Source organism: Nelumbo nucifera, chromosome 4 (genome assembly GCF_055504915.1).
Source record: "Nelumbo nucifera cultivar China Antique chromosome 4, China Antique-T2T, whole genome shotgun sequence".
Classification (NCBI taxonomy): Eukaryota; Viridiplantae; Streptophyta; class Magnoliopsida; order Proteales; family Nelumbonaceae; genus Nelumbo; species Nelumbo nucifera.
In genome coordinates this window covers 94,953,496-95,014,443 of record NC_142652.1, presented here as the reverse complement: position 1 = coordinate 95,014,443, position 60,948 = coordinate 94,953,496, and the positions used below count along the sequence as shown (strand labels likewise).

At 38.6% G+C, this 60,948-nt stretch overlaps 2 protein-coding genes and 2 non-coding genes across 5 annotated transcripts; 3 read left to right on the top strand and 1 right to left on the bottom strand.

The window, feature by feature from the left end:
- Window positions 1-4,276: 4,276 nt before the first annotated feature.
- LOC104610002 (ubiquitin C-terminal hydrolase 15-like) lies at window positions 4,277-45,891 on the top strand. 2 transcript variants are annotated; one of them, XM_010276464.3, is made up of 15 exons: window positions 4,277-6,932; window positions 7,206-7,327; window positions 8,437-8,790; window positions 11,802-12,255; window positions 12,353-12,806; window positions 12,901-13,058; window positions 13,154-13,242; window positions 31,918-32,003; window positions 32,113-32,275; window positions 32,460-32,583; window positions 32,705-32,862; window positions 32,987-33,071; window positions 43,323-43,535; window positions 44,798-44,859; window positions 44,934-45,891. In XM_010276464.3, exons 3-15 carry the CDS (start codon window positions 8,504-8,506, stop codon window positions 45,595-45,597), a joined length of 2,997 nt encoding a protein of 998 aa, XP_010274766.1. In that variant the 5' UTR covers window positions 4,277-6,932; window positions 7,206-7,327; window positions 8,437-8,503; the 3' UTR covers window positions 45,598-45,891. The 2 variants fall into 2 exon arrangements, with proteins under 2 accessions (XP_010274766.1, XP_010274759.1); XM_010276457.3 differs by lacking the exon at window positions 7,206-7,327 and having other exon boundaries at window positions 4,278-6,932.
- On the top strand, window positions 4,707-4,793 carry LOC148800873 (small nucleolar RNA snoR14). Its single transcript, XR_016071137.1, has one exon. It is a non-coding gene; the product is annotated as a small nucleolar RNA snoR14 (small nucleolar RNA).
- On the bottom strand, window positions 9,909-9,981 carry TRNAE-CUC (transfer RNA glutamic acid (anticodon CUC)). The gene has a single exon. It is a non-coding gene; the product is annotated as a tRNA-Glu (tRNA).
- A 3,605-nt stretch (window positions 45,892-49,496) lies between the features above and the next one.
- LOC104610018 (uncharacterized) lies at window positions 49,497-50,638 on the top strand. Its single transcript, XM_010276472.3, has 2 exons — window positions 49,497-49,777; window positions 49,932-50,638. The coding sequence occupies exons 1-2, from the start codon at window positions 49,527-49,529 to the stop codon at window positions 50,362-50,364; spliced, it is 684 nt and encodes a 227-aa protein (XP_010274774.1). The 5' UTR covers window positions 49,497-49,526; the 3' UTR covers window positions 50,365-50,638.
- The last annotated feature ends 10,310 nt before the right edge of the window (window positions 50,639-60,948 follow it).

Here is a 60,948-nt window from a genome sequence, read left to right as displayed (position 1 = left end):
CTATAGCGTGGGAACATTGTTACTTGCCATGTTCGAACCACAGAGCAATTGGCTGATATCCTGACAAAGGCTCTGGGAAAAGAGAAATTCGCATATTTCCTTGACAAGTTGAGCATCCGGAATCTACATGCGCCAATTTAAAGGGGAGTATTGGGAAACCAGATCTGCACGTAACCTTCCTATCGAAACGCAACCTCCGGTGGGTGCTTTGTATTCCTAGATGTATTTGAACAATCAACTCCTAGTGAAAGTGATGCTCTTATTTTTATATATAGGAATGTACCTTTCAAAATAAGGGAAGAGGAAGAAGAAGAATTTCCGCAAAGTTTTGATCAATGAAGTATTGATCGTCTCTGTGGCGAGGGATTATGGTTCCGTCCAAAAGCTATAAGACAAAACTGGCTGACATTAAAGCACGACTCCAGCAACTAATTGCAACCCAAATACAAGTAAACCCAAATCCCCCTCCTTTTAGTAGCCCACATGATGACAGAGGGAAATAGTCGAAAGACGTCGCAATTAAACGGTGGAGCTCTCGATCAGTAGACACATCAAAGGCTCATGACTTTGATGACAAAATGAAGGAGATAGAGGAATTTCTTTTTGAAGGAGGAATTGATGGTGGGTTCAAGGCTGTAGGAATTGTGCGGATGGGTGGTATTGGTAAAACTGCACTTGCCCAATTGATCTTCAACACACAAGAAGTGAAGAAGCACTTCTGTCCGAGGATCTGGATATGTGTATCTCAAAGAGTACACAAATAGAATGGCATGGAAATCGAAATCAGGAAGGAGATAGTGACGAGGATTCTGATGCATCTAGGGATTGACTGTCCGGACAATAATCTTGCGGAATTACTCTTCATTCTTCATCTATAGTTGATGGGGAAGAGATGTCTAATTGTTTTTTATGACGTCTGGGACATAGACGAGTGGTATGATCAATTGTAATTAGATGTGGGCTTGCCTGAAGGAGATCAATGGAGTAATAGCATCGGAAATGGATTGCCAAAGGACAGCGACGGCCGAGTTGTGGTCACAGGTAAACTTGAAGATGCAGTTAAGAAGATGGTTGGGGAGAACAACTTGCTTCGCATTTTGCCTTGGAACGGGAAGTTGTGGTCACAGCGACGGCCCATCTTCGAGGACACTTCTAAAATTCATGGAACCAATTATGATCATCAAAGTGTGGATGCTATGAAGACCAAAAACATATGAACAGTGTGCATTAATGGCAAAGCAGTTGATGAACAGTGTGTTTTGAGGAAGAAAATGAACAGTGTTCGAGTGCTGAGACTATTTTAATAAAAATAGATGTACAGTGATTCGTAAAAGAATAAAATGGGTATTTTGAAAATAAAATATCATCTCTTTAATATTTTCGGTCTTGATGGAAGGAAGGAAGGTATTTATTGATTTTTTCAAAAATAAAAGAAAGGTTTTTGCTAAATTGATATTATAGAGGAGGTTTTTATGATTGTCAGAAACTTCAGAAAAGATTTTTGTATTTTACAATAAAGCAAAAATAGATATGTCAACAACAAAACGTGTCTTCCACCACGTTGAAAAGATTGGATTCTGATCGTAAAAAACTCCCACAGAAAATTTCTAAAATTTTCGTTGCAATTCTTTAGTCTTCACGTATAAGGTTCGCTACAATATAGGTTATATAAAAATTTATGAAATTTCAGGAATTTAGAGGTTTGCTATAGGTTTCCTTTTGTACAAAAAAGAATTTCAAAGCGGAAATATGAATTACAAAGTGATTTTTCTTTCGTGCAAGAAAGAATTTCTGAAGCTTTTCATTGTGGTGGAAGACACGTTTTAGGGTAAATGAGTCATTGATCAATCTAGATGGTTCCAAAATGGGGAAAGAGGAATAAATGTACTAAAGTTTGTGCATAAACGTTTGGACATCAAGCTAAGGCAAGTATGTCGTTATATGGCAAAAAAATAAAGATAGTCATTAGGTATCAAGAAAAAGAAGGGTCTTTACTTTTTATCTTGCCATGACACGGTAAAGAGCCATTTGACTCAAATTTGTTACAAAGAGGACTCCAAACCCTAAACCCTATAAATTACCTCGTCAAAAATTATGATACAAGGACCAGTCAATATCTATCACCATCACGTATTTTATGTCCCTTCAAGGGCCCACAACTGTTGGGGATGATTAGAGGTGGCCCTTCAAATCAACAACCCTGATTCTGCCCTACACGTCCTTTCCGAGGATGAAGGCAACCGGCATGAGTAGAATATAGACATTGGACTCCCTGAAAAGGTTATGTCGAATCCACACTAACAATCATGGGCTACCACATGAGCTGCCACATTAGATTCTTCATTCATGATATCCATTTACCTTGCATTTGGTGGAGGGACCAATATAAACTTATGGTATGGGTGAGTCAATGACTAGATCTATTTATGAACTGGGTTCAGGTCGGGTTTTAACTCTAGAATACATTTAGGTCTGAGTCCGAGTGCAACCCTGATATAAAATCTAAAGTTCCGGCCTGAGTTCAAAGCCTAGGTAGGAAATTGGGGAAAAAAGATTTTTTTTATTTTTATTTTTTTACTTGTTAACAAAACTGACTTATTATTTATATTAAAAGGCATGACCCAAACCCTAACCTGGTCCAAAAAAATCGAACTTGGCATTTTGGGCCGAAGCCCAAGTACATGGGCCTAAATTCATGTTCAAGTCCAATTAAGAATTGACTAGGCTTGGGTTGGGTTTTTTGAGAAAGACCAAGCCCAGCCTAAAAAAAAAATAGTTTTGGTGTTTTAGGCCCGAGTTCGAACCCATGGGCCTAAATTTGTCCAAACCCAACTAAGAACTAGCCAGGTCAGGTAAACCGTTGGGCTACCCAGCCCATGAACAGGTTTATCAATGACCCAATAGCGGAGATGAACCAGATGGTTACTTGGCATTTCTCTTAAAGTGGAGGCATGGGTTCAAGCCCATGGAATAGCATGCTCTTCATGCTATGGCAAGTGGCTTCACATGCACCTTGCTTTTTCCCTAGCCTTGACTCCCCTATAACTAGGTTTGCAACTTGGGCCAGGTTAGCATGAATCCAGCCCAAAAAATCTAGGGTTGAGTTGAAGTTTGGGTTAGGGTTGAGAAGTATGAAACCAAACTAACTTTCGGTTGATAAGGGTTAAGCCTTGACCAATCCAATCCAACCCAAACCCGACTTAAATTCATGTTTGCATGTGTATGTGCCTATATATATATATATATTAACTTATACCCCTATTTAATTCCTTGTGTAAAATACTTGTCAATAAGTTACATTGTCATTGCTAAGTTGAGTTCATTTTGGCTTGTATATCTGTGTGAGTGTTTCCTTGTACCAATTGATATCTACTTCTTTAAAGCTTGACTAAGTTGACTGTGAGAGAAAGAGGAGTCCCGCTAAAGTGGGAGTCCATTTTAAAAGATCAAAGGTTAAACAGGCCTGCAATTTTGACGGAACTTTTATTTGTTGAGAGGTATATGGGTTGGAGATGTATTGATGGAATGTGACTGTGAGGAGCAGATCCTAATTTGGATGTTAGTGGGTTGAGATAAGTGGTAAACCCGCACTGACATGACCCTATCAGGTTAGAGTTGGATCGGGCTTAGGTTGGGTTCAAGTTGAGGTGGGCCGGTGCTGAGCTTGACCCTTTGACATTAATGCAGAATTAAAATTTTTGTGTATATAGGGTTATTGAGAGCAAAGTGTTTTATATATTGGACGGGTCAGGTTGGATTTGATATTCTACTATGTTGTAATTAGAGCAGATTGGGTTCGGGTTGAACTAAACCTGTATCCAACTTGACTCGTTGACATCCCTAATTGTAACCATGGGTGAGTGGGTGACCATGGGTTGGGGCTGGCTTTTTTTTGTATTTGTGATAAGGGCCCAGGCCCGAGCCTAGCACAACAAGGGTTCTGGTTCTATGAATTTTATAATATTTTATATTATAAAAATTGTTTTATATATTTTGTAATATACAAGTGTTATTTTATAATACGTGTATATAAAATAGGGTAAATTACAAAGACCCCCGTACTATGGGGTCTATGACAAAGACCCTCCTGTATTTTGTCTTGCGACAAAGACCCCCCTGTACTATGACCATGAAACAAAGACCCCATTCCGTTCTGTCAAAATCTATCGTTGTAATATTTTTTAATCCCCATACTATCACGAACGAAGTCCTTCCTCTCTCTCCCCCGATCTCTTTTCTTCCACTTCCCGTTTTTCTCTGGTACAGAGGCTAAGTTCCGTTTCAGAACAAACCGAGGCGATCTGCATAGTAAATGCTGGCACCATCGTGACCGGAGATGGGTTCTCTTCTTAACATACATAGCAGAAGCTGGCACCATCGTGACCGGAGAGAGCAGAGAACCTTCATAGTAAATGCTGGCGCCATTCGGCAATTGCTTCAGTCAATTGCCGAAGTTTAATGAAGGTCAGAGTGAGGGAGAACGTTTTGCTAGAAGTTTCCAAATAAAAGAAAAAACCATTCGACAGGAAAACACGGTGGCTACTCTAACATTCATAATAAACTTTGGCAATTGCTTCAATCAAATAAACGTTCTCCCTCACTCTAACCTTCATAGCAGAAGGTTACCTTCTGATTGTTCTCCACTCTATTTAGTTTCCTTATTTCAAAACACTGGTTAATGGTGTGTTGATGGATATTGGGAGAAGACGAGGTGACGATGAAATTCATGGTCTGTCAATCCACTGAAATTATTAGTGTGATGTTAATCATAAATCCTGACAGGTTCTGATCGTTTTCTCCACAACAACCAACACCTTGAATTCATTTCCAACACGCCATTGGAGGTTTTGTTTCTTTTTCTTTTAATTTATTTATTTGGGGTTTGATTTTCTTAGATTTGCAGCTTTCCATTTTTTTTTTCGTATTTTGGATTTATTGTTTTCTGTATCCTTTTAGGAGTATTGCGAGATTTTCTGGTGTCATTCTTGGTTCTACGAAACTGCTCATTCAGCAGCCCTACTCATCCAGCTGCATTCACAGTTTGTCATGTTCAGCTTCAAGAGTGTCTAGTTATAGGCGCATGCATATTTATATGAACAAACTCTGGTTATATCGGCCTCGCATCAATTAACCTGAGAGAGCTAGGGAGGCTTAGAGGCACAACCCACAACCATAGAAGTTGGCTCCACCGTCGCCCAGGAAAACGCGGTGGCTACTCTTCTTAACATCTCCATCTCCAACCGCGATGTACTCATATCCACTCGCGGCCTTCTTGGTGTGCTTTCCCACGTTCTCCGCCTCTCCACTTCAACCCCTGCCACTGTTCAAACTGCCACTAAGACCCTTTACAGTCTTCTCGTCGTTGATGAGTATCAACTCATTTAGAACTCCAATTCACCTGCGAGGTCGATGAAGGATGCCCTTAAAGCCCTCTTTGGTATCTCGTTTTACCCACTCAACCATGCCACCATGGTTGAATTGGGTGCAATTCCTGCCCTTTTCTCGCTTGTGGTGAAGGACGGCCGGATTGGGGTTATCGAGGATGCTACAGCGATTCAGTTGAGAGGACCAGATGCAATGACGAATTTTGCTACTCCGCCAAAAGCTAAGCAGGAGATACAAGTACCAACCAGTTCTGAATACGATTCCTTCTATTGCTACCTCTGCTACTATGACGTCAGAAAATAGAGGAAATAGAGAAAAAAAAGGGAGGAGAGAAAGGGGAAGGGGAAGAGAGAAATAGAGAGAGAGGACTTCGAAAGTCCGCCGCCGCCGCTGCTTGTGTATCATGAGGTCGGGGAAGATGAACAGTGTTTTTCTTCTAAGGATAATACCGGGATTAAAAAATATTGCAAAGGCAGATTTTGACGAAAGGCTAATAAAAGGTGGTCTTTATCACAAAACAAAATAGAAAGGGGTGAATATATGAATAATATACATATAAACACGTGCGGGTAAATCAGGCCCAGATTGTGCTTGAAATGTTCGGCCCAGGACCGACCCAGAAATTTGTGGGCTTGGGCCTAGGCCGAGCATAAACACAAACCTAAGCTCAAACCTCAGTGTTTTATTAGTTGATCAGATCGGATTTGGATGTTGTTAAATCGGATTCAAACCCAACCCGATTACAACTGTACAGCTTATGTTAAGACAGGAACCTCTGTTATAACTTATAACCAGAAAGAGATACCAATCGAGCCAAACCTCCCACAGTTGGCAACTTTCACCTTTCACGGGACTCTTTGACAGTTTGACTTTGACCAGACCAGGCTTCTTGTATCTGCCTTTGATGAAGAAACTCTTTGAGCCAGCCAGGGTCCAAAATGGACCCAGCCCTAGGTGGGTCAATCGGCATTTTATTTAGGCAAAACCATCCCCTTTTGCCACGTGGAAGGATCCTATGATTTATCTGAACCGTCCATCATATAGTTGATACATTAAAATCTATTTAACAAAAGAATTTCCCAAAAAAAAAAAGAAACAGAAGAAATGAAGAAAAGGCCAAAATCGCAGCCATTGAGCCATTCACTATTACATTATTTGTACGGTGAAGAATCAACTGGTGAAATGCTTTATGAGAATTGTCTACTGATAATTGCATGCACGGTCTCTATCATGCGACGGATTGGACCTTACCAGTAGCCATTGATTGCAATCAAATGGTCACGTGTAGGGCATATGATGCTTGTGCCGCCAATACTTGATGTTCAAAAGAGCACTGTATATCTCCTCACTTTCTGTCTATTTCTTTATTATTTGTAAGTAGGTTGAGCGCTGACGAGGGACTGAAGGAAGAGAACTGCAGAGGAGAGCTGCTGTTGGGGCTTGGGGGAATTGGGGAGTCTTTGAACAAGAATCAGAGTCGCTGTAGAGAGAGAGAGAGAGAGAGAAGCTGAAGCCTTGGGCTTTTTGTAGATTTTTCTTTGCACAAGGTAGGAATAAAGAACAGTTAACTAACTTTATTATGACTCGCCAATTTTCTTTAGTCTCTGAATCTCACACTGAAAATGCTGGATTTGTCTGGGTTTTGTTTGTACAACTGAAATCTGTGAAAAAAATTGGAGTTTGCTAGGCTTCTGCAAAAAGTTCATATTCTTGAGTTCGAGTCCTCGAGAAATCTAGCAACATTTTTCTCTTTTTCGTCATATTTATAATTGAATCCTGGTCTTTGATAATGCTTATTATACTGCTGGTTTTGTTGAAAGCTATGTGCTTTTCTCTGCGAAGTGTCCAAAAGGGGAGACATTCTGAAATGGGTCTCTGTTGGGATATGGCTTGCTCAAGCGTTGTAGCTTTCATCATGCTTCATTCAAATCATATCCTCTGAGTGAGTGATGTATTTCTCATCTGCTTCCTTGAAATGTTGATCATTTCTTCATGAGGTTGTCAACAGATAAACTTTTATGAGATGGGTATCTCTCAAAATCATATTATTGAAGATTTGGGTGTTTAGCTGCTCTTACCGCTTGGCCATTAAATATATTGCAAAAATCTGTTTTTTTTTTTCACTTCTATATCAAAATTTATTGTTTTCATGTTTTATTCTCATTTTCAATAAGAAAAGAGGAGATCGATTGCCTTTTACTTACCCCAAAATATGTTTTCTTCGTACATTTTTAGGGAAGCAGATGAAGTCAATTGAGTTGGTTTTGTGCTAAGATTCACTTTTCTGCATGGGCTTTGTTAATCATTTAGCCCTTTCAGCAGTTGTTGTTAAGCATTGAAAGCTAGTGTAGATGTCTTGCATTTCTTCATGATTTAAAAGATGAGAGCATACAACCTTTCATATGTAACTTAGTAATTGGGGGATGTGCTTGGGTCTTGGGTTTTCTAAATTGCATATACATAAGATGGCTTTTATTAGCCATAAGAATTGCATCCTTTCTCATTATTTTTTTTTGTGTATTTTGATGATAATTGGCTACTCTTTGGTAAAATAGATATGCAATTTAATGGCTCCTCCTCTTATTATCGTTCAAGTAGTGGTATTTCCTCTTATTGTTCTTGTTTCTCTTTGTACCCCCCTCTGCTTTAAATCCCTTTTCACTTGCATCCTGCTGGAGATAAAGAAAAGATGGAAAAAGAAAGAAAGAAAGGAAGAATGAGAATGAATTTGTTGTTGGTTTTTTCACCTCATCTCATTTCTCATGGGATTGAGTCTTGGTGCACCTGGAATTTGTCAGATCTGTCAGGAAAGGCATAAGGAACCAACTTTTTTGGACATTACTCTTTTTTCTTAATTCAGTTTTTTCATTAACTTATGGTATGGAGAGAGAATTTTAGAGGATTTTGGTTGTTGATGGTTGTTTAAAATTAATTGTCTCTAGAATTAAAACTTCTGCCAAAGTTTTCACTATTGTGGACCAACAAACAAATATGCATGATAAAAAATTATTTTATTTGTTAAATACTGAAGGCAGAGTCTTGAATTTGCAGCTCATTGAGATTATCTTGTGAGAAGCTGTTTTAAGAAGAAGCTGGACATGAGTATGTTGGGGGGGACATGCTTGAGCCAAGGGAAGCTGATATACCTGCCTTGTTTTTGGTATTGGTTGTGCTTCCTTTGGTTACTTACATTTTACTTGGAAAGTGGAATGAGTCTGCAAAGAAGAAGGAGAGGATAAGCCTGCTTGCTCAGTTGGCAGCTGAAGAGGATCTCCGTGTAGAAGCAATGGCTACTGCAAGTGTTATCCCTACTTTGCCATCTTCAAAGATTGGGTTTCATGAGTGTGCGAGATGCTTTAGTCCAGCCATCACTCGCTGTTCCAGATGCAAATCTGTTAGATACTGGTATGCCTAGGTTTTTTCTTTTGAGCTACAGGATCAAATTCCTTTCTTTAATTTTACTTGTATCCTTTATATTATATATATATACACACATATATATCCCTCTCATTTAAGCTTCTTTTTATCTAGTAAACATATTATGCTAGTAAAGAAAACAAATGCTGATATATGGGGAATTTCCATCTCTGACATTTTGCTTGGAAATCTTTAATTTCTTTCACCTGCATCTGTTAGTGTACAAGGTAGGTAATGCTCATTCTCTAACCAACTCCTGTATAGGAGTACAGGGCTCATTTAGTTAATAGTTCATTCGCATACTTGTGTAATTGCTTCTCCAACTTTATGTCATGTGAATGTGCTGAATACCTTTAACCACTAACTTCTAATCAAATTGATCCTTAGATTTGAAGGCTTAAAGAACTCTAGTTCAGTAATGTGTGCTTTACTTGAGTCTATACCACTTGTTGGTAGTTCCAAACGGATCTTGTAGACATTTATGGTCTTCACCAGCGAGTCTATGCCACCTATTCAGAGCTCCACCTATGGACTTTATGTTTTTTACCCATATAAGTTCTCATTGAGAATCCTTGGGGATCCAATCTTGTAATTGGGCAATCAAATCTTCAAACCTTCCATATATTTCCTTTATGTAAACCCTTTCTCCTTAAGTGTTTTTTTTTTCCACAAAAACTATAAGGTGGAGTATTTCATTAAAAAAACCAAAAAGTACAGGATTACTCTGTACAAATGATAAATAGCTATCATAATATGACTTTGCATCTGAAACCACATTGCATAACTTTACAAAAATAGCATCCCTATTAAAGAAATTATAGTTTTTTTTTTCTTTAAATAATTTTTGACTTGCCAACCATGAAAAGACCGTGTCCATCGCCTTCCTAATAATCTTATCTACTGAGCTCTGTTTCCCTTCAAATATCTAAGCATTCCTCTCACCCCCACACTACCCATAATATAGCTTCTGGAGTAATACTCCATGCCACTTTGCCAGCTTTACTTGGACCTTTTAGATCCCATGCAGCTAGAAAACTCTTAATATCACTCAGGATCCATTTCCACCCCAAATATATCAGCAATTTTTTTTGATCAATAAAATTTAATTCCTTTGCCGGAACTCGAACCCGGGTCTCTTGGGTGAGAGCCGAGTATCCTAACCAACTAGACTACAACGGAGTTGTATATCAGCATTTTTGTCCATATTCTATAAGAGAGGGGATCTGAATGCCTCCTTCAATTGGATTTGCAGGACAGCTAATGGGATGGCCGATACTCTAGCAAAGCAAGGGGTTTTGGGCAGCAGTTATTCTGGGCTCTATTGTAATTTAGTTTTTGGACATTTGTATTTCCAGGGGGATGGATCCCCAAGCTGTTGTAATTTTTACTCCCATTAATAAATTAATCATTTTTACTGATAAAAAAAGGATGTTCTCTTGGAAAGCAAATTGTCTAGTTTGACTAAAACTATATCGGCTAGTTTACCAACCTATTATTTATCCTTGCTCCTTGTTCTCTCTAAAGTGGCTAAGAAAATTGAAAGTTGGAAAAGGACTTTCTGTGGAGGGGTTGGCAGGAAGAAAATAAGATCCTCTTGGCTAGGTGGGATCAGATGTCACTTTTTTTTGAAAAAAAAATCAGATGATTTCCTATTGCTGAAGGTGGGTCTGGTATTAGAAGAATCAAGGATTTTAATGTGGCTTTGCTAGGGAAGTGGGCTTGGAGGTTTGGTGTTGAAAGAAAGGCTTAGTGGAGGAAATTATTTCCAAAAAAATATGGGGTTTCTTGGGGAGACTGGACCTAAAATGATTCTCTTTCTTCCTATGGCACTTTCCACTTTGGTATGGAAAAGCATCTCCAAAGTGTATAGTGTCTTTTCAGGTGGCATCTCTTACAGACTTGGGGGTGGAAATAGATTGAGGTTCTGGCAGGATAGTTGGTGCACTGATGGGCCCTTTGACCAGATACCTGCAATTGTTTCAGTTAGCTTACAAATAAAGAGATCATGGTGGTTGTCTGGCTGAGGTTTACCACAGACAGGGTGATAGTGTGGTCTGGAGCCCCACCTTTAGAAGGCATTTGCAAGATTGGGAGTTGGGAGTGTGGTAGAACTGCTACAAATCTTGAGCTCCCAATGAGTTAGAGAGGGGCAACAGGATTAATGGTGCTGGAAATGGGATAGAAGTGGCATTTTCTCAGTTGGATCATTTGCCAATCATCTCAGTTATGCTAGCTGAAGTACTTTCATCCATAAGCTCATTTGGAGATCAGCTGTGCCTTAAAAAGTTTTTTTTTGTTGTGGTCTTGTGCTTTTGGGTAGTGCCCTACTAAAGATAACTTGAGTAGAAGAGGCATTCAGATTCAAGACCAATCTTGTGTGTTGTGTGGTCATGACCTTCTGCAGGTGGATCACCTTCTTATTCATTGTCCTGTGGCATATAGAATCTGAATGTATTTTCTTAGAGCTGCAAAGCTTTGTAGGGTTACACCTTGAACAGTATGTGATCTGCTTTCATGGAGGCAACCTCAGGGTTTGAGCAAGCAAGTGAAATTGATTTGGGGAATGGTGCATCTGCAGTAATGTGGTCTATTTGGACTGAGAGGAACTATAGAATTTTCAAAAACAAATATAGATCTGAGGAGGACCTCTCTAGATTTGTGAGCTGCAAGCTTGGATCTTGGGTGGCTGCTACTAATGATTTCTCTCATCTGTCTTCTATTCAGATTTTGTACTCTGTTTATTTGTCGAATGGTTGATGTGTTTATTGCTCCAGTAAGGAAGGCATAATCTTGTGCCTCTCCCGTGTAGCATGTTTCATGATTATTAATAAAATTATTTTACCTTTTCAAAACAAGGCAAAGCACAGAAGTACAAGTATAGTATACATAGACTTGTCTTCATCTATTGTGAACATATAACTTTTAAATTGATCTTATTACATCATATGGCCTTTCTCAATTTGCTTTTCATGATTGCTGAACCAATCACCTATGTGCAGTTCTGGTAAATGTCAAATACTTCACTGGAGGCAAGGTCATAGGCAAGATTGCTACCAATTGGGGGCCCCTGGCTCAAATTCATCTCCTAAGCCTGTCTCAATTGAAGACTCTGTTGACCAGAGGACTTTACTAAATGAAAACTTGAATAAGCTATTCTATGGATATGAAATTAAGCAGCAGGAAATCACCTCTCCAGATAAACCAAATCATGCTCCTATTAACACAGCTATTGCTTCTACCACTACCACTACTACTGCGGTTAATGCATCTGAGGTTTCTTTGCTCGAGGGAAAGCTGCTAGACAAGCAGGTTTCTAGTAGATCCAAAAGAGAATGCTCAAGAAGCGAGGATGTTGCATCACATGGATCTTCTCAAGAAGCCTACAATAGTAGGGTTACTGATCCAACACTGCCTAATATTATATCCTTGAAGGAGATTTCTTTGAGGCATAAGGTTCTTGTAATTTAAGTTGTGTTTCCTTTAAGATTGTATTCCTTTTTCTGCAATTTTTATGCATCTCCTTACTTTTGCATTTCTTTCATGGTTTCAGTTAGGAAATGATGATCTAGTTGTATCTTCAGAAGAACCTTCCTGGAAACACCATGCCAACAGTCCTGTGGTCATTCATGGAAGGAGTGTTCCTAGAAGCACTAATCATGAAAGTCACAAGTTAAGAGGAGAAAATGGATGCATATTTCAGACAGGCATTGACTCTCCTATCTCAAACTCCTTAGAGAAGAATAGGACAAACTTGGGTGAAACTGAGAAGGGCTTCACCTTGAACAATGATAATTTCCTTAGGGAAGGATTGACTTCTAATGATGAAGCATCATACTTGAACTCTTCCCCTGAAATAATCTCAGTCAAGTCAAGCAGAAAACTTAAGGGTATCTTACACCCTTTAGAACCAAAAAGTTCTAGCTCACCAAAATCTGCGCTCAAACTAGAAAGGGAAAATGCATGCTCAGGTGTAGGGAGAAAGGGGAACACAGCAAATGAATCAAGTGGGTTGTGCCATTTTCTTTTCAAGATCTATGTGGATGTATTCTTCTAAACTAGCATGATTTTATCACTGCTAATTCTCTTGCTTTTATGCAGAAATCCATCAAGTGAATGCTTTGATGGATATCCGTGCACAGAGCAGCAATGGTGTATCAGATACTGGAATTATGAAGATGATGGGCCTAAAGAAGTCACCTAAAGTTTCTAGACAGGGTGTTACAGGGGCTACTAGAGATACTCATAAGAGAAATAAGGTGTAATCTTTGACAAGAGAATTGTCTATTCAGTTATTTTCTATTTCTAGGTATACATAGTAACCCGTTTATTCTCTGACAATTTAATGGCTCAGGTTCTTTTCCCTTATGAGGAATTTGTAAAGTTCTTTCAATGTGAAATCTGGGACTTGTATCCTAGAGGCCTTTTAAACTGTGGGAACAGGTAACGTCATAATCTTTTTTTTTAATCTATGAACAATCAAATATTTTACTAGATTTTTATAAGAATGTTATAAAACAGAAATGTACCAAGCACCCTTTTTTGTAGGCTAGCTTCTTACCTACCCTTTGCTTTGTATTGACTATTTCACAACTAGTTCCCCAAATAAGTCATCATGATCACAATGATGATGATGATTCATCATCACCTAAGCCTTATCTCAACTATATTGGGCCAGCTACATGAATCCTGTTTTGTCATTCGGCTCTGTTAGGTGCCATATCCATTGTTAAATTATTAGCGCTTAACTTTTTTTTTTTTTGAGAAGAGGTAATGTAGAATTTTATTAAATAGAACTGCAAATTACAACAGCAGCCCCCAAAAACAAGGAGCCATACACACTAGAACACACTACATCATAACTCAAACAGATTCCTAGATCTCAATTGAGAGTTAAGGACTGAGTTCTGAAGACCCTTGGCCGCTGCAACCCAGGAAATGATTTTGGAAGATCCTCCTATTTCTTTCAGACCAGACTGTGCAGAAAATGGTGGCAGGAATGACTCTCCAGGTACACCTTCCTTTATTCATGATTCAACAACCCAGCAAAAGAGCTACCAGAGAATAAACCATCAGCACTGTATTTCCAGCTCCAAGAATCCTCAGCCGGCAAGTCTATGGATTGCCTGTACAGCAACTCCAAAAGCTCAGAGACTTGATCAATTTCCCAATCTTGGAATGGCTTTCTAAATGATGGGCACCAAGCAATAGTGCCGTCACTCACTTCAAAATAGTTAGCCACTGATAGGGGTGCAACTTTTGCGGGTTAAGGTTGGGATTTTGTCAAAATTCTAATGGACCCAACCCGAAGCCCAAGCCCAAAACAATGTAAACTGTTGACTCGGGCCAACCCGACTTGCACCCCTAGCCACTGAGTCATTCTGGTTTTCAGCAATTTGAAATAAATGGGGGAATACTTCAGCAAGAGGTCTATTGTCACACCAAATGTCCTTCCAGAACCTCAGCCTGTTCCCATTTCCCACCTTTGGAGACAGACCTCTGTTAAACCAAGGGAGAGCTTCCATAACTTTCTTCCATGTGGAGCAGCCTAAGGAGTTCATCTGAGTAGTGGTTACCCAAACCCCACTGTCAGTCTCATATTTTGCCGCAATTAATTTCCCCCACCACCTATTTTTCTCTTTCTCAAATCTCTAAATCCATTTTCCTAAAAGAGCCAAATTAAACAACTTTAGCTTCCTGATCCCCAAGCCCCCGTTCTCCTTAGGAACATGTACCTGATTCCAATTCACCATTTTTCCTCCTCAAACATCACCACATTGAAGTCTCCTCCAATAACCCAAGGCAAATCGGAGTTACCTCTGGCTTCTGACAGATCTTCCCACAGCCTCTCCCTCTCCCCACTTTCCATGGAACCATATGCATTAATTAAAAGCCCTTGGAATCCACCCTCCAACTCCAACACCATTGACACTGCAAACTCACCAACATGAGAAGAAATTAGGTTGCATTACAACCGGTCCCATAAAACTAGAATACCTCCAGCACTGCCCCTGGCAAGCTTACTCACCCACCTCACCTGACCTTGACCCCATAAGCTTCCCCCCAACATCAACTGCTTCCAGCTTTGATTCTTTGATGAAGACCACATCTGATTTCCAACTTGCTCAATAAATTACAAACCACCGTTCCCCTTTGCCCGGAGCACAAACCCCAAACATTCCAAGATAATAGAGTCAAATCCATTTAAAACAAAGAACCCACCTCCCTACATCCCCTTAACTACTGCCTTAGATCTCTCTTGGCTGGAAAGAAGTCTTTCACCACTCCATTAATAAGAATGGAATAGTTTTTTGACTTAATACAACCTTTTATCTACTTCCTCCACCTTTTTCCAAACTCTAGCCTCTCTAGGATTTCTATCAGGAAGTTCCAGTTCACTAAGTCATAGACCTTTTCCAAACCCAACTTATAGACCAAACATTTTCCTCTTTTCCTTTTCTTAACAACACATTCATTTGCTACAAGAATTTGATCCACAATTTGTATCCCTTCCACAAAGGCCCCTTGGAATAGTGAAATTATTAAAGGTAAAACTTGCTTGATCCTTTCTAAAAGAACCTTTGAGATGATTTTGTAGAGTCTCCCTATTAAACTGATTGGTCTAAAATCCTTGGGAGATTTTGCCGCCTCCTTAGGTATTAGAGAGATAAAGGTAGCATTTGCTCTGAAGGGGATAAAAATTCTTCAAACACTTCCAAGAGATCAACTTTTAGGAAGTCCCAAGTCCCAACACTCTTGATAGAAGGCCATATAGTAAACCCATCTGGTCCTGGGGCTTTATATCCATCCATGGAAAATATTGCCTCCTTAATTTCTTCTAAGGAGAAATTTCTTTCCAACCCTTGGGGATGTTCCTATGAGGTTTCAATCCAATCTAGTTCTGGTAATCTTGCCCTAGAACCTCCGGAGACCGAGAGAAGATTCTTAAAATGGTTGACAAAAGCCTTTACAATCTCTTAAGGCTCCCTTAATTCCTGACCTTCCATTTCCACACTAAGAATGTTTCTTTCTTCTTCCATTAGCCATTGGGTGAAAAATTTAGTGTTACCATCCCCTTCTACAATCCACTTAGATCTAGATTTCTGTCTCCAACAAATCTCTTCCTTCCTTAAGATTTCCTCTAGTTCAACCTTGTTTCACCTTTCCTCCCTCTCCTCCTGTGACATGGTTTTGAGAGCCTCTTCTCTATCCAACTCTTCAATCCTAGAGGTGATTATTCTTTGATTTGTTCAGTTCTTGCAAAGTGCCCCTTGTTCCAAGCCTTTATTTTTGCCTTTAAATTCTTTAGTTTCCAACTGAGTCTCTATTTCCTTTCTTCCCAAAGGTCACGGTTCTCCCCACCAAATCTTTAACCTCCGTTTAAAGGAGGGATCCTCCAACCATATATTTTCAAATCGGAAATGTGAAGGACCTCCATAGAGGATTTCCCTCTCAATACAGATAGGACAATGATCAGAGGTCACTCTAGGAAAGGATCTAGAAGTTAAGGTCCCAAACAAATCCTCTCATTCTAGGGAGAACATGAATCTATCCAATTTAGAGCAGATTGGGGGGGGATTGAAACTTTGTCCAAGTAAAGTCTGCTTGTAGTAGAGGAAGTTCTTTTGGTTCCAAAGCATCTATAAGATTGTTAAAGTTTCTCATGCTAGCCATAATGCTTTGGTTTAGGTTATTTGATTCGCTCGAAAATCTGATAACATTAAAATCACTCCCTAAACACCAAGGGCCCTCCCAAACTCCTCTAATGGTAGACAACTCCTAGAACAAATCTCTCTATATGAGTTGGGGCTATAGACGTTTGAGGGTTAAAGTGTATATAAACTGGGTTGGATTAGTCGATGAATGAAAATTCACTAGTAGTTATTTGTACCTTTGTGTGGGCAAGGCATACCTAATCACATGGTGATGAGATGCCGCTCACCTCGGAAGCCCCTTCAAGGGTGGCTTAACCTCCTGAAACAGAAAGGGTTGAAGAACAGGGATGGGAGGAAGAAGATAACAGAGAGAGAGAGATAGAAAAAAATATTCATTCATACCACTTATTACATGATCAAGGCCTTATATAGCTGGCCTACCGGCGCAATCATGAAGAAAATATCTTCTGGTGGCAGTGTAACTAACTCTGGAAAGGCTCTGCCAGCGTGGCATGCTAGCCTCTCTGTCTTCTAGTGAAATGCTGATTGGTGGAGGTTTGCTCCATAGTTTTCAAGGCGACGCCTAGGCGACTAGGTGCCCTTTGAGGCTTGCCTTGCCTAATCGCCTAACAGTTTTCTACTTCCTACTATAAAATACTTTTTTATTCATTATTTTTTGAGATTATAATTATAAAATAGACATTATTAAACTAAAATAATCATTTTGTGTGTTTATATAATAATTTCTTTTTATTATTTTCTTATTTATTAGGGTTTAATCAACACAAACATTGCTAAATGCTGTATTGAACCCTCAAAGACTTAAAAACCTGAACCAATAAGGAAGAACTAAAAATTTTATCTAATCAGCACATTTTCCTCCTCCATATATTCTTCTTCTACTTCTTCTTCTTCTTCTTCTTCTTCTTCTTCTTCTACTACTACTACCAATACTTTTTATTTTCTTCTTTTCCTATAACAAAAATAAGGGTTCAGCCCCTATACTTTTTGAATTTTATTTTCCTTCTTCCTTTTCTTCTCATGAATATGTTGATTTTCTATACTTTAATATGAAAATTATACTTTTCTTATGAAAATCATGAATAATTATTAAAGAAATATGATTATGGTACCTAGGGAACTACCCTAGGATCTATGCTTTTAACATAAAAAATACATTGCCTAGGCGACTAGGCGACAAGGCGCCCCCCAGTCGCCTAGCCTCGCCTTGGTGCCTTGACAACTATGGTCTACTCCACACCTGCATTTGGGTTCGAAGGGGGTGTTTGGGCTCCAACAATTCCTCCCCCCTTAACATTGACCTTGCCTTCAAGGTCTAGGTTTGGAAACCTTTCATTCAGCCTAAGATAAGGTTCCTAAGTGGCATCTTCTGGAGGAAGCCCAACCCACTCTACTTTGGCTTCGGGCACAACCTGACCACCTTGTTGAACCCAACGGAAATCCACAATTCTTACAAGCTCAGTGTCAAGGTCCCCTTCTTCAGTGAACCGGGGTAAGTTGGGTGAGAGGGGTTTGATTCCCCACTGCCTTCTTAAGAAGTGAGATGTGAAATACTAGATGCAACTTTGAGGTAGGGGGGAGCTCCAACTGGTAAGCAACCGGGCCCACTCTTTCCAGAACCCTATAAGGCCCATAATGTTAGACAGTTTTGTATGCCCTTAGCTTCAATCTGATTTGATGTACTTTTGTTATTTAGTGGAAATAAATAAAGTGCATGTTTGATTCATGTTGTTTGGTACAATTCTGTGTAAGACCCTAAAACTGGACACTTATAGAGACTCGTGTTAGTTTTAAATGTTCACAGCCATTGGATAAGTCTTGGGAGATTTATCCAATGTTCACAGCCATTGGATAAGCCTGTCTCAGCCACCAGGGTAAGACCCAAGGCACATGCAGTATGGGATTACTCGAATCCTTGAACCGGACCAGATTTCCAGTATTACCCTGGACCTTGGAGATAGATGGGCAAAACTGGAAAGTTACACCTGACCCCTAGACTCAATTATGACACTTCACTAGGTGTCGGATCGGGTTGTCTTTGATATGCCAATCAGTGAGATCCTTGGATGGGGATCAAAACCTGGGTATGTTGGGACAGTCTGAGAATTCATCTAAGTGGGTGATCATAGTGACAGGATCAACCCCTTTGTCGGACAAAGGTAATGATCGGGAATGCACTCTTTTTGATGGAAACCAAACTGCCGGCAGTTGATTTCAATCGTTGGAATTTTGTTTTGCAAAATTCAAAACAGATTTGAATCTGGTAACCTCTTGATAAGATCAGGAGTAAGCTAACTTAATTTGCAGATAGGATTAAGATAATCCCCTATCCAAATACAGATTTGGATTGGGATAACTCCTAATTAGGAGGTTTCTTAATCAAGAAGAAAGGAGGAGAAACCCAAGAGAAATATATCAGATTTCGAACCTAGGGTGAGCAAAAAAAGAAAACTCCCTGCGAATTGAGATTAGATCTCATACAGACTCCAGAGAGAAGAGAAGCAGTTCAGCCATCTTCGTCCCAGGAGTTCTTCTCCAGCCGCCGCCATTCCCTCTTGCAAGATTTGATCTTTGTAGCAATAGGGAGTCAAGAAATCAGTTCTTGACATTAGTCTTGCGAAAAAGACTGAGAAAGATTCAGTGTTCAGAGTTTGTAGAGGATTCTTGCGAAGGATCCAGTGTGTAGGACGCACCCTGTTGGTTCCGTTCCATCCACAGCTGTGCCATCTTCAGCAGGAGCGGATCTTGGTTTCTTCTTTGGGCGTGAACACCAACTTTGGGAGATACTGCTTCTCTGGATCAAGAATATTCCTCCCTTTTGCTTTTTGGTTCAGATCTGGTTCGATTATGGTTCAAGTAGGATCCTTGAATATAGTATTATAAATTTAGGGAATATGATTCCCAGTTGGGAGAAGGTAGGAAAATTTTTGAAATTCGCCCACCCATTCCACAACCTTTTGGCGTCTATTAGATGGATCCTACCATTCTTTCAGTGGTATCAGAGCCACAGGTTCGAATCTTGAACCAAAAGAAAATCAGATCTGACCCTGCGCAGATGGATAGAAGATGTTCTGCCAAGATTTGCGCAGATTGCTTTCTTTATTTTTTCAAGAAATGGTTTCTTGTTAAGGGCGATTGATCTGAAATTAATTTTTGTTAAATCCAAAATTTATTTAGAATTGTTCTTTATTTATTTTGATTTAATGGACTGTTCGAACCTGGAGATCGCAGTGCAGATTTGGTGCAGATGGTCTGCGCACCCTTTTTCATTTATTTCATTCAATTCGGTCTGTAAAATATTTTTTTTATTTTATTTTTTAGACTGAAGGTATAGGATTTGATCAAGAATGTAATAAGTTAATAGAAATAGGATTTCTGTTTTTTTCTTGATTAAAGAAGGAAGAAGATGGCGGCACTGGAGATTTGCAGATGGAGAAATCGCTTTTTGCGATTTGCAGTTTGTGAAACTGCAACCCTAATTATTAACCTCTGTTTTGCAGGTGGTGCGAACAGTCCATAGTTGATTTGTGATTGTTTAAAATCAAGATTATTAATTTAAGATCTTTCATGAATTAATTCTTGAATTGAAAATTAGTTTTGGACCATTTCGGACTAGATTGGACCAAAACTGTTTGGACTGAATCTAGGGTTCGAAAGGGACTGTTTTTCAGTCCATCTTTCTCACATTTGTTGTTCCAAATCTGATGTTTAATTACAGGGATTAATTCGGCCCACCTGTAAAGCCCAGTTTTAAAGAGTTAAAACTGCAAAAGCCCACTATTGCGAGAAAAGTTGTATGGGCCGAACTGCTAACTGCGATTCAGCCCATACACCTAGTCGACATTAATTGTTAATGTTAGGTTTTAAATGGACTATTAAAATGGGCTTTACAGCAGTTGATTGATTGGATCAATTCCTCCTTTACATGTGATGATTGGATGTTTGATGTGCTGCGACCATGGGCCATAAGCACTTGGCCCATGAAGACACGTTAGTGGCTCTTGCGCACCATGGCTGAATGCACATCATTGCCATGGTGTCCCTTAAGGTCATTGGATGACCCCTCCCTGCTTAGTGGGCCCCACAACCCTGAAAAGCGATGCGTACGGAACCCCTAGCCGATTAAGGCCCACTAGAAATCTGACTTTATGAAAGTCAGTGGGAGCCACTCTAGTTTGACCTAAATTAGAACTAGGGCGTAATTTAGTTCCCTCCAGCAAATATGAATGCATGTGATAGGGAGATCCATATGATGGACTCTCTAAAGACCTTCCGTCATTAGCACAATGATGGGTCCTTCAGTAATGAGGAAACGCACCATAAAATTGGGCTATCCATTTGCTGTTGGATCTGTCAGAGTGTTTCATAGAATGATAGGGGCGTCATTGACCGATGTGGGAGGGGCTTCACCAAAAAATGGGAACTCTCTCACGGTACCTTGGCGTAACCTGAATATGATGGGTAAGCACTCACTGGACAGAAAGGTTTACTTGAAAACGATTCTGAACCTTGTCTGACAGAGGCCAAAGGGAAACTCATTTGATGAGTGGATATGATCCGTCACAGAAAGGTGGTAGGGTTATGCAGCTGAAACAGTTGGCTTCACGCACCCCATGTGATTTCCCACATTTCCAGAGACATTTCGTCGTTTCCGTCACTGAGAAAGGAGGGAAATCTCAGAGATGAACAAATGGGAATGGAACATAGATTAAAAACCATGTCTATGTAAGTAACATGAATCAAACTAAGGTTGTGGACTAACGATTTTGCTGTTTTATCAAAAAATGGCAAACGGTCAATTCGCAAAGCTTCTAGACGATAACAAGCTTAAGGGCCCAAACTATGCCGACTGGTACAAAAATCTTATGTTGGTCCTAACTTCCGAAAAGTTAGATAAGGTGATGAAAAATCCTGCTCCGGAGCATCCGGGTGATTTTTGAGGCCCGTAGGAGGGATTACCAAGATTGGGAGGACAAGAACTCCCTAGTCCGTTGCTTTGTCATTGCCTCATTAGACAACTCAATACAGAGGCAGTTCGATCAGATCAAACTAGCCAATGATATATTGGACAGTCTAAAGACAATGTATGAAGAGCAGAACCGTTCTACTCGACAGAAGGTCTTGAAATTGTTCATGACCGCGCAGATGTCCAAGGGGCAAAAAGTTCATGACCATTGTCTTCGAATGATGAGATACATTAACGAACTAGAAGCTCTTGGATCCAGGCTAGATCTTGGCACGCAAGTGGATGCCATCCTAAATTCTTTGCCCTCTTCCTTCAATGCGTTCACAATGAACTACAACATGAATAAGCTGAATGTCAGCGTCCAGGAACTCAGCAATATGTTGCAGAGGGCCGAGGATCTACTCAAGAAGGATGAGCCTGTGGTTCTGCTTGCCGAATCTAACAAATCGGGCAAGAAAAAGAGAAAGGCAAAAAAGCCCCAGAAGAAAGCTACCAAACCCAAGAAGCAGAAGAACAAGGCATCTGATGTCTGTCACTTCTGCAAGCAGACTGGCCACTGGAAGAGGAATTGTCCTGCCTACCTGGAATCTAAGAAAGGTAACATCGAAACTTGTGTCATAGAAACTAATATGTTAGTTACTTCTGTGTCCTGGTGTGTTGACTCCGGAGCTTCAACTCATGCGTGTAACTCACTACAGGGGTTCAAAGTTAGCAGAAGATGGAGTGAAGGCGAAGTGACACTATTCTTGGGAACGACTGCAAGTGTTGCAGCTGCGGCGATAGGAACCGTAGAATTAGTTTTTAGAGGAGTACTTGTACTTAAAGATTGTCTTTATGTACAAAATTTGAGAAGAAATTTAATTTCTGTTTCTAAACTGTATGCTGATGGATATACTGTTTATTTTAGTAATATGATTACTGTTAAACGGAATAACAAATTCATCGCATGCGGGGAACTGGAGAACGGTCTCTATGTTCTACATCATTCTCTGGAAATTAACTTAACCGAAACTACGTCGGTCGAAAATCCCAAGAAAAGGAATCGTGATACAGTAAATCCCACGTGCCTCTGGCATTACTGACTTGGCCATATCGGTGTTGACCGAATCACAAGGCTGGTAAAGGATGGTCCTTTGGATTTTCTAATCGTAGAAAATCTTCCCACTTGTGAACCTTACCTACAAGGTAAGATGACTAAACGGCCATTTGACAGTAAGCCTAAAAGATCTGCAGGCACACTTGACCTAATACATACTGATGTATGTGGTCTCCTGAGTGTTAGGACACGAAATCAACACGTGTATTTCATCACCTTTACAGATGATTTTTCACGATATGGTTACGTGTACCTAATGAGACACAAGTCTGAATCCTTTGAAAGGTTCAAAGAGTTCAGACAGGAAGTCGAGAAACAGTTAGGGAGAGAAGTTAAGGCCCTTCGATCGGATCGAGGTGGCGAGTATTAGGGACTACTTGAAGGACAATCGGATAGTGTCACAACTAGCTCCTCCTGCTACACCTCAACTCAACGGTGTTTCAGAGAGGAGGAATAAGACCTTGTTGGACATGGTCCGGTCACTTCTCGTACGCTCAGAATTACTCACATCCTTTTGGGGATATGCATTAGAGACTGCTATCTACGTGCTGAATCGGGTTCCAACCAAATCAGTTCCGAAAACTCCATATGAACTTTTGGACCGGAAGGAAGCCAAGTGTAAGACACTTGAAGATTTGGGGTTGTCCTGCACACGTTAAAAGAACAATGGAATCTGGACTCTAGTAGACCCGCCCTTCGGGGTAAAAGCAATTGGTTGCAAATGGATCTACAAGAGGAAGAAGGGCCCCGATGGCAGGATTGAGACCTACAAAGCTCGTTTGCTGGTGAAAAGGTATACTCAGAAAGAAGGCATCGATTATGAGGAAACCTTTTCACCCGTGGCCATGCTTAAATCCATTAGGATCCTGCTAGCTGTAGCAGTGTACCATGACTACGAGATTTGGCAGATGGATGTCAAAACCGCGTTCCTGAATGAAGATCTTAGTGAAGATATCTATATGCAACAGCCGCAAGGGTTCATTGCTGCTGGTCAGGAACACATGGTATGTAAACTCAATATATCCCTATATGGACTTAAGCAGGCTTCTAGGAGTTGGAACATCCGCTTTGATTCAGCTGTCAAAACGTTTTGAGCAGAATCCGGATGAGCCCTGTGTTTACAGGAAATCCAGTGAGGATAAGATCACCTTTTTGGTATTGTACGTGGACGATATCCTACTCATTGGGAATGATGTAGGAATGTTGACTTCGGTCAAAGTATGGTTGTCACAGCAGTTCTCCATGAAAGATCTTGGAGAAGCTTCATATATACTGGGTCTTCGACTCTATAGAGATAGATCGAAGCGGATAATTGGATTATCCCAGGCTGCTTATATTGACAAAATTGTCAAAAGATACAGCATGGAGAACTCCAAGAAAGGAAATGTTCCTTTCAGGCACGGAGTCACTCTCTCCAAGATGTCTCCCAAGGCTTCTGAGGAGATTGAGGGCATGAGAGACGTTCCCTATGCCTCAGCCGTAGGGAGCATCATGTATGCCATGCTGTGCACTCGCCCGGACATTGCTCAGGCGGTGAGTGTGGTAAGCAGATTCCAGGCCAACCCAAGGCAGGAGCATTGGACTGTTGTGAAGAACATACTCAAATACCTTCGAAGGACAAAAGAGTTTTGTCTGGTATTCGATGGTAGTTCACTACAAGTTCTAGGGTATACCGATGCCGATTTCCAGTCGGATCCAGATGATAAAAAGTCTACATCTGGGTATGTTTTCACGATAAGATCGTGTGCTGTTTGCTGGAAAAACAGCAAACAGGGGTCCACTGCAGATTCCACAACCGAGGCCGAGTACATTGCCGCAAGTGAAGCTGCCAAGGAAGCCGTGTGGATGAAGAACTTCATACACGAATTGGGAGCGATTCCGTCCAGCACATCACCCATCCCGTTGTGCGACAACAATAGAGCGATCGCCCAAGCTAAAGAGCCTCGGGCCCACTCGAAGTCAAAGCACATCGAGAGGAAGTACCACGTATTACGGGAGATCGTTGGTAGAGGGGACGCCCTAATTTAGAAGGTAGCATCAGCGGATAATGTGGCAGACCCATTGATTAAGCCACTGACACAGAAGGTGTTTGAGAAACACGTGGAAAGTATGGGACTCCGACTTGTACCAGATTGGACCTAAGTGCAAATGGGAGCTGTTAGACAGTTTTGTATGCCCTTAGCTTCAATCCGATTTGATATACTTTTGTTATTTAGTGGAAATAAATAAAGTGCATGTTTGATTCATGTTGTTTGGTACAATTCTTTGTAAGACCCTAAAACTGGACACTTATAGAGACTCGTGTTAGTTTTAAATGTTCATAGCCATTGGATAAGTCTGGGGAGATTTATCCTGCCAAGGCTGATACTGGTGTGCCACCAAGTGTTGGGATGGCCTGTCTTGGCCACCAGGGTAAGACCCAAGGCACATGCAGTATGGGATTACTCGAATCCTTGAACCAGACCAGATTTCCAGTATTACCCTGAACCTTGGAGATAGATGGGCAAAATTGGAAAGTTACACTTGACCCCTAGACTCGATTATGACACTTTACTAGGTGTCGGATCGGGTTGTCTTTGGTATGCCAATCAGTGAGATCCTTAGATGGGGATCAAAACCTGGGTATGTTGGGACAGTCTGAGAATTCATCTGAGTGGGTGATCATAGTGACAGGATCAACCCCTTTATCGGACAAAGGTAATGATCGGGAATGCACTCTCTCTGATGGAAACCAAACTGCCGGCAGTTGATTTCAATCGTTGGAATTTTGTTTTGCAAAATTAATATATTTATATATATATGTACGGTTTCGAAATGTTTACAAATGGTTTTAATTCCCGGGATCCATGTGAGTGGAGAGTGAGGCACTGTTCCTTGCAGCCGAGGGAGAGGTCCTCTCTTGTCGGGCAGTGCTTGATCATTAAGGGCTGAGAGGTTAAGTGTAAGACCATTTAGGATAATACTTGATGGGCTAATCTTGCACCTGCCCACAGTCCCTGGGTTTTTATAAGATGGCTTGGCCCAGGGACCACTTAATGTAAGTGTTGGGCCCATAGGGTCCATGTGATGGACTCAGGGGGTCACTGAGTTTTTTAGTGAGTTCGGCTGGGCCTTGTAATAAAGGCTGGGCCGAACCCATGTGGCTGGTGTGTAGATCAATGCTTGGGTCCCACGCCATACAAAGAAGCCCAACTGGGCAGCAGATTGGAAACTAGTTAAACACTGAACACTTAATGGGCCAAAAGCCCATTTTGAGCTGGGCTGATATGATCACCCATCTATGGGGCGAATCTGAGATTAATGTTAGTAAAAGGATAGGGCCTTTAACCTTATCCACTCTTGGAGACCAAATTCAAAACAAATTTGAATCTGGTAACCTCCTGATAAGATCAAGAGTAAGCTAACTTAATCTGCAGATAGGATTAAGATAATCCCCTATCCAAATACAGATTTGGATTAGGATAACTCTTAATTAGGAGGTTTCTTAATCAAGAAGAAAGGAGGAGAAACCCAAGAGAAATATATCAGATTTCGAACCTAGGGTGAGCAAAAAAAGAAAACTCCCTGCGAATTGAGATTTAATCTCATACAGACTCCAGAGAGAAGAGAAGCAGTTCAGCCATCTTCGTCCCAGGAGTTCTTCTCCAGCCGCCGCCATTCCCTCTTGCAAGATTTGATCTTTGCAGCAATAGGGAGTCAAGAAATCAGTTCTTGACATTAGTCTTGCGAAAAAGACTGAGAAAGATTCAGTGTTCAGAGTTTGCAGAGGATTCTTGCGAAGGATCCAGTGTGTAGGACGCACCCTGTTGGTTCCGTTCCATCCACAGCTGTGTCATCTTCAGCAGGAGCGGATCTTGGTTTCTTCTTTGGGCGTGAACACCAACTTTGGGAGATACTGCTTCTCCGGATCAGGTATATTCCTCCCTTTTGCTTTTTGGTTCAGATCTGGTTCGATTATGGTTCAAGTAGGATCCTTGAATATAGTATTCTAAATTTAGGGAATATGATTCCCAGTTGGGAGAAGGTAGGAAAATTTTTGAAATTCGCCCACCCATTCCGCAACCTTTTGGCGTCTATTAGATGGATCCTACCATTCTTTCACATAATACCTAGGTGTTAAATTGTGCCAAGCCCGTCTCACCACTGAGATCTGGCAGTAAGGTTGGAGCTTGAGATAAACAAAGTCACCCACCTGAAATTCCAATTGGCGGTGGTGAGCGTCATATTGGGTCTTCATTCTCTGCTGGGCCTTTGCCAAATTGGATTTGAGCAATCTAAGGATCTCATCCCTTGCAATCAAATGAGTCTCCACTTCTGTCACATTGGATGACCCATACTCATAAGGTAATATGGGAGGAGGTTCTCTACCATAAAGAGCCTTGAAGGGTGTCATTCCAGCAGCTGACTGATAGGTCGAGTTGTACCAGTATTCTGCCCATGGGAGCTAGTGAGCCGCCCACTGTCTAGGCTTTTTCTCCTGCGAAACATCTAAGGTAGGCCTCCAAACAACGATTGAGAACTTTAGTTTGTTCGTCAGTCTGCGGGTGATAACTCGTGGAAGGGTGCAGTTGGGTTCCTTGCAAGCGGAAATATTCTTTCCAAAATGAACTCAAGAAAGCAGGGTCCCGGTCTGAGACAATGGATCTTGGGGTCCAATTCAGCTTGGCTACGTCCTAGATGAAGATGTCAGCCACCATAGCTGGTGTATGGGTGAGGTAATGCAGAGAAATGGCTGTACTTGGTGAGATGGTTAACCACTACCATGATAACCGCCTTTCCTGCAGAACGGGGAAGACCCGTGATGAAGTCCATGGAAAGGTCTTCCCACACCTGATCTAGAATTCTGAGAGGTTGTAGAAGGCCAGCGGGAGACTGTGATGAGTATTTCTGCTGCTGGCAGGTTTGACATTCGGATATATACCGTAATGCATCCTTACGCATTCCTACCCTATGATAGTGGCTGTTGAGCCTCTTTATGGTCCGTAGCACCCTTGAGTGTCCTCCCAAAGCGGAGTCATGAAATAACCTTAATAGTTCAGTTTTGTGGGCTGAATTCTGGGCTACAACAAACCGACCCTTGAAGAAAAGATCAGGCCCCACAATATGGTAACCAACAACTTGGGATGGGTCTTGATTCCACTTATCTCTAATGATCTGCAACTGTGGATCAGACCTGGCTTCTTGTCGTATAGCTTCAAATAAAGGGAAGCAGGGCTGAGAGCAGGTTAGCTGGGCTAACTCTTTTACTCGTGACAATGCGTCGGCCACTTTGATTGCGGGCCCTGGCTTATACTCTATGAGGTAGTCAAAGCCCATCAGTTTACTAAGCCATTTTTTCTGCTCCGGAGTGTGCACCCTTTGTTATGCTATATACTTCAAACTCCGTTGGTCTGTTCTAATAACAAACTGGCATCCCAAGAGGTATGCACACCATTTATGCACTGCCATCACTACAACTGTCATTTCCTTAAGATAAGTGGACTGATTTTGGTGAGTTACTGAGAGAGCCTTGCTGAAATAAGCAATGGGCTGCCCTTTTTGCATCAAGACGGCCCCTACCCCTACACCCGAAGCATCACATTCTATTTCAAAGGGTTGAGAGAAGTCGGGAAGAGTGAGGACTGGAGGGCTAGAAACTGTTGTCTTCAATTCTTCAAAAGCCCGTTGGGTTTCCTCAGTCCACCTGAATGAATCTTTCTTCAATAGACGCGTTAGTGGGGCGGCCATAAGCCCATACCCCTTAACGAAGCGCCTGTAATATCCTGAAAGCCCAAGGAAGCTTTGTAGTGCTTTTACAGTAATGGGCTTGGGCCACTTCTGAATGGCTTCTACCTTCTCTGGATCTGCCATGACCTGACCCGCTGCAACCACATGTCCAAGGTACTGAATTTTTCCTTGCCCAAAAGAGCACTTTGTCATTTTAGCATGTAACTGATTTCTCCTCAAAGTTGTGAGGGTGAGTTTCAGGCCTGGTGGACTCGGATTTGATGATACCCGGAGCACAGGTCTAATTTGGAGAACACCCGTGCCTCTCCTTACTCATCAAGTAGTTCATCAATGAGGGGTATAGGAAACTTGTCCTTCACAGTAATTTGATTTAAGGCCTGGTAATCTACAAGCGCCAACTACCGTCCTTCACTAAGAGCACGAGAGATGAAAAAGGGCTGGTACTGGTCTGTATATGTCCTTTTTCCAATAACTCTCTTACTACCTTCTCAATTTCCAACTTCTGAAAGTAAGGGTATCTATATGGCCTCACATTTGCGGGATTAGAGCCAGGTAAGAGAGGTATCTGATGATCGTGAGTCCGAGATGGGGGTAATTGGTTTGACTCCTCAAATCAACAAACTGATCGAGTATCGATCGTAGGGCCCCTTGTTGGACTTTCGTGGGGCGGACACAGCCCTGGTTGTCCAAAATTGGGACCGTGTGTCGAAGGCCCAGGTGCATAAATATGGGTTGGCCAGAAGCTTTTGAGGTCTGTATCATGGAGGTTAAAGTGTCACTTCGAGGGCCTGAAGGCTGCACCCCTTGTAGATGAGAAGACTGGCCATTCTGATCAAAATCCATTGTCATTTGGGCCCAAACCACACAACCAATGAACCCCCAAAATAACATTAGCCGTCAGAAAATCCAATGGATGGAGATCCACCACGAAATTATGTCCTTGTATGAGAATTTTCTCTTTCTTACATACACCATTACATGACATTTGACTCCCATTAGCCACATGAATTGAAAAGAGAGGGGTGGGTTGTATGGTCATACCTAGCTGCTTAGCCAAACGGCAAGTGATGAAACTCAGGGTGGAGCCACTGTCAATTAAAATCATCACACTCTGGCCCATCAATTTCCCTTCTCGCATGGAATGGAGAGAGTTGAGGCCATGAGGGCATGTAAGGAAATCTCGGCCCCGTCAGGTTCTGGCCCATCTGGTATCAGTTCACATTCAACCGAGTTCTCTGGGTTGGGCTCGTCTGGCTCTTCCTCTGTTTGTAGGAGAAATACCCGTTGGACTTGGCATTTATGGCCCAGTCCAAATTTGTCGTCATAGTTATAACAGAGGCCTTTCTTGCATCAGGCTTGCATTTCAGCCCAAGGGAAGCGCTTGAAAGGCATAGTGGGCTGGGGCAGTATGGGCTTAGGAGGATCACCAACCGGTTTCATGGGCAATTGGTTGACTCGTGGAGGAGTCTTCAAGATCGGGTAGGGCTGTTTACTGGCTTGACGAAGGTTATCAATTCTCTCTTCTTGCAAGCAAGCCAATCCCACGGTAGCCATGACAGTCGCTGGACAGAGTGCTCTCACTTCTAGGCGGATATCCTCTCTGAGTCCTACAAAAACCCCACTAAAGCCTTCTCTGGCTAGCTGTGCACCCTGGTCGCCATCCGTTCAAACTCGAGTTGGTATTCTGCTACCGTTCCAGTCTACTTCAGCCTAATGATCAACTCGTCATAGTCCACGAATGCTGTTGCCCAAACCAGATGCACAATGCTTCGGTAAACTCTGACCAAGTAACCTTTGGATGATTCTGGCGGTACCACTGGAGCCATAGAATCGCGTCTCCCTCTAGATGAATGGAGGCGATGGAGACACGTTGGTGGGCAGGAGTTTCATGGTACTCGAAATATCTTTCTGCTTGGAAGATCCAAGGAATAGGATCTCCACTAGAATAGTTGGGAAAATTGATCTTAGTGACTTTCCCGGTGGGGTAACCCCTATCCTTTGGCTATTGGAAGCAGAGGCTTATGCTCCTACTAGGTGACTGGTCTCACCGGTCTGCTGTTGAGAGGCGATGCTGGAGACAAGCACTCTGAGTTCTTTGAGTTTGTTAACCACCTAGTGAAGTCCAACCTCAATTTGGTCGACCCTATCATTCACGATAGTAGAACGTGTCTGTGGCATCGTGAAGCCTGGGATTTGGATTATGGGCTCTGATACCAAATGATGAGATGCCGCTCACCTCAGAAGCCCCTTCAAGGGTGGCTTAACCTCTTGAAACAGAAAGGGTGGAAGAACGGGGATGGGAGGAAGAAGATAGCAGAGAGAGAGATAGAAAAAGATATTCATTCACATCACTTATTACATGACTGGGGCCTTATATAGCTGGCCTACCAACACAATCATGAAGAAAATATCTTCTGGTGGTAGTATAACTAACTTTGGAAAGGCTTTGCCAGCGTGGCATGCTAGCCTCTTTGTCTTCTAGTGAAATGCTGATTGGTGGAGGTCTGCTCCACACCTGCAGTTGGGTTTGAAGGGGGTGTTTGGGCTCCAACACATGGAGAAGCAAGAAACAAAATGTGGTGGCTAGGTCTAATGCTGAAGTTGAGTATAGAGCAATGCCCCTTTATTGGGTGATTTGTGGTTTGTAGTTGATAGTAGTCCCATGTCCCTTAATTGTGACAATAAGACTGCCATCAATATTACAGCCAACTCAGTCCTCCATGATAGAATAATACATATTGAGGTGGACAAATACTTTATTAGGGAGAAGCTTGTTAGTGGAGAAGTGTGCACTCCCTATGTCAGTTTTGAAGATCAGCTTGTGGATATCATAAAAGGTCTACATCATTTGCGGAACAATAACTTGTGTAACAAATTGGGCATGATTGACATCTATGTCCCAACTTGAGGGGGAGTGTTAAGCTGTTAATAGTTTATATTTTAGTGCCACAAGGGCACTATTTTCCTTTTACCTTATTTTTTTTTTTATTATTGGGTCACCCTACAACAAATAGAAAGGTTGTTGCATCCAGCCCAATCTTTTGACTCTACAATAAGTAGAAAGGTTCTTTTCTCTTACTTTTATCAAGAAAATAACTTCAAATTTAGAAAGGGTCAAGGTCTTAAGGATCAAAATATTGATACACACCGATGCCAAAAATTGGGTATTGGTGTGCCTTTATAGACCGATACTCTTGCTTTTATTTTTATTTTTATTTTTTATTTTATCAGCCTAAGAGGGATACCTTCTATCATCCTAAACTTTCAAAAACCCTAAACCATGTGTATATTGGTGTATCCATGACCCTGGATACAAATATGCTCAATATGGGGTGTATCATGTCGATATTTTGATTCTTGGAGAGAGTCATGTGTAAGATTGCCACAGGACTTGGTCATTGTTTGAGAATTGAGATGTTTGTTCAGTTCCTCACTTTTGACACCTTGTTTTCATATATAGCTGTTTTCTTGCTTACATGTCTAAATTTAAAGTGGAAAAGATAATTACTGAAAAGGTAATTTAAAATGTGAAATATAGTTGTCCAAGGTTAAAGCATAAAAGGTAACCTCTTCTGTTGTCATCTAATTCTTACCATCTTTCTATGCTTCTATATTTGACTTCTCTACCTTTTTTCTTTGTTTTAATCTTGCAGTTGCTATGCAAATGCTGTATTGCAATGTTTGACCTGCACAAAACCTCTTATTGTCTACCTTCTTCAGAAATATCATTCAAGAACCTGTATGTGCTTGCATTTTTTATATCAATGCTCCTAAAATTTGTAAATGGCATGATGCTATATTATTTAAGAATATAGATAACTTCTTCTTATCTATTCTGTATATGTTAGGCTTTGTGAAAGATTGGTGTCTCATGTGTGAACTTGAGCAGCATGTAATGATGTTGGGAGAAGCTGGAGGCCCTTTGTCTCCTAACAGAATCCTTTTGCATATGCGGAATATTGGTTCTCAAATGGGTGGTGGTAGTCAGGAAGATGCTCATGAATTTTTAAGGTTTGTGAAGATGCACAGGCCAATGCCATTCAGATGTGTGGTCTGCGTCTCTGAATTCCTCCATAAAAGCATAGTGATCCAAATTCAATTTTAGATTTGCATTCAGCCAACAATTGGTAATCTTTTTGTTCAGTTTTTGGTTGTTTCACAAGACCTTTCTATTTCTAATAAGGTCTTTATTCAGGCTTCTAGTTACTTCCATGCAATCTATATGCCTTGAGGCAGTGGGTGGTGAGAAGCATGTTGATTCAAGATTGCAAGAAACAACCTTCATACAACATACTTTTGGTGGTAGTCTCAGATCAAAAGTGATTATCATTATCATCTTTCTCTTTTAATTTCTATAAAACACCAGAGTGATGATGCCTATGTTTTAATGCTATCCTGCTCATATATAGATCAACATTAAGTTTCTTTGACTGCAACCAGGTCAAGTGCCTGAGATGTCATCATGAATCTGAACGATATGAGAATATAATGGATCTTACATTGGAGATACTTGGTTGGGTTGAGTCACTGGAGGATGCACTTGCTCAATTCACTGCAGCTGAGGATTTGGATGGAGAAAACATGTACAGATGTGGAAGGTTAGATGACATTATGTGCATCTTAGTAATTCATTCCATATCCTGCGGATTGTGTCCATTCTCCATAGCTATCGCAAGTTGAATAATCTGCAATCTTTTGCATGTTTTGACATTTCAATAAAAGGTGTGCAACATATGTTAAAGCCCGAAAGCAATTGAGTATACATGAGGCACCAAATATCTTGACAATAGTTTTGAAGAGATTCCAGGTAATTTTTAAGTAGTTTGAACAAAAGTTCTATCATGCTATGCTGGTTTCCTGAGTTTTGTGTGATAAAAACTTGAGCTTCTACATCCCAGATTGAGATTCTGTTTACTTTGCTTTAGTTCTGCTTAGTTTCTTATGAATCTTAGGGTGCTGGTTTCAATAGATTTTGGACTTAATAGTAGAGAACAAAAATAAGGTGAGAAAATGTGGGAGACAAAAAAAGTTATTCTCTCCCTCAGAATCAAAAGGTAGAAAGACCTAATTACCCCTATACACATCCATACAAAATGAAGCTAACTGAAAAGACAAAAACACTCCTCACTATGCACCAATTCACATGTAGTATGAGCAACTACTTTGTGTTCTTCAGCATTGCTCCTAGCGCCCACATTTGTTTCTAGCAAGGTTATCTTCCAAAAAGGTACAATTTCTTGTTCTTGACATTCTATCAAAAAGGGATCCTACCCAATAAGCATATGTATATCATTTAACTTATGTCTCCATTTATACAACAGTCCATGTCCAAATGCACTTTTCAAATACCACTAGATTTGTTAAACATCATCCCAATAACAAACACGAGGCTCTTGCATAAACTCGACTCATTGCACTTACAAAAATATGAGATATCAAGTCTTGTAATAGTCAAATGGTTCTTCCCCATTAATCTTCTTTACCTTACCAAATCACCAAATAATTCACCTTGGATCACAGCTCTTTTTTCTTTTTCTTTTTGAATGATAACAGGAACTTCATTAATATTAGAAACTGTATATACAAATTTAAATTCTGAATTACAATCTTGTTAAGTTCAGTTAAATATTATGGTCTATAGGAGAATCCATAGGTCTTGTTTCCAATAGCCCTGTTTTCTCAAGCAAACTGAGTTACATACTTTATTTGAGATAAATTGATGTCTTCCTCAGACATTGCAACTTCAATATCCAAGAAATATTAGACTGATAAAAAAATCCAAGGAATATTAGTTTTCCAAGGTCATTATTTTTGAAATGATGCTGTAAAATTTACTTGGCTGTAATTATTTATCGAAAAAAAAAAAACTTACTTGGCTGTAATTATTGCCTATAATCTCAATGTCATCAACATAAATACAGAATGATCAATGTGGAACCATTTTAGGCCAATTTTTTGTACAACTTCATTGAATTGATCAAATCACTCTTGGTTGGATTGTTTCAAGCCATATACAGCCTTTTCTCAACCTATATACCTTAACATATTCTTAAAGAAAGCCTAGAGGTTGCTCCATATATATATATTCTCATTTAAATCACCATGCAATAAGGCATTTATAATATTCAATTGGTATAGAGGTCACCCTAAGGTAACAACAAGAAAGATGATCGTTACTTTTTCCCAAAAGAAAAAGTTTCACTATATACCTTTCAAAAAGGAAAAAGGAACTAGCAAGAAAGTTTCACAATAACTGTCCCCATGTAGGGGTGGCCATGAGCTGAACTATTCACGAGATGCTCGAGCTCGGCTCGGCTCGGCTCGGTTTCAACCGAGCTTCAAGCCGAGCTCGAATATATATATATATATATATATATAGTAAAGTTATAGAAAATAATATATATAATAAAAATATTTTCTTAATTTTTAGATGTAAATCAGTCCTCAAATATTAGGTGTAAATTTGAAGATTAGAGGGAAAAAAAGGAAGAAGAGAAGTAAGAGCAGCAGTACAAGAGAAGAAGATGGCGAAAAGAGAAGGAAGAAGAAGAAGATTCGAATTATCTTCCCTTTCTCCTCTAATCCTTTTTTATTAAGAATTAATGTTAGAGTAATGACAAGTATGCCCTTAAGTGGGCGGCCAACTAGGCAGTATAGTGTGTCATTAGCCAACAAGAAAAGATACTAGGACCCATTAAACAAAAAAGAAACAACAGGCCCATTAGCCAACAAGAAAAGAAAAGATATTACAAGAGAAGATACTAGTACCCATTCGGCCCAGTCTCTTTACATTTTTTAAATATCAAATAAAAATATTTTATATATATATATTTTTTATTTTTATAAAACATTTTTTTTTGAAATCGAGCTCGAGCTTATGAGTTTTTGACTCGAGCCGCGCTCGAGCTCAATGTTCTAGCTCAAACTGAGCTTGAGCTTGAGCCTTGTACAACATTAGTGAGTCGAGCTCGAGCCTTGTACTATTTGGCACAGCTCGGCTCGAATCCACCCCTAACCCCATGCAACTAAACATATTATTTCACTACCAGTTTTGCTTTAAGATGTTCAACACTAACATTTGGTAAATCTTCTACTGTTTACACCCGTTGACAACCAACTGCATGCTTACTAGGGGAAGACATGTGAGGTTCCATGTATTATTCTATTCAAGTGCAATTAACTCCCCATAGCTTTTCTCCATCCAGGCCAAGTTTTTTGTCATAGATTAGGGAATAGAAACTGAAGATAATAGATAAATAAATTGTTGAGAGGAAGGGGATGGATGCTCAAGGTATACAAATTGAGAAATAAGATGGTTAGTACAACTATGCTTACCTTTTTAGACTTCAGTGTGCAATAGGAAGGTGAAAATTAGATGGGGTGGTCTAAACTCCTAATGGAAACAATGATGTTGGAGACACTAGATTAGTCATGTGGTAGGCTAACATGTAAACACTCTTTTTTAGGTTGCTCCACACTACTTTATACATAAGATATTACAATACAGTCCATGGGACTAGGTAGTAGAAATAAACATGTATTAGTTGAAAGACTTTCACTAGAGAAGAAGGTTGTTAACTTAAAGAAGGTAACATCAGAACAAACAAAATATTTTCATCCTTGGGATTTGTTATGCAGGAGAGAAGAATGGAAGAAGAGAGAACTAAGAGCCGAAAAGGTACTACTGGCGGCGCCAGCTTTGATATATATACTAGGGCGACAGAACATAAAAAATAAAAGAAGAAAATTACAAGAGTACCCCTGCGGTACTATACTTAGACAAATAACAGTCTTTTAACACTCCCCCTCAAGTTGGGACATAAATGTCAATCATGCCCAACTTGTCACATAAATCATGATGTCGTGAATGGTGTAACCCTTTTGTAAAGATGTTTGCAAGTTGATCTTCAGAACTAACATAAGGAGTACACACTTCCCCTGTGACGACCTTTTCTCTAATAAAGTGTTTGTCGACTTCGATGTGTTTAGTTCTATCATGCAACACTGGATTAGCAGCAATGTTTATGGCTGCTTTGTTATCACAGAATAGTGTCATAGGTCCGTCAACTGGAAAACCCAACTCACTCAACAAAATTTTCAGCCACTCCATGAGACATTGCCCGGTATTCAACTTCAACACTAGATCTAGCTACCACATTTTTCTTTTTGCTTCTCCAAGTAACTAAATTACCTCCTATGAAGGTATAGTAGCCACTAGTTGACTTTCTGTCATTTAGGGATCCTGCTCAATCCGCATCAGTATACACTTCAACTTTCAAATGTCCATGCTTTTGGAACAACAAGCTTGCACTTGGGAACTTCTTAAGATATCTAAGAACTCTTTCTACTGCTTTAAGATGGGTAGTCTTAGGGGCATGCATGAATTGGCTAAAAACACCCACTGCATAAGCTATGTTTGGTTGAGTCATAGAAAGATATAACAATCTTCCTACAAGTCTCTAGAACAGTTTCACATCCTTGATGGGTTCACCCTGACAGTCACCTAATTTGTGGTTAGGGTCAATGGGGGAATCAACTGGCTTCATTCCTAGTTTTCTTGTATCCTGGAGTAGATCTAGGACATACTATCTTTGGGAAATGAAGATACCCCTTTGTGAGCGGGCCACTTCAATCCCAAGGAAGTACCTTAGAGGACCTAGATCTTTCACTTCAAATTGGGTAGTAAGAAAATTCTTCAACTTCTGAATTTCATCCTTCCAATCACCAGTGATAACTATATCATCAACATATACTATCAGTGCTGCAATTTTCCCTTCCCCTCTCCTCACAAACAATGTGTGATTAGACTGACATTGCTTGTATCCTCTTTGCTGTACTGCTACATGGAACCTGCTGAACCAGGCTCTTGGTGATTGTTTCAACCCATATAATGATTTCTTTAGCCTGCACACTTTCTATTCATTACCTTGAGCCCAAAAACTAGGGGGTTGAACCATGTATACTTCCTCTTCAAGGTCACCATTCAGGAAGGCATTCTTGATGTCAAACTGATATAGATCCCAGTCAAGGTTAGCAACAAGGGAGAAAAGGACTCTAATGGAGTTCATCTTAGCAACAGGTGCAAAAGTTTCTGCATAATCTTCTCCATACACTTGTGTAAACCTCTTTGCTAATAAACGAGCTTTATACCGTTCCACGGTGCCATCAGCCCTGTGTTTAACTGTGAAAACCCATTTACATCCAATTGGATCTTTCCCTTCAGGAAGATCTACAAGTTCCCATGTGCCATTTTTATGTAACATATTAATTTCTCCCTTCATAGCATATGTCCATTCAAGTACCAAAAGAGCTTCTACCACATTCTTAGGTAGGGACATTGTCAATGGAAGAAAGAAAGGCTCGAAAGGAGGGTGAAATGTTTTCATCGGAAACAAAGTGGGAAATTGGGTGTTTAGTGGTGCAAGATCTAATACCTTTCCGGTGAGCAAAAGGAAGGTCAAGGTCATTAGCAACAAAAGTGTCAATGGCAATAGGGTCAGGAACATCAACAGGGCCCAATGTACCTGAATGGGTATGATCCGCTCCTGGAGAGTCTGATGGCATTGGTGGTACAGCTTCTAGGTGCCCCACAGCTCTTGAACATGGTTGGCCTTTGTGACGACGAAAGAAGACACGAAAGGGAGGAGGATTAGGAAGAGGGGGGAGCTAAACTAGTTTCTCCTCATTCCTACACTCCCCTTGAGGAGAAACAGGGAAGAAAGGCTCACTCTCAAAAAAAGACATCCATAGAGACATAAAATTTTCGAGAGACAGGATCAAAGCACCGATATCCCTTCTGAGTGAAGGAGTACCCGAAGAAAATGCAAAGAATGGCACGAGGATCTAATTTGCCACGAGTGGGTGACCGATTTTGAACAAAAAATGACACCCAAACACAAGAGGAGGAATAGGAAGAAGAGGAGCCTTAGGGAGAAGAAGCTGATGTGGGGCTTTGTACTCTAACCACCAAGAGGGCATGCGGTTGATGAGGTAAGTAGCACAAAGGACAGCCTCAAGCCAAAAACGTTTCGGGACATTCATATGGAATAGCAACCCCCGGGCCACTTCAAGAAGGTGTCGGTTCTTTCTTTCAGCAACACCGTTTTGTTGTGGTGTTTGGGAACAAGAGCTACGGTGAAGTGAGCCACGCAAAGCAAAAAATTCCGTAAGATCACTATGAATATATTCTTTGGCGTTTTCCGATTGAAAGATTTAGATTTCAGTTTGAAATTGGATGAAGATCATCCGCTGGAAATCTTGGATAATTTTAGATACTTCATCCTTGGTTCGCATGGGATATACCCATGTATATTTGGAGTAATCATCAATAAGGGTAAGAAAATACTTGTAGCCACTCTTAGATGGTAAAGTAATAGGGCCCCAAACATCAGAATGAATAATGTGGAAGGGAAATTCAGATTTATTATTCTTCGAAGAGAAATGAGTTCTACATTGCTTACTCAATTGACAAGTTTGATAAGTAAATTCTAGTATTGACCCTGACTTAAACAATTCTGGAAACACAACTTTTAAAGACTCAAAAGATAAATGACCAAGACGAATGTGCCATAAATAGACATGACTCTTACAAGACTAACTCTTAGACTCTGGGACTTGAAGGCCAGCCTTGTTCTCCAGCATGTAAAGCCCATCCACCATAAATCCTCTACCAATCATCTTCCCCGAGGCTAGATCCTAGATCACACAATGAGATGGGAAAGAGGTTACTGAGCAGTTTAAGGAATTAGTAATACTACTAACAGAGAACAAATTAATGGGAAATTTTGGGACATGTAAAACATTAGACAATGTAAGGCCAAAAGTAAGAGAAATGGTTCCTTGACCAACAATGGTAGAGTGTTATCCATCGGCTAGTCTCACCTTGTCTCTTCCAGAAAGGAGGTGATAGGTTTGAAAGTAAGAGGACTTACCAATCATGTGTTTAGACGCTCCAGAATCAATGATTCAAGGAGTGTCAGGGGTATGAGATGTTACATGGAAAGTTGTGGCAGAGTTACCTGATGTAGACACAAATGAGGTTGAGGGAGAAGTGTCCATCTGACGAATTGCTTTACCATAAAGCTCTCAATGGTCACAGAAGGAATTTATAATATCCTCCCTTGGGCCAGATCCAGAGGTATGTGTCTGAGTAACAGTAGTAATGGGGGGCTGATTCTCCTGAGTAGCCATATTTTCCATAGTGTGTTTTCTTGTACCTTGTTGTCCTGACTTTTTATTCATATCTGAACCTTGCTTCTTATTCAGATCTTGAGCCCATTTCGGCTTCCCATGAAGATCCTAGCATGTGTCTCGGGTGTGTCGAGGTTTTTAGCAATGAGTACACTACAATTTGTCCTTGTCATCCACCTCTTTCTGAAAATCCCCCTTTTTAAAGGTATTTCCCCCACTGGTAGTAACACTCCCTTTCGTTGCCAACACAATTGCATCTCCAGAATTGTTCATCAAATTCCTTTTGCTTTCTTCTGATTGTACAAGAGCATAAACTTCCTGGACTGATGGAAGATCCTTGCTACCTAGGATCTAGACTCTGATAAATTCATATGTAGGGTTCAAACCATTTAGGAAAGCAAACACTTTCTGTTGGGAAACAAGTTTTTTGTACAGTTTTGCATCTTCATCACACTTCCAGTCCACACTCTGATAATGGTCTAACTCCTTCCACAGAGGTCAAGTCTGAGTAGTACATAGATAGACACCTCTCCCCCTGTTTACAAGTGGACGATTCTGCCTGTAACTAGTAGATTTTTGCATAGTGGCGCAGTTCAAAATAGGTTGATTTTGCTTGTTCCCAGATCTCATTTGCCGTTTCAGCCCACATAAAATTCCTTCTTATTTGAGGTTGCATAGACACTAAAGGCTAGGACATGACCATGCTGTTTTCCTGGTTCCATCTGTCATATTCAACACTCCCAAAATTGGGTTCTTTGATTCTCCCATTTATATAACCTATCTTTCCCCTTGCAATGGTGTACAGCTTGATCCCTCTTGACCACTCTAAATAATTTAAGCCATTGAGAGGAATAACAGCCATGGGAAAGGATAGGTCTACACCCCCACTCATTCCATTCAGCATTGAGGAAACACTGGATGTAGCAGAATCTTCACCATTCATGATTTCAGATTCAGAAAAATACTCTTAAATGGGGTACACAGCCTTAAAAAAATTTTGACACTGAGGGAGAAAGGAAAAACCCCTTTTTTCTTCAGAAATACACCTCTTTTGTAAAAACATAGGTGCTGTTACCTCACTAACAGGTCATCCCTTGACCTACAGAATCAACACAAGTGTTGCCACAGTGCATACAGGTCATCTCTTGACCTACGCATCAACAGGACGGCTGTTACAGCAAGTACAGGTCACTTTCTGACTTTCAGTTCACCATAGAAGCTGCTGTTGCAGCACACAAAATCTGTTACAGCAAGTACAGGTCACTTTCTGACCTTCAGTTTACCATAAAAGCTGCTGTTGCAGCACACAAAAGGTCCTCACGACCTACAGTTTTACAGGGATCAGCCGACCCCACAAAAAAGGAAAGAAAGAGGTGCTGATCACCTCACATCCAATCAGCAGACCTAGTACAGGTTCTGCCCTGGCACACGACCAGAAAAAAGGAGAGAGAAAAGTTACTTCAGTGCATGAGATCTTCAATCAGCCGAGCAGCAGATGAGGGTGGCAGATCTGGAAATCTGGTGTGAAGAAAAACTGTTCACTCAACTTCTCCTTTCAGATCTGGTAGTCCCGCTCTGATACCATGTTATGCAGGAGAGAAGAATGGAAGAAGAGAAAAGAGAGAGAGAGAGTGAGTGAAGAAGAGAGAAGAGAGAACTGAGAGCCAAAAAGGTACTTCTGGTGGTGTCAGCTTTGATATATATACTAGGGCTACAGAACATAAAAAATAAAAGAAGAAAATTACAAGAGTACCCCTGCATACTATACTTAGACAAATAACAGTCTTTTAACAGGATTTTAATATTTATATCCTTTTTGTGTTTTGGAGTAATGAAAGAAGTGCATTTTATAGCATGTGTGCACAATTTATTACAACCAGGATCTAAACGCCGGACAAAACAATCACAACAAATACCAGTGGAGGGAGAGTAGCAAACAACACAAGAAAAGTCACTCCAAAACATTTTGGTATAGTCACTTGGACGAGCAACCTTCTACAAATACTGGTTCTTCCGTTCAGCTATTACATTTTGTTTTGGAGTATATGAACAAGAAGTCCAATGAATAATACTATGCTGGGTGAAATATGTTTTGTAAGAGTGTAGGAATTTGTTTCCATTTAAACATAAAATCTTTATTGAAGCACCAAATTGATTTCTTATTTTAGCGTGGAAAGATTGAAAAATGGCAAACTATTCATTTTTTTTTCTTTTGCCAAGTAAAGCCATGCCATTCTTGAATAGTCATCAATAAAGGTTACAAAGTATCTATATCCACTGTAAAGCATGACTCAAATAGGACCCCAAATGTCAAAATGCATAAGAGGAGTAACATGACAAAATGGTTACAAAGTATCTATTTCCACTGTGAGAACACCTGACACTAGAGTTTCCCAAGTTAACATGACTCACAAGTCACAATCTAACATGGACATTGAACTCAAAGATGAACAAGAACTTCAGTGTATGAAGAGATGGATGACCAAGTTTACAATGTTATTGGTGTGGTTCAACAGAAAAGTTGAGTGTAGTCAGTTTTCCATCACCATTGAGATAAATAGATAATACACTCCTTTGCTCTCATGCTCGTGCCTTCATCAATCGTTTTCCCTGTATTAAGATCCTAAAAAACACGTAACATGACAAAATGGCTCTCCAACTTATATATTATATTTTTATTATAAAAAAACAGTTTAAAAGATAAGAGATATAAAGGTCATACAAGTTACGACAGACGACAGTGCAATGGTAGTGTCTTCATTGCAGAAACTGATAGTGCAAGAGGGCTGGGTTCCATCTAGCAATAACAGAATCAAAATGAATTTTGATGGTAACTCTCTTGAAAATCCAGGTCCCTTGGGCATAGGAGTCTTTAGAGATGATAGGGGTGCAGTTTTGGTTTTTATATTCAGGTCCTATTGGGGCTACAGATTCCATATTAGCAGAACTCTCTGCCCTTCTGCAAGGGTTAAAAATTATGAGACAGCTGAATTTGAGACATGTTGAGGTGGAGGGTGACTCTTTGCTGGCAATAAGGTGGATGGTTACCAACAGTGGTGGGCCATGGACTCTCAAACAGGTAATAAGAGAATAAGGAGGCTAGCAGGTGAGGTTGAGGCTAATTTTAAATGAATAAACAGGTCGGCAAATGCAATGGTAGATAACTAGTAAAGCAAGGGGTGCATAGGAATCATTTGATCTGGGCTAATTTAATCACTTAATGTGGGTTTGGCTTGGCTTGGGAGCTTTATACTTATTCTAAAAGGGAAGCCCAGTGCATGTGGCTCCGATTAATGCAGGGTCTGGGGAGGGACAGATGTATGCAGCATTACCCCTGCACTTATAGAGATGCTGTTTCTAAGATTTGAACCTTGGTCTCTCAGGTCGCTTTGTATTTATTCTAATTTTCCTTAACTAACTCAATTTTCTGGTTATCTATAAAAAAAAAAAGATGATGTCACACCTGTCTTGTATAAAGCACAACAGAGGTGTATGCCTCTTATATCTATACTGCAAGCATATGCACCTCTATACTGGGGGATCATGCCTCAAGCGCCTCTAAGCCTCTACTGTGCGCCTCCTAGCATTTTCTTAATGCCTTTCCTTAAGGTGCACCTCCAGGTGTGTGCCTTCAGTTCCTTTTAAAATGTTTCTGCTTAGTTATTGCAAATAATATTGTTTGCAGTGTTCACTAAGCTTCATCAATAGTCTAATATTCAATTCCTTATATTCTTGCTTGATGATCCTTGCCTAAAATGGTTTCCTGTTTTTCAGCTTTTTCTGAGGAAATATATTAACTATCTAACTTTTTTGAAGCTCTGCTAATTTTGGTATAATTATTGACTTGTTGAGTATTTTTCTTTATCAGACAGGGAAATATGGAAAAATAAACAAATGTATCACATTCCCAGATATGCTAGACATGATTCCATTCATGACTGGAATAGGTGATAGCCCTCCACTGTACTTGCTTTATGCTGTCGTTGTGCACTTGGATACATTGAATGCATCATTTTCAGGGCATTATGTGGCCTATGTGAAAGATCTACAGGGTATATGGTTAAGGATAGATGACACAGAGGTAAAATCTATCTATTTTGTAATTGTTTCAATTTCTTAATTTTAAGGCATTTTTAAACTACTTTTTTATTGGTTAAACAGAAATTCATGCAAGGGATTTTTGCAGCATTCATTGATCTCTCAGATGTTTTTTGATGAGTTATAAGAGATTTGTATTAATAAGGACACATGGATTACAAGAAGTAAACAAAAAGATCTACACATATATGTTGTAGATCCGCCAAAAAGGAGAATTACATAAAAGTTTAGTATACCACAAACACCCAATCACAAAAGACTCCCCCGAATATCCGTCTCATCCCATTGACTTTAAATATTGATTATCTTTTCAGCTTATACGCTTACATTATTTTACCATCATTTCCCAATTCAAAATGAATGCACATATATCCCTGCACATTCATTGAATACACATTGATTGCCCTAGTTCCTTTTAATGATCCCTCTACTCCTTTCCTTCCTTCTACCTGACTAGGACTCTTCCCCTCATTCCAGTTCTTCCTGATTTTGATCCCAAATCCCAAATCATCCTCTTGATAATTGAATCCCACCAAAAAATCCAAGACCTGGGCAATCTATAGACAATCGATCAGCTGTCTATCCCCTCATGCAGTTGGCTGATCTAGGGCTGCATGAATCAGCTTCAAGAAAGCCTAACTAGGCTCTGATACCAAGTAGTAATATAAAAAATTATATAAAGAGAAGAAAGAAAGAATTTGTAAGAGAAGAGAAGAGAAAGAGAAGGAATGGAGAAAAGGAAGAGAAGCCAATAATGCTGGCTGCCCTCTCCCATTAGCTTTTCTACTTTAAATGAAAAGCATGTATAAAGACATATTCCCTTAATAGGGCTGTAGGTGCTTACAACTTGAAAAAGAAAGATGAACTACTGCTCAAGTAACTTCCAACTAATAGGCTGTGGTCCCAACAAGCTAATTAAACAAAATAAGTAAAAACAAGCTACTAACAGCAAAACAGCAAAATCCTCAACAAGGAGAAAGGAAACAAAATAGCTTTTGACAGGAAGGTAGAAAGTAGAAACATCACTAGGATGGTGGCTGATATTCTCCCTCGTTCTGGACTGGATGGTTTGCACTGAGTTCCAAGATATGTCCAAATTGCTGAAAATGGAGCTCTGTAATGTTTTATTTCTCTATTCTATTGATTGGATTGTTATTTGGTTGAGCTAGTTCTCAACTCGATGTAAACTGTAGTTATTTTCCACAGTTTGTGATTTCTTATCCAATATCATTCTTCTGTTAACAGGTTCAGCCAGTGCCAATGAGCCAGGTGATGTCTGAAGGTGCATACATCCTTTTCTATTCGAGGTAACGTTGACAATTTTTTCCCTAAAGTTTTATTCAGTTGTTCATCCAGTTTTCAATTGTTAAACCCTGTCCAGGTCTTGCCCACGCCCTCCAAGAGCTTGTTTTGGGAAAGCTACTTCACTGCAAAGTCCATCTTCTGCAAGGCATTGTACATCCAAAACTCAGAAGTCTTCAAGACTAGAGCAAACCAATCCTAGTGGCCACTCTATCACCTCAGGATTTTCATCAGATCCCAAACTAGAAATTAGTATGGGGACAAGCAACCAAACCTCTAACAGCATTCTAAGGAGTGCAAATGTAAATGTCTTGTCTATGAGAGAGAACTATGCCGACTCAAGCACTGAATTTCCAGATGCCACATCAAGTGATTGGTCCCTTTTTACAAGCTCAGATGAATCATCATTTACCACTGAGAGCACCAGAGATTCTTTTAGTACTGTAGACTATGCTGACTTCAACTTTGATTCCATATCCTCAATATTCAACACCTCCTACTATCCACCAGAATACTCTCACGGATCTCATTCCTGTAAAAGTTTCTCTCGTAGTAAGCCACATATACGATTCCACTCAGAAGACAAAGGTTTTGTTTTGGACTCATCCCTGTCAAACCAACCCCTAGACAGTGTACAGAATGGGAATAATCCGAAACAGGTCAGCATTTTTCCGACTGAACCTGTTCCTTCTGTTGGTAACTGCAGTTTATTTGTGAAAAACGGGAGTAGTCCCAAAAGATAGTTTTGCTCAAACATCTGGTCATTGTCAACTGTAATTTTAGAATCTTGTAGTGGGAATTCCCTTCTGATCAAATATGTCACTTCCACAGTAATTACACTTCAGGCTTTACTTGTTTAACAAATCCGTTAAATGGGCTATATGGTGTTATACCTAAATCAGTGGGATCTTTTAAGATTAAGATTAAAATGTTCATGTCATGTTCTCTTGACTCCTTAGTGTAGGCTCATATGGTTGTCCCTGAATCACTGACCTTTATTTTCATACTGCAGATGAATTTAAACAATCCTTACAGCTTAGTGTAGGCTCATATGGTTGCAAATGAATTGGATTTTAATCGGATTCAAATTTGAAGGCAATGTATTCAAAGTTCCGAACCATTTTAATTCAAGCAGAAACAATAAGAATTACTCAGTCATGGGGATTATCACATGTGGATTACATGGTTTTACTGGTAAAGGAAACGTCATTAAGGGAAAGACAACCAAACCGCAAACAGACAGAAACACCAATTCTCAGAAAAACAAATAAAAGCCATTAGCAGCCCCACTCTGATCTGACTTTATAACCGTCATGTCTCAAACTAGGGCTGCCAATGTATGAGGCAAACATGACAGAATCGGACTAAACCAACTCTATATAGGGTTAGGGTCTGCATTATTTGTCTCAATCATAATTGGGTTGAGATTGGTTTTAGTTGTTCTGAACAAGGTTCAAAATATTAATACACATTGTATCAGGGGCTTCCTGATACGCCCTACAGAGGGTGTTTTGGGGTTTCGATTGGTTCAGGGGGTGGATGGAAACCAGATTTGAAAAAAAAAAAAAAAAAAAGAAATGGTACTCCTCTACTGGTGTATCAGACCTATCGATATTTTGAACCTTGATTCTGAACCAACTATATATAGGGCCTGTTTGAGAGAGGCTGGGCTAAAGATTCAGTTAAACTGGTTCAGCTTCTTTAAATTCTCAGAAGATGCAATTTATAGAGGCTGAAACAGACGGTCCTTCAAATGACTGATTGATAGCCAATCTGGGCTCTCGGGATGCTTTGACAAACATAGTGGCTGCCTGTGTGGGATTCACCTTGGAAAAGCCAAAAGCCACTTTAACAAGTAGGTTTATACACCAACAGAGCTGAAGTACTACAAGCTGCTACATATTATAAGTTTATAATCAATCAGTCTACTTCAAAGCCCTTACAGACCCTATCGTAGATATGGAGGAGTTTACAACAAGTTGGTTTAACTTTTTCCTACCAAAGAAAAAGTTGAGATTTATTTGAACAGAGTAGAAAATACGTTCAATTGGGATTTATTCTTGTCGGAGCGGAAAATTTTTAACATGTGATGAGAGAAAATTGTCCCTTCAATAATTACTGTTATATGGATAAAATGGTCATTATATAAATAAAAGAACACCAATAAGTATACTTATCTCAATAAGTATTTCCCATGATACATTTGCTTACTAGGCAACCGGTTTTGTTTTACCCTAAACCCTGTCTTTGGCCAAAAACTGTTAAAAAAGTCAACAATCCATTGACCCTGGCAGTCAAACCGTCAATTCATCCAATGTTTGACTATTTTTAATTATTTTTTTATTTTTTAATTTATTTGTCAGAACAGGCCGTATGTTTGAACCGGATGGTCAAACTGTTGACCCAAAAATTAGTGGCCAGAATGATTCCAAGTTATTTTTTAAAACCATGCCAAAAAATGAACGAGGCCTAAGAGGCAAGAGTAAGGCAAGTCATATAGTTGAAGATCACACAGGCACTGCCATCATCATCCACAAAGTCTGGTTTGTTTCCTTTGCAATTTTGATTGTACTAATGCAAAAGCATGGGAGTACAAAGTACAAACAGTTTGAATGCAAATTCTGATTCATTTTCGTTTCATATTTTTTCTTTATTTTGTTTGTTTGTATTGCAAATGAAGTAAAATAAACCCTAAAGCAAAATAAATCCAAAGAAATAGCGAACCAAAATATTCATTCTGCAAATAAAACAGAGCCCTAGGTGCAAACAACATTTGAGGCCCAAGTTTGTTTTTATTCCTTCTGGATGATTCATTGGTTATTGCAATTGCCTTGCATTTCTGTAGAAGGGATGGAACCGGGATATCCGGTCTCCGCTGCTTTTCCTTTGGTGGGTCATGGGCTTTTATGGATTGGCTGATGAGTTATCAACTTTCTCTGCTACACGTGTCATATAACCTTTCTTTCCTAAGCCACGTGTCAAAAAACCTTAAGTTATTGGCTTTTCTGGTCCACACTGATGTCAATTTAAGCTTTTTTCTGCCACGTGTAATGCCACGTTTCAATTTGAAGCCATGTGTAATGTGTTGAAGTATCTCAAGTCCCTACCTAGAGGGATATTCCTCCCAGTAAAATCCAAGATTACAAATGGGTCTATCCTTTCACACCAACCAATGGTTAGAAATTTCCCATTTTACTTCAGATAATGATCTCTCTACGTGGAACCATTTTAGCCCTACAAAGGCTATATAAAAGCCCTTACTTCAGATAATGGTCTCTCTACGTGGAACCATTTTAGCCCTACAAAGGCTATATAAAAGCCCTTGGTGTTCCAAGAAAATCAGAAAGTTGCATAATTAGAGAGCTGTCAATGGGTCGGGTTTTTTTGTTCAGGACAGAGTGTACTAGGTCCGAACCAATTACTAATTATGTTTAACGACCCGATTATATTTGACATCTATACTTATCAATGTTAATAATAGTTTAAAAATTCATCTTTTGATAATACAATCTTAATAAAAAATGATAATAAAATAATAAATTATTTATATATTAACAAATAGTATTTTTAATCAAAACTATCTTATATATTCACCATAAAATGTATCCTTTTATATAATAAAATATAACAAAAAGTATAAGAAAAACATGTACAATCATGGTTTTCGAAACCAGACGGACCGGATGGTCAAACAAAAACTGGAAACCGGTCAGGTGGCTGGTTTCGTTTCCCCTCAAACCGTTGATTTTAGTTAGCAAACCATTGAATTGGTCGGTTAATCGTTTGATCTGTTCGAATGATTTTGACCGTTTTTCAATTTTTTAAAATTTCTTTAGTTAAAACGGGCCGACCATTTGGGTCGAACGGTCAGACTGGTCGAACCGGTAACTAGACCTCTAACCAATTCGATTTTAAAAACCATGTGTACAATAATCGGTTAGGATTATCATAAGTTCAAAACATGCGATTCTAAACCAATTATTAATCAAGATAAAACGGTTCTAATTCTAGAGTTTCCATTTTTTTTTGTAGAGAGATGCAAGTGAATTGGATTGGATTTAAATTAGGGTATATCAATTGATCCGATACTATGAAGAGCATATTCGATTTGATTCGATATTTTGAATGGTAGATTTGATTCGATTCAAAGACCTGATCAGATCTCATAAACATTGATTTGAATCCGAATTTGATAATGAAATAGGACATTCGGATATGATCCGATCCAATCAATTCTTTAAAAATTTAATAAATTATTAAAAGAAAAATAAAATATGGTAATTTAAATAAAGAAAAGCAAAACATACAAATATCTTTTTAATTATTTTGCAATATATATATTATAAAAAATAAATAACATAATAAATTTATAAAAATATAATAAAAATAATATATTTATAAATAAATAAATAACATATATATTATATTTATAAATAAATAAATAAGTAAATAATATATATCGAAATGTCGGATCCAAAATGAGATATCCGAATCCGACAAAATAGGATCGCACTTCGGATCGGATGATGATGCTATCCATTTGCACCCCTGTAATTAGGAATGCTTGCAAGGGCTATTGTTTTGAGTGTTTACCTTCTCAAATCATCCATGTATCTTTACATATAAAGGCCTCAGTTTTGGCAGCTCAAAAGTCAGAAATAGAGAAGTTGCCATGGCTACCCATCTCTTCAAGCGGCTATCGCTTCTCTTCGGGCTCCTCTCCAGCATTGGGCCTTGGTCGGAAAACCATGATAGCGTCGGGATATTTCCACCCACTTGCAGCCGTATCGAGTGCCCGAGCTTCGATGTAGTTCATGTCGGCAATGGTTTCGAAGTTCGTCGTTACAATTCCACTGTCTGGATGTCGACTTCTCCCATCCAAGACATTTCCCTCGTCGATGCCACCAGAACAGGCTTTCTACAGTAAGAAATCTCACCCACTTTTCATCTTTCTTTAATTTTCTAGTATTTGATTGATTCTTCTGTTCTTTAACAGAGAACAAGTATGGAATCCATTCCCTTCTATGAAAGAACCCAGTAAATTGATTTTTTCAGTTGTCATGATTCCTTTTCACAGGCTATTTGATTACATCCAAGGGAAGAATGACTACGACGAGAAGATAGAGATGACTGCTCCTGTGATCACCCAGGTCTCCCCTAGCGATGGACCCTTCTGTGAATCATCCTTTGTGGTTAGCTTTTATGTCCCGAGAGTGAATCAAGCAGACCCACCTCCGGCAAAAGGCCTCCATTCTCAGAAATGGGGTCCTGTGCATGCAGCAGTAAGACAATTTAGTGGATTCGTAACAGACGAGAATGTCGGAGAGGAAGCAGCGGCACTGCAGGCCAGTCTTGCCGGCACTAGCTGGTCGTCTGCAGTTGAAAAAGGCCGGGCTGATCCCACATCAGTGTACACTGTTGCTCAGTACAACTCCCCATTTGAGTTTCAGAACAGAGTGAATGAGATATGGATGATGTTTGACATGGAGGACGATTCAGCAGCCATGTAAGCTAAACTAATTTCAGCTTTGAAATTTCATGTACAAACTACAAAACCAACTGATGGGCAGTTTGTGAATGTGAAGTTGATGGGGTTCTACTTTCTTCATAAAGATCTCAAAAAAAAAAAAAAACGTCTGAGATATAAAAGTCAGTGGTCGAATTGTATCGAGAGACTTTCATCAATCAAACACTCTGTTCTTCCTGTCCTTAGGCTGTATTCCTACTCCTAACCCTGCTTCTAGATTAAATAAACATCACTAAATTGTCTCTGTTTATCTATAATTTTGAGTTTCTTTATCTGTTTGCTATATTCCACCTCACACATACACATATAGTAACCAACCCATTAAAAGGCAAAGCAAAAGTCAAGTCACTTGAGCCATTATCAAGAGTACTTCCACCATATTTTCTAACAAACAGTTTAAGAACCCTAACATCACCTCACGCTACATTTGTGAAACAAATTAAATACACAGAATTAGATGGTAAACCTGTAAAAGGGTTTGTTGTAGGCTCTCTTAATTTTTTTTTTCTACTTTTCCGTTCTGGTGTATGATGAAAGACCTCAGAGAAGGCTATAGTAGATAAAGCCATAAAGGTATCAGTTGGCACAGCCCGAATGTCTTTAAATGAAAAGCAGTGTAACAAGTTACAATTTCGTCAACCATCTTGATTCTTGCCCCTTTTAACTTTGAATTATCTTCAAGCCAAACATTTGTCCAACCCTTTTCCATCGCTAAAATTATGGTTTCTCTTGCAAGTTGCAATGCAATGTCTCAAGTGGTTGTTTGGTTGGAGTATTGATTTACAAAAATCATTTCTTCAATAATTATTGATTTTGAGGGCTTTGGGATGTCACACCCCAATGAGGTTAGTTAGGCACGGGACAACGCCAAATGCTTCCTTATTAAGCATTTGTAAATATTTGTTTCTTCTAATATAATTAAAGATATACGACAATGAATTGGGATCTGTTCCTCACAAATGTAAGTACGTGAGATGTTCGCGCCAGGTGTGAAGGTATCCAAAAGCCCATATGGTATTAATAAATTCTATCTACTAGTTTAGAATTCTGAGACTCAAATTTCCAATTTTCAGTTGGCACTTGTAACTTGCATTCCATCCACCTAAAATAAGAAATTATTCTTTCAACATAAATTTATCACAACATATATTGAGCCTCAGTAAAAAATGTTACAAAATGATTGATTTATTTATAGTAACCAAGAGTTTGTTGTCGACCGACATTCCCAAAATTTTCATGATTCGACTTCCAAGACTCATAACTTCCAACTTAGGATATCAATTCCCAAAAATTATTACTTTTAATTTAGAAATCCAAATTAAGAGTTGAAACCAAAATCTATTAAAAAATGTCATTAGAAGCCTAGTTTCGAAAGGCCTAAAATTGGCTGATCCAAATGATACACGTTTCATTATGGGGTTTCTATTAAAGCCATTTTTTTCTAAAAAGTGGTTGGAGACTGAATGTCTAACAAAAAACCTAATTTTAGGTTTAATATGCAAGAAAATGAAAAATGAAAACTCAGAGAGAAAGGTTAACCCAAAGAGCATTTTATTGCCAAAGAATTACTGAGTTAAGCCCCACCTCGATTCTCCAAAGATGGATTATCTTCATCTCCTTTTATGTCTAAAAAGAAAAAAAAAAAAAAAAAAAAGAGAAGGTTTCTTTGATTAGCTAATAAAAAATTAGGTTTTCGCTTCTTAATACTTTTATGTTTTAATAAGTAGCCCCTAATGAAAAAGTTGCAAATATCCCCTCCAATCAAGTCACAACTCACTTTTCCCACTATTATCATTAGTTACTTTTTTCTTTTAATTTCTTTTTTTGGGTATTATAGGGGAATTACCGATTTCTCTACTTATTGATCTTATCCATTCAAAAAAGAAATGTATCATGTGAGATTTTTTACATGATTTGGGTTGGAATAAGCCTAACTTAAGTTATCTCAAATTAGATTGGACCAAGGCCAGTTTGTGAATTTCTTTAAGAGTTGAGACTATATTTATTTGTGCATTCTCTTGCTTTAAGGTAGTTTATTTTGTATTTGTTATTATCTGCCTATTGAGAGGCATATTTGTTGTTTTTGAGTTTAAATTATAATTTCTCTTGTACTTGAGGTGTTAAAGAGTATAACACCATTATAGGTGTGGTTAGCGCCTAAAAGTCAACTATTCAAGTTTGGTTGACACTAATGAAGTGTTTCTTTTTTTCGGATTTTGAGAGGGGGAAAAGTTGGTCAATGAGATTTTGGTTCTCATTAATCAAGAATCTTATGTTCTTTTTTCAGATTTATGTAGGGACTAGAAAAAGTTTATTTTCTTAGGTATCACTTACCCGGATAAGTGATACCCATCTCCTAGGTGGGTAAATAACTTTCTAACCTAGGGGAAAAGTTGCCAACACTTGAATGGGGCAAAAATGCTGCCCTTTTTAATAATGGATTTTTGTGACTAAAATTGTCGTTGCCTTATTTACATGAGAAATAAAAGAACGTGGGCAAATGCACTTATCCAGGTAAGTGTTTCGTAGGAAAAACTTACCCAAGTAGCTAAGTAACTTACCAAAAAACGAATGGGGCCTAAGAAGCTCAACTGATTAAGGTCTTGAAAGTGCCCAAAAGCCTACTAATTGTAAGATTTGACTAGCACCCATAAGCCCACTCGATTTTAGTGGAATTATTAGGTGGTTGCCTAAAAAATGACGTAGGCTTAGGTTTAGTCGAACCTCTATAAAAATATTTTTCTATTTTACTTTCTTGTAATCTCTTGCTATATCTATTATCTATAATTTGATTGCTTTACTTTCTAGTACATTTATATAACACACACAAGCTTTCCATTGCATCATTTATACATCCATCATCATAGAAGGCTTTAGTTGGGGAAAAAGTTTTTATCACCCAATTTGTCCCCTCTTGGGATAGGATAAATGGGCAACATTACTTCAATGGATGAGATCCCACTACTCCACCTAGTGAAAGCCATCCATGTGCTAACCTTTAAAGTGAGTGGTAGATTTACCTTTAGGATATTTTAGGTCTATAAGAAACTGTGCTATCTAGATCTCCCATGATAAACCTCATCTATCATTTGGATGCCTTACTTGATTACCTAGGGACACAACATTTAAGGAGTCCTTATCCAATCCAATGGGAAGTTTCCAGCTAGTTGGGAGTCCTAACCTCTTTGGAGAGAATCCCAATCGATAATTGTTTTCCAAATAGGAATTTTACTAGGCAGTTTCCTATTCCAAATAGGAAATATTTCAACAAATCTCTTAGAAGCAAAATGTTTTTTTTTTTTTTTAATTCCAAGTGGAGGTCGACTTTGTAGGGTGTGGGACCCACCAAGATCTTAGTCCAAATTAAGTATAAATAAATCCAACACTTCATAGGCATGGAATCCACTATGGCTGAATTCACTATGTCCAATGAATCATCAACTAGTGTTTTGGGCTTAAAATTAGCCCAATAATGTCTAACATTGTGAACTTAGGTTTCAATTATCTTATGAGCCCAGGACTATTAATCTTAACTGAGAAATGTTCATCACATATTTACCTAATTAGACATTTGCACACAATTTCATAACTAATTATATCAATGCATTGCCAACATGGAAGGATCTCTTCCGCAATGGCGAAATATAGGGTTGCACCCTCCACTTAAATCTATCCCAAGATTATAACCATTTGCAAAATCCATTGTCGACAGTTTTGATTTCCATTAGAGATAATGTAAATTAGACTATTTTTTCTATTTGAGAAAATGGTTGATCCTACCTAGATATTTGACCCCCAAAAGATCTCACTAGTTGGTATATCAAAAAGAAACTAGTATGATATTTAATGTAGTACCATTATCAAATTAGGAGATCACATGCAACTTTTCAAACAATCTACCAGCTCCAAGGTCTAGGACTAAATTGTAAATGGTCCAATTCAATGTTAATTTCATAAACACCCATTCTTATACCTTGGGTTCAACTTTAGCAACTAAGACAAATTGCTCCATAGATTTGGGTGGTACAGGAATGCCAATCTTGACATGATAAATTCTCCAAGTTAAATCATTGATTGAGAACATTTAAGCTTACATAAGTTTCATATAATGCATATCTTAGGGGTATAATTAAAACATGAAATAATAAATGTGCTAATTTTATTCACAATAAATGTTGTTTACAATACATTATTGGAGCTAAAGGCATACACTTTTTAACATAATGTTGGACATTATTGTGGTGATGCTAGACTCAATCACTAGTGGATGATTCACTATATTGGGTATAATGGATTCGGTCATAGTTGGTACCACACCTATGAGGCATAGGATTTTATTTAAATTTAATTTAGACTGAGATCTTAGCGGTCATACACCATACAAGGTCGATCTCGAATTAGCATACTAAGAGAACCCTTTTGTTTTAAGGAGATTTGTTGAAATATATGTTTCCTATTTGGATTAGGAAATTCTTTAGTGAGACTACCTTGACCCGAATTGGATATTTTCTATAATTAGTTAGGAGAATAATTCTACATTGGGATTCTTTCTTAAGATGTTAGAACTCTCAACTGGTTGGAAAGTTTCCTTTTGGATTGGATTAGGACTCCTAGAGCACTATATATACAAGAGAAAAGGTTATAGTACTAAAGGTTTTTGCCCAACACATAAAGCAAGAATTCGGCTATAGAAGAAAATAGTTGCTTGGTGCAAACTCGAGCTAGACCTAGCTTAGAAGAAAATAGTTGTTTGAGCTCAGAAATTTGTAGGTCTAGCCGGATTGGGCTAAGTTATAAACGATCATCCCTAACTAGCAGTCTTAAGATATTTCTAATCGGGTCATTATTAGTTTTATTATTTTAACTAATTTTTATAATTATTATATGGAATGCAAATGGTTTGTTTTATTACTTTTAATAGTTTTCACTTTTTATTATTAATGTTAGCTGTCCTATTAATATTAGTTATTTTTAAATAGAATTCAAGTGTATTATAATTTATGAACTACTAATTTTTATTAACTTCTTAATTTTTAATAGTTACTAGATAAAAACTTGTTAAATTTTAATATTTTTATTAACTTAAGTAGTCTTTCATTAATTTTAGTTATTAGGTTTCAAATTATTATTTTCTAACAATTAAACAATTAAATAGAATTTGACTATGAAACAAAAAATGGAATTTGGATGAGAGTAAAATTCTCTCTCTCTCTCTCTCTCTCTCTCTCTCTCTTTGGAATACAATAGGCTATATAAGGGAAGAGGCCTACACAAATAAATGGAATTCTCTCTCTCATCATTTTTAGGTGATTTAACTATTTATAATATTTTTATTAACTAATTTTTAAATCATTATTTGTTTACGGGCTGGGTTGAGCCCATGCTAGCCTTGAAGTATTAGGCCAAGCTTGGCCCTGAAATTTGTGGGCTTGATGCAGGCTCGGGCCTAAGATGTACTGAAATGATCACCCCCTAAGAAAATTTATTTTGAATTATTAGATTAATGAGGAGAGCAGAGAGAATAAAATAAAAAAAAAAAGGAAAAAGAGTCAATGAATTTCAAGCAATTTATTAGAGTAATTGAGAGGTGGGAGAATTAGTGGAGTAAGTTATTGGAGGAGAGAGATTTAATGGAATAATAATAAGGAAAGATGATCAAAGGAGTTAATGAGAAAGAGAAGAGAGAGAGAGAGAGAGAGAGAGAGAGTTAATAGTGAGTTAACAAGGAAAGATGAAAGTGTTAAAGACTTAAAGTTGATGAGTTACTTGAGTTTCTTTATTCAATTTTAAAAATAAAAATTCAAAAAAAATCCCAAAAAATAGATAAGTTGTAGGGGAGAAAGGAAAAGCCTGCTAACATGATAGGCCTAGTTTTAATATATAGACTAGGAGGGACCCATGCAATGCATGGCATTTGTCAAGGGAAAGTGAAACAACGGAAACTAACAACTATTATAAGGAAGGGATACATTATTGTTTTAAATAAATAAATAATCTTTATTTTAGTAATTTGCTACAAAAGTAATTTAGTAATTCAGATTAATTACATTAATTATTTTTGCAAAAATAATAAATTACTGTTAAATACTTGATAAAAATAATTATTTTTTCATATTATCTATTAGTGTTCTATTTTATTTATTTTACCTTATTAATTATTAAATGTTACAATTTTTATAAATATTACTTACATATTTAAAATACTTAAATATTAGTAGATATATAAATTTAGGTTGTAGTCATAATTAAATTTATCTAAGCCTGAGTTATAGGTTTAAGACTTTAGTTTAGGCTTGGGTTAATCCCTAACATGGCCCAACCTGTCCAAGTTGCACCCATAAGAGCAATTTGACATTTGTAATTGGATTGAACCAAACTGAGTACAACTCATGCATACATTATTTTTGGGATTTTAGCTATTTTAAGATAAAAATTAGGGGCAATTTGAGTTCAGTCCCCCTCATAATTCATAATGCAATTAGTTTGGGTCAGTGTCAAGGGGAAGAGAGGAAAGATTCCCAAATCATGTGGGGAAGGGGGGGTTGTGTTTACAGGGGGTAGGGATAAATACATTTGAGGAATTAGTAAAACAATTCTAAGGGAGAGTGGACTATAAAAGGCCAAAAAATTATTAATAAAGTAGCTAAAGGAGCTATGGGGAGTGGGCTAACCCCATTTGTGTAACCCAATGAACCAAAAAAAATAAAAAATAAAAAAGTAAAAGATCACAAGCTAGATTTTGATAGTGTATTAACAGTTTTTAAGGCTGGCTGGCCTAACTCGACCCACACCCCAAGCGTAAAAATATTTGTCTAGGCTTGGGATAGGGACAGACTTACCCGTGTTAATTATAAAATTATAATTTTTTTACAAATTAAAATTTTCATTTAATTTTACTATATTGAAAAAAATATATAAAAAATTTTATCTATATGTTAATATAAAATTTGTTATTTAAATATAATATAATAATATTTACCATATATGTATATAACTTCTAGGTCAAGCTTAGGGGTTGCTTAGCTTAGGCCTTGACCAGTGCCCACATTATGTGTGGACTTGGTATAGATTTGAGCTAAATCTATCTTATAAGAAGATGGTTCTTTTAGCGTGGAAATTTGTAGGTCTAGCTAGGTTAGGCTAGGTAATAAATGATCACCCCTAAGTAGGAGTATTATGATATTTCTAATTGGGCCATTATTAGTTTTATTATTTTAAATAATTTTTATATGGAAAGCAAATTATTTGTTTTATTACTTTTAATATTGTTTTTACTTTTTTATTATTAATTTGAATTATCATTTTAATATTAGTTATTTTAAATAGAATTCAAATTTATTTTAATTTTTAATTTACAAACTACTAATTTTCATTAATTTCTTAATTTTTAATAGTTGCTAGATAAAAAATTGTAAAATTTTAATATTTTTTATTGACTTCAGTAATTTTTTATTAATTCTATTTATTGGGCTTTAAATTATATTTTTTGAGGCACGAGCTAAGGCCAAACTGAAATAATCACCCACAAGCAAATTGCTTTTGGTTTATTAGATAATGAGGAAGGAAGAGTGAATAAAATAAAAATAAATAGGTAAAAAAGAAAGAAAAGGAAAAGGAGTCAATAAATTTTAAGCAATTTAATGGAATAAGTCAAAGGAGAAAGAATTAGTGGAAAGTGTTATTAGAGGAGAGAAATTTAATGGAATGAGAATGATTAGTGAAAGATAATCAAATGAGTTAATGAGGAGAGATAAAAGTCTTTAAAACTTAAATTTAACTTTTTATTTAAATTATTTTATTTAATTTTAAAAATACAAATTAAAAAACTATAAAATAGATAAATGATAGGGGAGAAAGAAATTAATGCAGTTCATATCAAAGCAGCATCTTGATTCCTAGGTCACTGGGCCCATAAATAAATGCGTAGGGACTAGTAATAACCCGCCATAGTTCTTGTGGGCCGTGTGGGTCGGTTCAGGAATATGTGAAATTTGATTAGTGGGCCATGCTGCTGGGCCTACAGCCTCCACCGTTCGGGTTCGATTATGATATGAAAAAGATATGGTCCGAAGAGCAATTAATCAATAAATTGAAATTATAATTGTGATAACAAATCAGGTGTTATTTGTCAAAATTCATACATTGGTTTTGATTGGTCAAAACTATTTCTATATCATATCTTTTCCATGTCATAGATTTTTTCCTTCTTAATTAGTGTCGTTATTTTACGGGACTCTTTCACGCCCGTTTGGGAAGGTCCGAAACGGGCCCTATATGAAAAAAAAAAAGTTTAGTTTGGTGTCTGAAAAGCTTAAATATGTTTTCGTTAGGATAAAATTAATTTTTTTAACCTAAAAAGTTATACTTGGTAAAAAGTTGCAAACGCTTTCTTTTTTTACTTAAAAGCAAAAGTCCAAATTTTGCATTAAAAGACCAAAAGCACTCAAAAATAACACTTGGCTGGCTTTTTTTAACATAAGGCTGCGTTTGGTTGTGATGCAAATGCAAATATATACTCTACATAATAACCTTTTTTTCCGGTTCATGAATGCAAATACTATTCACACTTTTAAATCGTTTTTGCACTCATCTTGTTTATTTGAAATCAATGCAAAGCATGGGTCCCATCATTAATGCTCAACTACTGTTCCACCTCCTTAAGCTTTGGTCAAATAGCAAAATTATGAAGAGCACAAAATTGTATCTAAAAAATAGGTAAAATAATGCTTTCTTCACATAATACAAAAATGTTAGAAAATACATTTTTGATCTCTTAATTATTACTTTTTTACATGTCAAACAAATATTTGCAAATGCAAACCAAGTACATAAATACCACGATTCAACATTTGTATCGCAAACAAATGGAGCCTAAAACCCATTTCATATTTTTCAAAGAAAAAGTTGCACCTCATCAAACATTAGAAAGGACTACACTGAGCGTCTGTTTGGCATCGAAGCCATTGCTCCAGAAAACGGTGATACATCAACAGTACGTCGAAAAAAACGGTGCTCCAGGAAATGCCAATTTGTTTGGAACCGTTTTTCCATAAAAAATGGTACTCCAAGCCATGCCTTGGAAATCGAGAATGCATGGTTTGGAGCAATGCTGAATTTGACGTTTTCTTATACTGGAGCTCGTTGCTGCCAACAAGGACATGATATGGCAATGACGTGGACTTCCTATAATAAGTATTAGTGTTGAAAACAGATATGGAGCACTAGTACCAAACAGAAGGTGTTGTTATTACTCCAGGAAATGTCCTATTTGATAGCAAACATTTTTAAACAAAAAAAAAGATTGTTTTCTGAGAAAGCAGTGGTTCCAACCCACACATCAGCATAGTATCTGCAAAATCGATGCCAAACATATATTAAAAAAACACCCAAAACCCCAATTGCAAACCTACCCTGTGTAGGGCCCTTTTCCTTTCTAAAGGCGCTTTTAAATAAGCATTTATTTTGAATAATTGCTTATTAGAAAAGAAACATTTTGACATTTGGTGTAACATTCCCAAATGATCTTTTAAAAGCGATTTTTCGGCTTCTTGGATGAAAAAAAAAAAATGATTTTTGACAAACACCACCGTAGAGCCCGTTTGGAAGAGAGTAGGAGTGATCATGGGCCGGGCCAGGTTTTGCACTTATGATAAGGGCTATAGATTAGGCCTGGGCCTAGGGTTTTGAGCCTGAAACATAAGCCCTAGCCCAAGTCTACACGGGCCGGGGCCGGGCCAAGCCTAATTCTGGGCCAATGCCTTTCATATAAAACATTACATATCTATAATATTTTATATTAAATGACATAACATGCATATAAACTTATTTTATACATTATATAATATAAAATATTATATATAATATAAATTATACATGTCATGTTATAATATTTATATATAAAATATATAATATAATGTAAAATAGCATGTACACATATCTATACATTTAGGGGTGCAAGTCGGGCAGGTTGGGTCAGGTTTATGGTCAACCCAAGCCCGATCCTAAATTTTGGGCTTAAGGCCCGAGCCTGGCCTGAGCTTGAGGTCAAGCCCAATTTTCCCAACCCGAGCCTAGCCTGCCCTGTAATTTGATGCACTCGGGTTGGGCTTGGGCCCGATCTAGGCTCAGGTTGATCAATGAACCCACTCTAAAATTATACATATATAAATGTATTTATACAAATATATATAGATATATTTATTTATGTATGTAAATATGCATGCAAAATATCTATACAAAAGTTATATATATAAATATGTATGTATATATATGTAACTATGTATGCAACATTTATATATATACACATATATGTATAAATGTATATAATTGGGTTGGGCTCGGGCCGGGTTTGGGCTACCTACGGGCTAGGCTTGAGCATGGCCCAAAAAATAAAAAAAGCCGACACCTTGGGCCCAAGCCCAGCCCAAAGACCGAAAATCCAAGCCCAACCCATGTAAAATTCCGAGTTGAGCCGGTTCGAGCTTGGGCTAGGCCCGCTCAAGTTATACTCTTATATACATTATACACAAAATGTATAAATTTAATTATATGCGGATTGGCCCAGACC

Excerpts from the sequence above, each read along its gene's own strand:
- LOC104610018 (XM_010276472.3), top strand. The coding sequence starts at position 49,527 with ATGGCTACCCATCTCTTCAAGCGGCTATCGCTTCTCTTCGGGCTCCTC. Across the intron at positions 49,778-49,931 it reads ACCAGAACAGGCTTTCTACA|GCTATTTGATTACATCCAAG; the intron begins GTAAGAAATCTC and ends TCCTTTTCACAG.
- LOC104610002 (XM_010276464.3), top strand. The coding sequence starts at position 8,504 with ATGCTTGAGCCAAGGGAAGCTGATATACCTGCCTTGTTTTTGGTATTG. Across the intron at positions 8,791-11,801 it reads TGCAAATCTGTTAGATACTG|TTCTGGTAAATGTCAAATAC; the intron begins GTATGCCTAGGT and ends ACCTATGTGCAG. Across the intron at positions 43,536-44,797 it reads TAAGGATAGATGACACAGAG|GTTCAGCCAGTGCCAATGAG; the intron begins GTAAAATCTATC and ends TTCTGTTAACAG.